General features: G+C 40.7%; 1 protein-coding gene and 1 long non-coding RNA gene across 2 annotated transcripts; both read right to left on the bottom strand.

Annotated features, from left to right (window-relative positions):
• Positions 1 to 5,152: 5,152 nt before the first annotated feature.
• Positions 5,153 to 54,589, bottom strand: spata6l (spermatogenesis associated 6-like). Its single transcript, XM_033610203.2, has 10 exons — positions 54,517 to 54,589; positions 52,005 to 52,142; positions 50,602 to 50,650; positions 49,170 to 49,211; positions 48,845 to 48,969; positions 47,753 to 47,845; positions 33,651 to 33,911; positions 14,832 to 14,932; positions 10,927 to 11,020; positions 5,153 to 5,290 (listed from the first exon to the last, which is right to left on the bottom strand). The coding sequence occupies exons 1-10, from the start codon at positions 54,562 to 54,564 to the stop codon at positions 5,225 to 5,227; spliced, it is 1,017 nt and encodes a 338-aa protein (XP_033466094.1). The 5' UTR covers positions 54,565 to 54,589; the 3' UTR covers positions 5,153 to 5,224.
• Positions 54,590 to 57,381: 2,792 nt separating this feature from the next.
• LOC144459838 (uncharacterized) lies at positions 57,382 to 61,369 on the bottom strand. Its single transcript, XR_013488628.1, has 3 exons — positions 61,339 to 61,369; positions 59,893 to 59,947; positions 57,382 to 57,863 (listed from the first exon to the last, which is right to left on the bottom strand). It is a non-coding gene; the product is annotated as an uncharacterized LOC144459838 (long non-coding RNA).
• Positions 61,370 to 72,089: the final 10,720 nt, after the last annotated feature.

A 72,089-nucleotide genomic window follows, 5' to 3' on the forward strand; every position in this document is an offset into this window, starting at 1 on the left:
AACTTGATGACGTCACCACCTCCGCTCGCCTTGGCTGTTGTACTGTGTTGTATACATGCATTTAGAATAAAACAATATAAACACATATATATATATATATATATGTTTTTAATGTTTCAACATATATAACTGACACACAAAAACATATAAATAGCCAAAATATTTTCATAAAATGTCTTTTAAAACCTTTTCCCCGCACCTGGCTTCTGATTATAATCAAAAGTCAGATGCGGGGGGGGTTTGTGGAGAGTTGGAGGTTATTGTGATCGTGAGCATTGGCGAGTTGGAAATCAAAAACCAATAATCGACATGGATCGGAGAAGGCGTCTTGGTGCAGTTTTTGCAGCAGGATTGCTGTACCTGCAGGCTGAGGAGGAGGCTGCCCAGCTGAGGAGGCAGATCCGAGAAAGACAGCGGAGAATGAGGCGGAGGATGAGGATGAGACGTGCTATGCTTGCATGTCTCTATTGTTTGATATGTTTGTCCAGTTGTGGACAAAGTATCCAGAAAAAGTAGTAATATCACAACAAAGAACAAAAACTCAGTCACAAGTAAAAGTGCTGCATACCAAATCTGACTTTAGTAAAAGTATATGGGTATTGTCAGCAAAATGTAGGCCTACGTTAAAAGTACTCATTATGCATAGTGACCCAATTTCAAGTGTTGTAATCATCATATAGGCTACATGAATATGTATTGAGTATTAATTGATCAATTTACATGTAGGCTACATGTAAGCAGCATTTAAATGTCTAATTATTCATCAACGGAGACCAGCTATGTATCATGCCAACATGGAAGGACAGCTTTTTTGTCGGTGTATGACGCTAGAACTCACTGACCAAGCGCTAGTTTTCAACAACTTTGGAGTGAGACCAGGTTGGCTTTTTAAGCATGTCAGCACAACCCATCAGTTTACTTTTAATTAATAAAGCCAGTAAGCCTTTCATGACAATATATCAATAGCAAACTTTTAATGCATGCTTTTTGCTAAGACAATGCTTACTACAACTGAAATTGAGATTTTAACTAATATTGTTTAAAAACATTTATTATGAACTCTCTCCATACAAATAAACAAATAGGACTAACTTAAAATGTGGGCTACAAATAGAATAAAGGGGGTGTGTACATACATTGCCACTCCAAGCACACTCTGGTTTTGTTGTTAATAGGTTGAGTCGAATACTTGGATTAAACGAATATACGGTACAGACTATGTACTTATACCAATACGAGTATTATACAAGTAAAATGTGTCAATATCTGTACTTGTGATGAGGGAAAATCCTCATTTGGGTAACTGTTTATCTCTTACTTGATGTTAGTTTTCCAATAAAAATATAGCAACTTATGTTCAATTTATATCAGATTCACTCTTAAAATTACAACTTACATGAGAGTCAACTCACTTCAAATTGTGACGGCCCCTGCTTGGCTATGTGGGTTGGTTCAGTGGGTTGTCATGCTGTCTGTGATTACATAATTGGTGACATGTTGTTGTGTTGTCTTTCTCCCAAGGTATGCAGCTGATCCATTCATTATCCTGATCACGAGCACCTGGGCCTGGTGCGTTGACGGATAGGCTATAAATGCATTGCTGGCTGATGTCTCTCTCTCTCTCTCAGCTCCTCACAGGCGCCCATACTTTTCTTTGGCTTTTCTTTTCCTTTCCTTTTAGGTTTTCTCCACAACACCACACATCGCATGCTCCACACATCCACATGTACACTACTGATCACACTGACTAACACACCCCATACCTGTATTGCGTTTATTTACATCGCTTTATTTAAATAAATATACTTGTATTTGAGTTTGCGCTGTGTCTCTCCATTTTTGTCATTTCCTTTGAGTCGGGTTATGACAAAATTTAAACCCAACCTACCCTGTCAAAACTCCACCCATTCTGAGTAAAGATACAGACAATTTAATTGGTTAATCACATACAGACACACATACAAATAATGATGTACTCACTCATCCCTAGTTATAACTGTTGGGTTACTCAGAGCATTCAGAGTGCACTCCGAATGCTGCCTGAGGCGGTTCATGGACACGGAGTAGAAGAGCTCCCAGAGTGGTTAATTTGTTCAACAAAAGGAATGCTCCGTACCTTTGAACTGCCACACTCTAGTTTCAGAGCAAACCAGTTAACATTAACAGTTAAGACATTTGCTGTTATGATTTTTTTGATGGACGGGGCTTAGCTGGAGGCAAAACAATTCTCCACAGACATTAGCTAGCACTAGCTAGCAAGCTCTGTCGGCTTGTTTTCGGCAATGGAGGAAGATGAAACAAGTGGTGCGTTAAGAAATACTCATTCTGAGTGCCAGAGTGCACTCTGGCACAAACTGGACACAACTCGAAAATTTGGAGCGCTGTCCGAATGTACCTTTCTGTTATCCAGAGCACTACACTCTCTGAGTGGCAGAGCACACTCTTGGCACTCTGTCTATGGAGACGGAGCAGCAGAGCACCAAGCAAGGTGAATGTGTGTGTTCATTAATTCATATAGAAATATAACGCTCCATTTGTTGTGGTCTGGGTTTTTGTATTGGACTTATTTTGTTTTTCTATTTTTTCCTCTGGCTCTCTCCTTCCCCTCCCTGTTCTATTTTTTGTCTCTCCCTGCAGTGTGTGTGTGTGTGTGTGTGTGTGTGTGTGTGTGTGGCAGGAGGCGTGGCTGGCTTTCCACTCATTTTCTTCCAGTGATTCGGCAGATGAGACACACCTGGCTGCAATCGCCACAATCAACCCTCCACATAAGCCAGGTCATGACTCCACTCCTGTGCCAGATAATTCTGTCCTTTTTGGTAGATTATACGGCCTTTGTGAATTTTCCTCCAGTGTTAATGGAAGAGTTTCTTGTTGAGTATTTTTCGTAGCTACTACCAGTGTTTCTTTTTTCATGTTTTTAAGTGTGTCTGCCAGAGCCTCTGTGTTCCTACGTTCTTTCTCCCGCGTTCAGCTGGATACAGCTCCAAATCTGGACTGTGTCCACTTCCAAGCCAGCCTGCCTCCTGCCGCCTCCACCTGTGCTTTTTCACCTGTTTGACTCATTAAAAGCTGGTATACTACGTAACCAGTGTTTGCCTCCGCCTCAGTTGGTCCAGATCACTACTCAGCCGTAACATAATTTCTTCAAACAAAAGGGCTCTCATTTTAGTGTAGAGCGTCAGACTGAATATATGAATGCACCATGTCAGGTTACTCACTCTCCCAGACAGTAAGTGTTACTTGAGTAAGTAAACACTGACCAACGGGACCAGATTGTCCGACCTGTATGCTCTCACTCAGTGCATGGATGATTTGGCAGGAATGCTGAAGGTGGGATGTCCAGCTTTGTGGTTGATTACTATGTTAATCTTACAAAGGAGTACGACTACACTTGAACTGTTACCTCTGTTTTGTTTAGCTATCGAAGCTAACATTAGCTGATGTGCCAAAAAGTTAGCGTTACAGAGAAACCAATATTCCTCTTCATACCTCCCCAATTTCTGATTAGATGGACATGATAACCCTTAATACACATATAACATTACTCATCCCTACAACAGTTACTTTTTCCCTAACCTGATATGAAGTATAAACTGCACATGCAAGCATTTTTGATGATAGCCTCTGTTCATTCCTTTCATCTTACTGCATTTAACCATAGTTTTTGTTGACAGGTAGTGGCAGCTGATATGCAATGAAATGTAAAATTTTGAGCCATGACTCCTTCTATTCTGGCTCCCAATAACACAACAAGATGACATTTTAAGACTGTGGTGGAGAGTCGTGTTTTGCCTCTAACTTATAAAATGATGTCATTTTGATGACTCTTACTAATTTCATGACTTTTCCAGGCTTGGGAAATGAGATTGTTAAATTCCATGACTTTTCCAGGTTTTCATTGATTATGGCAACCCTCCACTTTAAGGACTTCTGGTCTGAGTTGGCTTATCTATTAAGCATAACAGTTTATTCTTGACTTTGGAGACATTGGTTTGATAAAACAACCCCAACTCGAGGTTCTTTGTGAAGATCTACCACACAACAGTGTTGATGTTTGATGTTTTTCTCAGGTCTTAAAATCTTGATTATCTCAGTGCACCTGATAAAGCTGTTTTGTTTACTTTTGCATTTCAGGTGATTTGCCAAATGTGTACATTAAATAATGTATGTACTGTGTTGTGGGTCTGACCATTTCAAGCAAAATTTGCCAAAAGACACAGTCTGATAATTGAAAAAACCCAGAAATTTTTCAGGAGTGTGGAGATGTGGAAGTAATTTCGAAATATTAAACAGGTATAAACACTTTTGCCTTTGGATACTGGGGTAGAAATGACTTCATATGTATAGGTAGCTTGCTGAATAACTGCAAATCATCTGCTGAATAACTCAAAAGGGGCATTGCGAAGCATTGTTAAATGTGCACTGCCACTGAGGCCTACAGTTTGACTGCTTATCACACCAAAATACATTTCTGTTTAAACAGCCGTTCCTGCACTAGATCTCAATGTTCCTGATATAGCCGGTGTTTAATGCCTCAGTCATAGCAAGCAGCTATTTCTCTGATATATGGCAGTAGTTCACACAGAGCTACATAGACACTGTTTTAATGGCCCCCTGGTGATATACCCGAGGACTCGACAATGTCAGCTTGATAGATTCACAGAATAGGGACTTGTGACGTTAGACTCATACCACCACCTCCTGGCTGTGTTCAAACTCAGACATAACAATGGTTTCAATTCTAAAAGGTTTATTTTAACATAAAACACAATACTGTGTCATTTATTAATATAGGAGCATTTGTGGGCATTTATCAAACCACTGCAATGAAATACCTATCTGCGCACACACACACACACACACACACACACACACACACACACACACGAGAACATCAGAAGAGTCGTGACATCTGAGGACTTCATTGGCAAGGTGGTTCCTTTCTCTAGAGGAGAAGAAAAAGACAGACAAAGTCTTGTTTCTGCCCTCTAGAGTTACAACTTGTTTACATCCAGAAAGCCACAAAGAAAATTAGAAGCAGCTTTTGTTTTTACCTTTACTGGATAGTTCACAGTATAGACACACAGGTCGCTAACCAGAATTAAGCTAGGGATGTTGTGATTATGATGTCATGAGGATGCTTCAGAGGGGCAGCAAGTAAAAGATGAAACTCATGGAGGCACAGAGCAGGTTCACTTCACCATTCCAGAGCCTGGCCTGGTCATCAGGGTGGACCTGGAGAGATGGACCTCCTGGATAATACCTCGCTTACCTCTGAGTGTGTGGCCCCCTAAAACACAATAACAGACACATTCTCTTACATTGTGGTATCCTTTGTAATCTTCAGTACATTCTTAGAGCTACTTCTGCATTGCGGTTACTGTTTTACACCCCCTGAATGCAGTCACACACACACTCACATCACATTAGCCACAACTGGCTGGACTGTGGAATGGACAATTTTATAATTTATATTTATAATTTAATTTCTATTTGTGCACTTATTTTAACTTATTTCATTTTGTGTCTATTTTGGTACCACTGTGTTGTTGCTGATGAGTGGAAGTGTGGTTGTTTTTTGTCTTTTATGAGCTGCTGGACAGCTGAATTTCCCTTTGGGGATAAATAAAGTTCTTTTTATTCTATTCAAGTAGCAAACCTGTGCTAAAACTCCCTGGGCTGAGCTTGCCTCCAAAAATACACTACAAAGAGGAAACTTGCCTATTTGGCAAAATCTTCTCTGCATTACATTTTTATAATACAATCCAGTATTCAAATTATTAGTCTTCAATAAAAGCCAGCACAAGCAAATAAAGGCCACGAAAAAAATGGGTGGGGTAAAATTGCATGCACTATAATAGTTCACATGGTAGATTCAACAGCGCTAATTTCATCAGCACAGAGTCATGTCAGACTCTTTTGTCACTCAATGCATTTACATGACAATGTGAAAAATTGACTTATTGTGTTAGTCCAACTGAAATTGTACTAAATCAAATTTCTCAAAGTCAGACTAACACAGCCAGATAATGGGATTGGGAGTCACGTTACTGCTTGTATTTGCATGTATACAGTCAATCACACCCAAACTGGCTGAGGTGCTCTGTGTAAATGGGATAAGAACAGTCGTCCAATTGAATGGCCTAACTTAACTGAGCAAGTAAATGTACGGACTGTAGCCCTTTTTAGATAGGAGTTGTGCAAATTTGCAGGAAAGCCCAATCAGTCTTTTTTCAGCATTGGCAGTATAAAAACAAAATCGGGGAGTGTAGCAAAATGCCGCCTACCTACTTTTGTTTATACAGAATGTGCCTATTTCGGGGCAAGAGGGGGCGTGAGCAAGTAACAAAATGTGTAGCTCAGCGTGTAACGTAAACAGTGACGTAGGAGGGAAGCCGTGGCTGGTCAGTCCTTGCAAGTCGGCCCGTTAGCTGCTTGCTAATTCCTGCTATCAGCCGTTTCCTGTTTAACCGCCGCCAGCGGGTCGCATGTGCAGCATCATCAACAGCTCCTCCCACAAGTCATCAACAGCCCCTCCCGTTGCGGAAGGCCGGCCTCGGTCTCTTTAAACTAAAAGGGTTCCGCCTTGGATCAATTCGCCAATCCGGCTCTGTGTATCTAAATGCTCGCAGCTTGCTGGCAAAACGGCCCAACATTCGCCGAAAATCTGGCAGTGTAAAAGTGGCTTGTGTTTGAGAAAAGAGAGTGCTTTAAGCAGAGTGGTGAGAATGGCATAATGTTGCTGTATTGATGGAATTAGTGCTATGGAAATGGACATTATACCATATTTGTTTCATCAAAACAGGTAAACATGGAGAAGGTTTTGAGTTTGCAGTAAAATCAAATTGAAATTAAAGTGCATCAGGAAACATGGAGGCCTCTTACTGAAATATAATACGATATATTTTCAAAACGGGAAATAAATAAAGGAAAAAATAAAGGAATCTCTCTAATTAAGCCTGTTTCAAAAAAAGGCCTGAGGCTGGTTGCACAAAACACCTTAAGTTAGGATCTTCTTTAAAGTCCTAGTTGAGGTTTCCTCAAAATAAAATTTGTTGCACAAAACATCCAAGTCTTCTCCTTAACATGTCCACTTAAGTATTCATGGTTTTCTCCTTGTCTTGGTCTTATACTTAAGGAATCCCTAACCCGTTGTACAAAAGACCTTAGCAACAAAGTTTATGGTGATAAATTAAAAAAAGAAATGCACCCCAAGTGTTCTGCGACCAGGAGACCCCCGATAGTGTGCTTTATATATAATATGATATACTGCTATACTTTACAACAGTTAGTTCCGACCGAGTAATGTGATTGGATGACAGGCATTCCGTGAGTGCTGATATAGAGTATAACATCACTGGGACTTGTAACAGTAAAATCACTGTTACAAGGTGTTATAAATATAAATACAACCGTTAATTAACCAACTGTCACACTCGCTACATTGACGCCTATGGGCACTATAGCGTTACTAAAGCCAGGACTCTTCTGTGCAGACCTCCAGGTGTGTTTGTGTAACATAAGCCGACTTCAACAAACTGGAGAGGAGAAAAAATTAAGCGAACACGGTTAGGAATTATCAATGATCATCTGATAAGGTACTGATGAGGATGAGGGAGAGTGGAAGCTGAATCCGGCCGTGCCAACATCCAGGTTTGCCAACGTTTCATCAGCCAAACTGGATGAAGTTACACAGTTGCAGATCCATGTAAATACAAAGTAGGCTAGCTTAGTGAGTTCCTGGCATGTGTGCTGCGTTGCCTGGCAACAGACTGGGGGAACTTTTTTTTTTTTCGCGGGGCTACATAACATACTTAAATAATTTATTCCATCACCTTTTGTTGACATTTCCTTACTCAGCATTGCTGTTTAAGCTGTTGTTGAACTGTTGTATAAAAGCAATATCACACTCAAGGTTGTGACGTTGTACTGTATATCGTCACGGCTGTGATTCGGTTGCAGACACGAGGCCGCAGGCATCACTCCCTCTCGTGTGATATTGCTTAAATAGATTTGACTGAAATCTATAATATTATTATTATTTTCATTGCAATTTCTTCCTACAAGCATAATGTTTACTGGGGATCAAATTTAAGTTTGTGCTTTCTATGACTGTATTCCTCCAGAAGTGTATCTTTTCCTCCTCTGGCCAACATGGTTTTCTTGTCTTCATTTCTTCCACCATTTTGTTACTATCTAACTATAAGCCAACTTTGTGAGACGGTAACATGCATCACAAGCGTGAGTTCAACCAAACAAACAATCTCCATGGAAACTTTAACCGCTGTAAAATCTTTTTCAATGCAGTAAATTAGTTATTGTTTTTCCTTAAAGCAACTCTTACCTTTCTTGCACTTTACACAACACAATACAAACAACACAACAAAATTTGAACATCCACAACACCAAAGTCCCAAACCCCTCCTCCTGCAACTCCACCTCCCTCCAAAGGCCTACTCCCCCCTCTTCCATTACGTGCTTATTACGTCTATGATAGACATAGGCGTTTGCAAGGTAACGTTACACTTGCTCTCCGGTGGAGGTTTCTGTTAAGTGCTGTAAAGTTTAGTTGATTCAAAACACACATTAAACATGGCTTAATAGAGACAATTTCAAACACAAATACACAAATCAGCTTCACTATAACTCATTCACAGACAAACACTTGTCTTTATCTGGACACATTTTCCCCACAAATACAACATGATAACATTATTAGCACAACCCTATGGCATTTAACATTGTATAAATTAGCCTAGCGGCTAACGATCTTTCCCTATTCTCATATAAAACCAGGGACAACAGCAACATTTAACAAAGGTAACGGCACATAATTTGGCTCCATTACAACTCACAAGGTTCACCGACAAAACGACTGTCTTTTACTAAACACGTTTTCCAAGCAAATACGACATGCTAACCTTATTAGCACAAGCCTTTGGCATTTTTCATTGTATAAATTAGACTAGCAACAAGCAATCTTTCCCTCTTCTCATGTAAAGTCAGGGACAACAGCAGCATTTTATGTTACGCGAGCGGTTACGTCAGTTGGAGGCCTCCATATGGGGAAGACAGACAGGACGCTCGGCCAATCATTGCATTCGGAGTTTTCTTAGAATCATATGAGAATGGTATAATTATGAGTTTGGATCTCTGATGGAATTTACTTATATTTTAGTGTGCCATCAGCTTATTAATAGCATTTTAACCTAAACAAAGAAAAGCGTAAAATTTCCAGAAAGGTAAGTGTCACTTTAACTTAGGATACCTATTAAGGGATTCTGTGCATATCACAAAGCTAAGGAGAAATTAAGCCTTAAGTGTCATACTAAAGAAAGAACTTAAGGTGTTTTGTGTCCCCGGTTTCTGCTGCTGTTGAGATAAATTTCTTTGGGAATTAAAATTAAGATGAATTCATTTTTTTAACGAAGAGTAAGTATTAAAGATAACTGTTATTAAAATAGTGGAACTACAAATGGCAACAGCCCCCTGAAACAAGGAGTGACCAGTAAGGGCTAAAGAAGTTGACATTCCTTTTAATCAACTATCTGCAACTGCATATTGCAACAACTGAACTAATAGACATACAGTGGACTGTATTAAGTGGCAACCAGTGTTGGGTAAGGGTTACTTTAAAAGTAATCAAAGTAATCAAAGTTACTGTGCTACTTTTTTTAAAAAGTAACCAGTTACTTTACTGCGTTACTCCCTGAGTAAAGTAACTCAATTACTTTAAAAGTACTTCCAACGTTACTCCCTGAGAAAGTAACTCAAGCACTTTTAAAGTACTTTTGAGTATTTTACATTTCCTGTTGGGCAATGGACCACAGGGCACTAAGCCTACATTTTTCTGTCTCCAAAATTAAAGTTATGGACCACTTGCCCTTCACTGAGATCCAATTCTCCCATCACAGCCGTCACTTTGACCAGTAGAAACACAGAACGATCTGCTGCTGTAGACAACTGTATGACAACAACACCCCAGCGTTTTTAATATTTCCTCTAGGGATGTTACCACACAGAGTAAAAAGAGGAAATGATGGTGTGAAACAGCAGAGGCACTTTGTCAACCTGCTGAGTTAACGTTACTGTCATTAGCATCAAGCTAGCAAACAATGGTATATCCTCACGGTCGGACATAAAGTAATAACATTAACAAATAGCGGCAGGGCTTTTACTCACCATAACTGCAGAGGCTCCCAGCTTCATTTGAAACAAACTCCATTATAGACGGTCCGTTATTCATTAATCCCTCTGTGTGTTTATATATTTACTTTTTATCCGTTCCGTTGTCTTTGTATAGTTAACATATCGCACCGTCATTTCAAACTCAACACTTGTTTCAAATTAAAAGCCCCTTATAACCTCAGTTTTAGGTGACTACAACAACATGTCGGCTGGCACATGAACACACCGATGACATCACACACACCGTGAAAGACGACCGGGGATAATTGGTGAGTACCAGCGTGTAGCGTGTATGAGGCATAATGCGAGTCTGAAATATGTCTGTCAGTGAGTCCTACTCCACCTATTTAGACTCCACCGTAGACAACGGCAGCATTTCTCCGACCACGTAGCGAGCCACAAGCTCCGTGGCTTCTTTCAGACTGATAGGTTTAACGTTATCTCCGTTATTAGAACCAAACGACAGCCGTTGCTGTTTCAGAGCTGAAGGACCAGCGTTCTAAAAGTAACGGAAGTAACTGATGTCTTGTTTGAAAATGTACTTAAGTATTTGATTACTCAAACAGCAAACTAACGCGTTAGGTTACTCATTACTGCAAAAAGTAATCAAAGTACTCTAACGCATTACTTTGTAACGTGTTATACCCAACTCTGGGGGGCAACAAGTCAAACACTAGACTGAAACACATACTCATGCTATTATATCTAACACAGAGAGTAATGACATGTATTACTTACATACACAAGTCGGCGTACAGCTTTAGGTGTGGTAAGGAGTCCCCGAACACGCTCTTGGACCTCTTCCCATTCTTTATGAGAGCTGGACTGGGACCTGAACATCATACCAATAGTCAGGGAATTTTAGCTTCAGTGATGTTTTTCATTAGTCATCATTACTTGCTTGAATAATGAACATTCCTGTGTCATCTGCATAGCTGTCAACTCAAAGTCAGAGTGATGGAGTCTATGCAACTATTACAGAGATAGTATCAGTCCATTATGTGTTTAGCATAATAATAAACAGCCTATAAAAAAGGCAGACTCTGTGATTCTGGAGAAAGGTTGTTAACTGAACTCAGCACCCACACATATACATCCTTCCTGTCAGTGATTCAGAGAGCTATGATGTGGTCATAATACGATTATTGATCCATCTTGATGCATCAAAATTTTGATTTTTATATATGGTTTATTTTTTCTCACTTTGTGACTACTTGCTACCACTTGGATTGTATCCAGTTGCAATTGCTCAAGCTAACTGTCAGCTGGTCTTGTTTTTCAAGGTTACTGTTAATTGTTGCTCCGCTCCACTCCATTAACATTTAGCTTTACACTGCCTCTTCAAAATGGGAACTTAATGCCGTTATTCTGGCTCGCCTTTCTGTACAATCGCAGAATGGGTGGACAGAGTTGTCTTGCCTTAAAGCCAGCATTGGAGGCAGGAACAGCACTGAAACAACCTCTGTATAAATGGGACAGCCGGCAGGACAGGATTATGGGGGGCACGGGTTGACGTTTTGATGATGTGTTAGATGTGCAACCCACCATGGGAGATTTAAACAGTAGCTGATAAAGTAAGCAGCTAACTCAAAAAGAACAGCGACCGAAAATGTCAGCAAATTGTGAAAACACTGAGGTCCAGGAACTCCTTAACCTCCAAGCAGAGGACAAGATCAGCCACCATATAACAGAGACAGTAAATAATTATATTTCCATGTAATGCCATTGTTTTAGGACGGCAGTAGCTCACTCCATGGGGACTTATGTTGTGAACCGGAGGGTCACCGTCTCAAGACCCCATCTGGACCAAATATGTGTAGTGGTAGCTGGAGAATTGCCAGTTTGCAGCCTGGGCAGTGCCGAGGTGCCCGTGAGTAAGGTACATAGCCCCAAACTGCTGTGTATATGGCAACTGAAATTGATTAAAAAGTAAATTTTCTTGTGGTTGTTGTTATTATTATTATTATTTAGAAAGCACTGCTGAGTGTTTGTTAAATGTCATACTAGAGGCAGACGTTATTGTGTTAAACATCATGCCCATCACGGGTCTTTTGCTTCTGCGATGGTAGTATGCTGTCTAACATCACACACTGTAACAGAATGATGCTGCTGTCATTTGGCTCTGTGTAAAAATGCAAAGGAGGTGTAAAAAGGGGACTTTGTAATTGCTCTACAGTGCCATCTCTGTATAAAGAGGGGAATGGTTTCTGGATGACGGCATACAAAGTATTCACAGTATACTTCATGTTTATCTTCCAAATGGAAATATTTAGACATTAAATTAAAGCATACTTGCCACCGCTGCCTTTTGTTAAGATAAATTACTAGATTGGTACTGCACTGCCCTTGATGTTGACTTCCGCCTCTTTTGTTCCATCAACATCACGTCATTAACTAATAATAAGATAAGCAATTATTGACATCTGCAAATTCATGCTGAATAATCCATGTCCACATCGTGATGCATCTAAGAATTGTTTTTTTCTTGCACGGGTACATTTTTGAAAACCTGCACCCACCCATACCCATAAAGCTAAGTACCAGACCTGTTTCTAATCATTATGTCTGAGTTAATGGCGCACACACCGGCACCAATTAATAAACACACACAGGCTACAGTCACTCACATTAAGCTGGGTTCTCTATTCTTGAATTACAAATCCAGCAGAGGAAAAGTCTCTTTCACCAGCTGCGCTCGATGCCGGGATAGAAAAAACATCCGGGCTCCAGACTGTTATACACACAGTCACTACTGTGAGAGCTGATACATGTGCTGGTAACTTTATATGCTCAGGTTCTCTTTTTGTACGAGGTTTTGATGCCGCCACAGTGCATAAAAACTGTTCCTGCCTGCTGTCCCAACATAAGTTCACTGTGTATCTGTGCTTGTCATGCCCATCCGTGCACCATGTGACTCCTGTTCCTGCTTGGCTTGAGTTTGGGGATTTTAACAATGCGTTATTATCGCACCTCCTCTCTCACAGCATCAGGTATGTTATGTTAGTGGAGTCTTTCACACTGACCAGAGGGCTTGAGCAGGAGGGAAAGTACTTACATCCTTTACTCTAGTGAAAGTAACTAATACCACCCTGTAAAAATACTCTGTTACAAGTCCAATTCCTGCATTTAAAATTTGGTTAAGTAAGAGTATATAAGTATAATCAGGAAAATGTACTTAAAATATTATAAGTAAAAGTACTGTAAAAATATCCCCTGTGACTGTTGTAGTCTGCTACAGGGGCGATTGCTCTGAGACAACAAGGGAGACTGAACATCCCCTAAAATTTCACTGAAGAAATGGTCAAATATGCACTATTGAATTTACATTAAAATAAGAATTTACATTGCACTAAACATGCGCTAGGATGCGTTTAACATCATGACTATGATGTTCAAACGTCAGCTGTTTATCACCAGTTTTCAAACATGACCTCCCTGTCATACATTCTTGTGTCAGCATGGTGGACACAGAGTCTCCAAGCATTCCTATGAGACAGCGCTGAGCAGGTTTTTTCCATGCAGCAAAGCGAGATGGTCAAGTGACAAAATCGTCACTTCCAGGGAGGCTCAGCTTTCCTGAGACCTAATGGAGCGTTAGGTGGGAGAGGACGCTCGGTGTATGCATGATGATTGGAGGAATTGTCTAAAAGGCTGAACACACCGGCATTGTCGCATTTCAAGCTCAGTCCCATGCGGATATTTGCGAGTGAAGTCTTCTGATAGAGTGCCGTCCAGAGTTCCTTAATTCCATTAGCAATATGGCTCATTTTCACCATTTGTAAAGCCATCTGAAAATCTTTGAGGTGTGTTTTGATGTGGTTCTATGGCATGAGTGTGGTTGAAAAACGGTTTCAATTAAATGTTCCTTTTTTAAGTTACTGCCTCGCTACAATATGACAAATTTAATGATGTAAACTTAAAGTGAGCTTCCCCTGTTTGAAAGACCAGCAGCCACCACTGGTCTGCTACTATGTATGATCTCATTAGACGATTCTGACTTATGCATTAATATAAAGGCAGGATTTTACTGTTGTAGTTAGTTGAGGTGGAGCTCATTTTGAACTACTAACTAATGATTGTTTTCATTATGGGTTAATATGCTGATTATTTTCTCCAATAATTGATGGATTATTCGGTCTGTAAAAATTCTGTAAATAGAGAGAGATAGTGTTACACTTACCCAGAGCCTTATGTGACACCTTCATAATGTTGGTTTTGTCCAACCAGTTATCAAGTTATGACTTGAGACCTGCTTATGACTTGCACATGTGTGACTTACCCCCATCCCCGGTATTTGGTCCAGCCGTACATGCATATTAGTGCATGTGAGTCCCTATGAGCGTGTACCATGGATTACCTCATTGCCACAACTTTGCACTGTGCTCATATGGCAGTTACCGCTGTTATCAGGACCACAGTGTTGCGGAAGCATAGCACAGTCACTGCCAGTTTAGGAAGCATCTTTTTTTAAACTTGTGCATTTATTGGGAAAATGTTTATTAATGTTAGCATTTTGACTTTTTTTTTTATCATATTCTCTACATTTGTAGTGAGGTACAAGGTTTTTGTAGTGATTTAGATTATTATACTATGAATGTCAATATTTAAAACTAGAAAAGGACCTGCTGTGCCTGGCCTGTTACCTGTAAGACCGCCACAGCCCTGAAGAGTCATGATCTTGGTGGTAGCCAAGGGAGTCATGTGTTTCTGAAGAGCTGGAGTAGCTTTCTGATATTCCTCCAACCTGTCAATGGAAACAGAGCGGAGTCACTGTCTGTTGGTTTCTTTCACTACCAGATAACCATCCCATTAATGCATCTGCACCTCAGCAATTGATTTATTTAACTTTCTAATTCTGGTCTTAATTGCAGTTATCGAAGGCTCAATTAGTGATTTTTGAAAACATTTATGGTACGACATATGACATATGATTGAAGTTCTAACCAGCAAATTGGTTCTATGCCTCTGTGCACCAGTCAAGTTTCTCTCACAGTTTACATCCATGAAAACATGGATGCTTCACACCCGTTGTCCCCCCAACAGCACAGAAGATCTATACAATCAGCATAGTTTCAAGGTGGACACCCAAGATGAGTGTCACCAAATAAGTATCTGTTCCTGAGATATGAAATTGAATAATGGCCAGAAAAGTGTTTTATGCAGAATATTAAGATGTCACAGTGAAGTTGACCTTTGACCTTTGGGATATAAAATGTCAGCAATTCATTATTTTATCCTATTAGACATTTGTGTGAAGTTTTGTCATAATTAGCAAAGGAATTATGGCCAAAAACATATTTTGTGAGGTCACACTGACCTTGACCTTTGACGTTGGACCACAAAATTCTAATCACTTTATTTTTCAGTCCAAGTGGACATTTGTGTCACATTAAAAGAAAGTCCTTAAAGGGAACACCTTTATATATTGCGTTCACGAGAATGAGACGGATGCAAGGTTGCACTAACCTTGACCTTTGACCATCGAAAGCCAGTCAATTCATGGTTGAGTCCAAATGAACATTTGTACGTTCCCTTTAGGTATTCTTGAGATATCGCATTCACGAAACATGAGACAGACAAGGCCACAGTGACCTTAACCTTAACCACCAGTACAGCACCAACATCAAGCTAAGACTGTACCAGAGCTGCGTCCTGTCCACCCTGCTATACAGCTCAGAATGTTGGAGAACAACAGAAAATGATCTCCACAAACTGTCAGCCTTTCACACCAAAAGCTTACGGAAGATACTGAGAATATCCTGGCCCCAAACCATATCCAACCAGCATCTTCTCAGTCTGTGTAAGCAGGAAAATATGGCTACCATCCTTAATGAGAAGGCGATGGATTGGACATGTCATCCGTAGAGAGCAGGACAACACCCGAACTGCCCTTCACTGGACACTAGATGGTAAACGTAAAAGAGGCTGACCCAAGAACACCTGGCGCAGGACGGTAGAAGGAGAGCTGAAGGCCCTGCATCACACCTGGGGTTCCGTAAAGACGCTGGCCCAGAACAGACAGGAGTGGAGATCCTTTGTTGCTGCCCTACATGCCAGCCCGCATAAAGGGCAGTAAGCAGTAAGTAACCACCAAAATCTAATCAGTTCATTGTTGAGTCCAAGTGGACCTTTGTGCCAAATTTGAAGAAATTCCCTTGAGGGGTTCTTGAGATATTGTGTTCACAAGGATGGGACTGACAGCCAACCAGAAAACATAATGCCTCCAGCCAAGGCTATAAAATGGCATAAAAGATAAGTATTTAGATTTAGCTTCTCTGTAGTGTTAGATAATGTTTTTTTTTAACTGTCAATAATTTAGAAGTTACAGTTTCCAGTCCTGTATTTCAAAGTTCTAGTTGTGCTTTTAAAGATTAGTTTGCCTAGCTTAGCATAAAGACTGGAAGCAGGGGGGAAACAGCTAGCATGGCTCTGTTCAAATTTCCAAAATACACCTTTCAACATCTCTAAAGCTCACTTGCTGAACTTTGAACAGAGCCAGTCTTACTGTTTTTCCATACCCCAAGTCTTTATGCTAGGCTAACCGCATCCCCACTCTAGCTCTGTGCTTCATCTGATAAACCCCATTTCTTCCTGAATAGGTGGCCAAAGAGAAGGGAAATAAATTGTCCCTAACAAACCATTGGATAAGGATTTTCTTCTGCCAGTTGGAAAATGTCTCACTGAAACACCCCGGCATACAGACCTCTCATCAAGCAAACTATGACCACAGTGAGATATACAAAGATTTGGCCTGAGGATGCAATCCCACAACTGCAGGACTGCTTTGAGAGGATCTAGCGGACTATACATCCACTGTTTTGTTTTACATCCAAACCTGCACTGATAATGTCACTGTCGACAAACAGATCAAATGTTACCAAAACAACAAACCGTGGATGACCAGGGATGTCAAGCAGCTGCTGAGGGACCGGGACACAGCCTTCAGGTCTGGATACATGGAATTATACAGAATTGCCAGATCCAGCCTAAAAAGAGGCATCAAGGAGTCAAAAGCAGCCTACAGGAGGAAAATCGAGGGACGCTTCAGCGAAGGGGACCCCCAGCGTGTCCGGCAGGGCGTCCAACACCTCACAAACTTCAAGGGCACCAAAGATCCAGCCACCAGCACCAGCAGTAACCTGGCCGAGGAGCTCAACCATTTCTTTGCACGTTTTGAGGTGACTGAGGCAGAGACTGGGTCCACACCACCATCACCCACAAACAACATGGCACTCACTGTGAGTACGGAGGAGGTCAGGAGAGTGTTCCGTGGTGTGAACCCCAGGAAGGCTGCTGGTCCTGACAGTATTCCAGGGAGAGTATTGAGAGACTGCTCCGACCAGCTGACTGAGGTATTTACTTCCATCTTCAACCTCTCTCTGTCTACCTGCACTGTCCCCCAATGCTTCAAATCTGCCACCATTGTGCCCATCCCTAAGAAACCATCTGTCAGCTGCCTCAATGACTACAGACCTGTGGCTCTTACCTCCACTGTCATGAAGTGCTTTGAAAGGCTGGTGTTAAAGTACAATAACTCCTCACTCCCTCCTAGGTTGGACCAGCACCAGTTTGCATACAGAACCAATAGGTCGACAGGAGGTGCCATCAACACAGCCCTCCACGCTGTGTTAACACATCTGCAACAACCTGGCTCATATGCAAGAATGCTGTTTGTAGATTTCAGTTCTGCATTCAACACCATCCTTCCTGGCAGAATGGTGTCCAAGCTCCACAGTCTGGGTGTCAGCCACCACACTTGCAGATTGATCAGGGACTTTTTAACAGACTGTCCACAGTCAGTCAGGCAGGCTGGGGTCCCATCACTCCTCTGTCCTGACCCTCAGCACTTGGGCCCCCCAGGGCTGTGTGCTGAGTCCTCTGCTATATACCCTATACACCCATGACTGTACGCAAATCTACGACAGCAACATCATTATCAAGTTTGCTGATGACACTACTGTGGCAGGACTGACTCATAACAACGACGAGTCTGCTTACAGAGATGATGTCCAAAAACTCAATTCCTCTAAAACAAAGGAGTTGGTGATTTCAGGAGGAAGAGGGAGGAACCTGCCCCTGGTGTGGTTTAAAAGCTGCACCGTGGCTGACAAAAAAGCTCTGGATAGAGTTAGGAAGTCAGCACAGGACATCTTAAGGTCACAGCTTCCCTCACTGTCTGACATTTACAGCGCCAAATGCCTGCGCCATGCAGAAAACATAATCCAGGACTGTTCTCACCCAGGAAACTGTTTGCACTGCTGCATTCTGGGAGGCTTGTCTTTTTGTCTTTTTTTTGTTTTTTTTACCACAAGGGAGTCGCACTTGACTTTCATTGTACAGCTGTACACTGACAATAAAGGCATTTGATCTGATTTGATTTGATTTTGGAAAAAGAGGGAAATATTTTTGAGTCACAACAGATTTACATTTTATGGTTGAAAGAAACCTGACCCTAAGTAGCCTTCCTCACACTCACAGCTTGTTACAGTCATGTCAACAGGGCAGTATAACAATAACACAACATTTACAAGCTTTTATGGTTAAGTTCTTTGAGAATGTAATACACGTAGTACACGTCAGTAGCATCAAAGCAGCTTTATGTAAGGATGTGTACCTGATGAGGAGCTGGTCAAAGGTGAAAAAGAGTTGGTAAACACTGCAGAGCAGTGAGGCGAGTCAGACCGGCTGGCTCCAGGCCATGAAGCCAGCATCTACACACATAGGAATAATGACACTGTGATCAGGCTTACAGGATGTACACAACCAGGACTGTGGCTGACTTGGCACAGAGATTTGATCATTTTATTGTGATGAGAAAAAAGGACAGAACTCATATAGTGGCATTCCAAATAGATAATATAAAATGCTTTGGGAAATGGGTGTATGTTAGTGACCAGGGTAAGATAATAATTAGCAATGGAGAGCAGCACAAACGATTTTAGTTACTGTACAGTGTACAGTATCACCACCAATCCCAAAAATTTCTCTCAGTTCACTGGTGTCAAACTCAACCCAGCTGTCAATACATCAGGAAGGGAGGAAACAGGTGCCACTGAATGCTACAACAAAATCATAAACTGTCTCTTTAACTTCAAAGTGAGGCTCTACAATGTATGCGTGAAAAAATAAGAATATAGCCGCGAGCGGCAATCTGCGGGTTCTAACCTGTTCCGCCCCAAACCAGCCACCGTGACCCTCACCACCCACCGTGACCCTCATCTGCCGTAGTGCAAGACGTTCCCCACTCTGTCCCTGAAAGCTCCAAGCAATACATACTCTTTCCAAGTCACACATTTCTTGAAATCGGGTTTTCAGCTAGCCTACATGCTAATAACATTTGTGGTATACTTTCACATAGAGACTCCATTTGAACATCAAAACATAAATTGAAATTTTACCTATTGATGCGTATTTCAAAGTTTCAATAGGGATTTTAATGTTTACCTTAAGTATACCTCAAAGCCACTTCTCTGTTTTCCCACTATCCTCTTGCTCCACCCTTCTTCACATATTTCAACAAGTCACAGTCTGCCAGCCTCTCCCTGTTCTCTACCAATCCGTCATTAGCTGTCAAATTTCTCTCTCTGCTGTCATCCAGCTGTCATTTCAGCAAAACTCCCAGCCCACCTCCACCCCTGCACCACCTCCATCAAGATACAGACTGTCTTAATCTGGATCTTCAACCCAGAAGTTCCCTCATCCGGTGACCTCAAGATTCCCTACCTTCCCCAGTGTCTAGGCCGGGGGGTGGGGGTAACTTCTTCAGTTGCAAGTTTCTCATCCACAGATCAGTTTACTCAGCTGGTCTCCTCCCCATGGTCTAAGTGGCAAATTATCAAATCATTCTAAATATATTCACGTGACCTCAAAAGTCACATAACTATAGCAACATGTGCACATGCAGGCTTTTTTATTCAAACATGGCATAATAGCTTCATTTGCATGAAGTGGTATTATGTGGTAGTGAGGGTCCGTGTACCTTTTGATAGTTTGATATTTTGTTTTCAAAATAAAACGGATTTACGGAAATACGGCCGTTTTCCCGTTATTCCGTTTTGAGACACAAAACGAAATAACGGAAGTGCTTCCGTTTTCCCGTTTTCTCTTTCAAAACCAAATTACGGAAAAACCAAACTGAAACGAGACCCAGATGCATTAGCTAGGTACAAATAGGATAGGCCCAGTACTCTATGTCATTGTTTTCTCTCTGCTCAATTCCTACAACATTGCTTTTTGTGTTTATCTTTCTTAACCCCACCTGAACAACCACTAGTCTATAAAAATGTTATGTAATGTTTTATGTTTCCAAATCAAATGAAATCAAAATGATAGTAGGCCTATTTACCATATTGTTCAACCAGGTGAAGTTCCAAAAACATAGGCTAATCTGTGGCATTTTACTAAATCTAAAATAGGCCTACATGTGCCACCCTCTTCAAGGGTAAAAAATGTCCTGACATCATGTTTGTTTCACTTATGTTGTAGGATGGGAAGTCATCAAATATTAGCAAAACTCACAGAGTGAGAGAGACCTGCAATGTCTGTTTGTCAGTCTGTCAGACTGTCCTGGCCATAATAGTATTAAACTTAAAATCTGCACCATATCATTAATGATTAACAAGACTGAGTAACTACATTGGAGTTGGAACCCAGGATCAACTGTGTGAACATACAAGGAGTTATACATGTAAGCAGAAAGGAGAGTGGAGAGAAACATGATGTAAAGAGAAAGCTTGGGTAAATGACATGCAGTAATCATTTCGTCCATCGCTGCTTACTTGGGTGACATGCATAAGATTTGTCTACTTCTCATGAGAATTGTGTCATATAACACACGCGGCCTGCGTCTAGGACACAATGCAGCGGATAAGGCACAGCGACTTGTTGTTGACAAACTCCTTGAGGAAACTGACATTCTTTGTCTACAAGAAACTTTTCTTGCTAAACAGGACCTGGACAAGCTTAACTCTGTTCATAGTAACTTCCATGGGGTGGGGGAGTCAACCACAGATTTGAGCTTGGGGTTGGTTCAAGGCAGAATACCTGGAGGTGTGGCCATTATGTGGCATAAAAAATATGACCCTCTGATCAGTGTGATTAGATTGAGAGTAGACTGGTGTGTTGCAATAAAAGTTTCTTATAATGGTAATGTTCTTATCATTTTGAATGTTTACACACCTTATGAATGTTCCAGTAACGAGGACCAATATCTTCAAAAGCTTGCTTTTATTGGCTCTTTTATTGAGGAAAATGAATGTACCCGTATTTATGTAATGGGTGATTTGAATGCAGATATCTCTGATAGGAAGTCTGTGTTTGGCCGATACCTAGTTGAATTTTGTCATGATAATAAGCTCTTGTTAACAAGTAAGATCCATTTGCCAACAGATAGCTATACATATGTCAGTGAGGCTTGGAATACAACATCCTGGCTAGATCATTGTGTAAGCACAGCTGATGCCCATGAATGTGTGGATAAAGTTGAGATTTTGTATGGGTTTGCAACAATGGACCACATGCCTGTCTCCATTATGCTCAATGTAGAAAACCTACCTACAATGACCACGGATGATAATCAGGTTAATCATGGTGGGAAAATTGAGTGGGCTAAACTCTCAGAGAACGACCTGCTACATTATCATGACTTGACTGAGAAGACCATAGGTAACATTGAAATTCCATATGATGCTATAATGTGTGATAATTTCAACTGTGGTATGCCAAATCACAAAGAAGAGCTATGTGTACTATATGACAGAATTGTGCAGGGTCTGAATGAGGCTAGTAAACCACTCATTCAAAGAAAAGCAAAGAAGTACAGCTTCAGGCCAGGCTGGAATGAGTATGTGGATGAACTCCACCAGCAAGCCAGAGAAGCTTTTAAAAATTGGGTTATTGCTGGTAAATCAAGGCATGGACCTGAGAGTGAAACTAAAAAGAAAGCTGTTGCTAGGTTCAAATATGCAATTGGGAAATTGGCTTTAAACAAATCCTGTGGCCTTCATCTGATCTCTGCAGAGCATTTGAAATTTTCATGAATGAAATTTTCATTTTCAAGAATGAATGAATGAGTGAATGAATGAACTAGAAAATTTCACATGAAGTTTTGAGTGTGCCTGATGCTCGCTGCCAACTAGTATCCCCATACCAATACGCTAATTATTAATAGCAGTAAATGTATCACTGTGTGTCTGTGTGTGTGTGCATGCCTGAATGTGTGTATGTTCACGTGCTGTCGCCGCATTTGTGTATGTGTGAGTCTGTTTGTCTGTCTGTGTGTATGTCCACTTACAGATAGAAAAAACAGCTTAACTTAAGAGCTAAAAAAGACTGCAGTCTAAAATGTCCAAGATGGACACAGAAAGACAGAGACAGACAGACCCAGACAGGCAGACTGACACATATGTAATTACCTCTGTATGATGAGGCTTTAACTGCAAAGAAGTCAGGTTGCTGAAATATTCAAATTTGACTGCGCTGTGACACACAGACGATTGGCCGAACGGCTGGAGTTGATTCAGCCAATCACCAGTTGGCAATGGCACAGTCAAATTTAAATACACCAAGAAAAGGCAGAAACTGAGCCAAAAGTTCCTCTCAAACTCCAACTGTTTAATGAAAAACCGTAAGTGCTACAGCTACAAAAAGCACACCGTGAGCGAGAGGACAGGATGCGGATCACAAAGGTGTAAATTTCATTTCTGTGGTGTGAAAAATGAGGCCAGAGCCATGATGGACATAAGTGGAATGGTCTGCTTTCTTCCAGAAATTTGGGCTCTCACTTAACATGGAATTCAAATAAACACAAGAAGTTTGTGCTCTAATAAAAAAAAAAAAAAAAAAAAAAAAAAAAAGGAATCAGCACTCAGTGAATAATCCTCCTAAGCCCTACGATAAGCTATTATGGCAAGGCTTAACTATACAGACCCGTGAGCAGTGATAACTAACTTGTCTTTGGGGTCATCGGGTGGGAACCTCCTTTCACCGGTGTTTCGTCTAGTTAGTCCCACGACATCTCCAGGAGGCTAGACAGTGATCTCTGGCGTCCCAGAGACACTCCCCTAATGCCAGGTCTCACTGCTCCCCACACTAACCGAACAACCTCCTTTATCTTACCTATACTACCACAGAGGAGGTAGACCCAGGGAAGGAAGCCTTGTTAGGCTATCACACTCCCCCGCCGGGTTAGGCTGTACAGTCTACCTCCCCAGGACGAGCCCTCACAACAATGACACCTCCAGGAGGCTGGACAGTGATCTCAGCCCAAACAGCACTGCCAACTTCAACCAAGCCCAGGCTCCGTTTATGCGAGCTCCAGGCAGAAGCAATGCTGATACTACCTTTACTAGCACATTCACCATACTCTATTTCACACGCTACATAGCATAACTACAATGTAAACTAAAGTTAAAGGAGATAAATGAACTCACAGGATCAGCAAACACACTCACTTTGCAGCATGGTCTCAAACAAAATGGATTCAAATAGGCCACTCCCACACTTAAATAACCTTCCTCTTCCTGGATTTCCTTCTTACTTACACATGGCTTTCTCGGCCCAAACAGCACTGCCATCTTCAACCAAACCCAGGCTCCATGCGAGCTCCAGGCAGAAGCAATGCTGATACTAGCTTTCCTGTCACATTCACCATACTCTATTTCACACACTACATAGCATAACTACAATATAAGCTAAAGTTAAAGGAGCTAACTGGACTTACAGGATCAGCAAGCACACTCACCTTGCCGCATGGCCTCAAACACAATGGATTCCAATAGGCCACTCCCACACTTAAATACTTCCTCTTCCTGGATTTCTCCTGACAGGAAGTGGATCTCTCCACCTGATCTCAAGGAGTTATGTGCCCTGCTTAGTAGTTCCCCCTGCTGGCCCCCAGCTGACATTATTTCTTCTGTAATAGATAAACTGGCTGCATTTAATTGCTTCATCTGACATTTCCCTCACTGTCTTCCTCAAATTCTGTCCCCGCACTCCGAGTTCCCCCAGGAGTGAGACAGTTGATCTTGCTATGAATCCCCTACACCCCACTTCCACTGGACAAATCCTAGTCTTCCATCCTCGCTGCTCAGCTTCTGCTCCTAAGTCTGCATATCTGAGCTTTTTTCTTTCATAGGCTTCTTCCACTGAGTCTTCCCAAGGAACCGTCAGCTCAATGAAATAAACTATCTGTTGACTCACTGACCACAACACTAAGTCAGGCCTCTGCCTGGTACAGACTATTTCCTGAGGAACAACAAGCTTTCCCCCTAAATCTACTTGCATTTCCCAATCACAAGCATCTTCTAGGCGGCCACACCCTTGCCTCCTCACTAACTTATCCCTTCTGTATTTCTCTCCCTCACGGACAAACTGAATTACTAAGCCCCTATCCTTAACACCTTCTGAATTCACCTGTCTTCGTTTCCCTTCGATGCCTGCAGCTAAACATTTCAACACCTGATTATGTTGCCATGTATATCGGCCTTGTGACAAGCTAACTTTACAGCCTGACAAAATATGCTTTAAAGTTGCGGTACGTGAACACAATGGGCATGATGGGTCCTCATTTACCCACAGTTTTAGGTTCTGGGGGGTTGGTAACACATCGTATGTAGCCCCTACCAGGAATCTAATACGATTCTCCTCCATACTCCACAGGTCCCTCCAACTAAGCTTCCTCTTCTCTACACTTTCCCAATTCAACCACTGTCCCTGTTTAGCCTGGGCCACTACCTTTGCACCCCTTACTATCTCTTCCTGTCTGCGTATCTGTTCTACGACCAGCTTTCTTTTATCTTTGAGGCCTGCTGTATTCCATACCGGTTTACCTGAGCCAAGCCCCAGGCCTCCCCGGCCAAACTGAACATTACCTACAATCTCTGCATGTCTAAGAGCTGCCTCTGCCTCCTGAACTGCCGATCTTGGGTTCCACTTCCTCCCCTTGGTTGGATTTGGAACCACACTCCTAACTACCACGTCCTTACTCCCAGATAACAAGAGCTCTGTCCTGACCTTGGTACATTTAAATTCCTCTGTTAAACTAGATACTGGCAGCTGAAGTATCCCTTTTCCATACAATGCAACACTACTTACACACCTAGGAGCGCCCAACCACTTCCTAATGTAGGAGCTAACCGACCTTTCCATTCTCTCCACAACAGATATTGGAATTTCATAAACTGACAATGGCCACATTAACCTACGATATAGCCCAAATTGCAAACACCACAACTTCAACTTTCCTGGAAGTTCTGATTTATCTATTCTATCCAATCCTTCAGCCACATCTTTTCTAAATTTCACCACCTGTTCCTTATCATTCAACTCTACATTGTACCACCTACCTAAGCTCTTTACTGACTTTTCCCTAATTGTTGGGATGTCCTCATCATCTATGACAAACTTCCTATCACTTAACTTCTCTCTACATATCGAAATGCTTCTAGATTTACTAGGCTAGGCTGGCCCACTTGAGGTTCTTATTTACCTTCTCTAGTAGCCTCTTTGTACATGGCATTGTTGTGGTCACCAGTGTCATGTCATCCATGTAAGCCCTAACTGGTGGAAGATGCAACCCATTCTGCCGTCTCTCCCCACCTACCACCCACTTAGAAGCCCTGATGAGTACTTCCGTTGCCATAGTAAATGCTAATGGAGAAATTGTAAACCCTGCCATGATGCCTATTTCTAGCCTCTGCCAACCTGTTGTGAAACCTGCTGTACTTAGACACAACCTAATATCCTGAAAGTGAATGGGGCAGTTGGTTGGACTTGTTGTCCTTTTAGACCACCTGCAGCCAAAACCCTAAATCCATTTTCTTCAGCGGTCGCACCTCTGCGACCGGAACGGCTTTTCCTACAATTTGGTGTACAATTTGTGTATGTAGAGTGAACGATGTGGCCGCACCAGCGAGTTTAAGAGAAAATTTCTTGATGATTTCAGAGGTGCTGTGCACTCTAGCGATGACATCACCCACTCTAACTCTCAACATTCCACGCAATACACACCCATTATAAATTCTGAGAAGAGCTGAAAATTTCATGATTTTTAAACAGCTGGTGTAGAAAAACTAAAAGAGATATGGAAAATATGAATCAGTCACTGAAAGTCGATGGCAATGTCAACATTTCAGAGTTGGAATGGAGTTTCTACGTGAATGTATGAGTTTGTGAAGTGTGGGTGAAGATGAGTGAGTTTGAAGGATTTTCTCATTGACTTCCATTATAACCAAGTTTCAGAAAACGCTGAATATTTTGGAAAGTTTGAATGGGATTGAAAAGTTGAATCATATGTAAAAAGTCAAGGAATTGCTGAATATTTTCCAGTTTGAATGGAGTTTCTAGCTGAAAGTATGAATCCGTAGTTACCGTTTGAAATTTTGTGATTTTTGAAGATTCCGTAATTCATTTTCAATGGAGAAAACGGTGGCGCCCCCTATGTGCCAATCTCAAAATCTTTTTTTGGGTGTGTTCTTGGTCCCCTTCTGATGATATTTACCCAGTTTTGTGACGATCGGAAAAACGGTTAACATTTTACAGCCGATATTCGCTAAGCCCCGCCCTTTCCAAGGACACTTTGCTTGACGGCAGCCGTGTTTTTCGTCCGATCTTGCTCATTTATAATAGAAATGAGTGTCTCGGTCCCCCGATGCCTCATACCAAGTTTGGTGTTGATAGCACAAATATTTCAAAAGCTTATTCATTTTACTGTTTTTAACATTATTAAAATTAGCAAAAATTCTGTAAGGGTGGCATTCATGGTGCAAGAGGCTTTTTTGTAGAGGAGGATGTGTGTGTAAAATTTCAAGTCAATAGCACTTGTGGTGCGGCGGGCAGAGCCTTTCAAGCTTTACACTCTATGTTATAGCGCCCCCATAAGGCCGATTGGGACCAAATTTTTTGAGCAGTATTTGGATGTCATTTATAGTCCATGTACCACGTTTCATGTCCCTAGGTCCTTCCAGCTGGTCATAAATTAATAAAACGCAAATTATGACGGTTAATGACGAATAGGCCACGCCCACTTTCACCTATCAACATGGCACTCAAAATATGAGTTAATAGCCACCCCTAGAGCATGCATACCAAATTTGGTGAAATTCCATCCAATGGTCTTTGAGATACAGATGTGTGGCATTTATAGCGCCCCCTATAGGCTGAGCTCAAAATGCTTTGGTAGGCAGCTTCTAAGTCTCATTGTGGAACTACCCACCAAGTTTGGTGATGATAGGTCAAAGGGTGTGGGAGTTATGGCCAATCAATTCTAAGCTCCGCCCACAGCAAAGATTCATTGGTCCGTGGCGGCCATGTTTTTTGAACAATATGGCTCATTTATAATAGAAATGTGTCTTGTCATCCCCCAAAGCCGTGTACCAAATTTGGTGTTGATGGAGTCAAAATTGTAAAAGTTTATGTCACTTTACTGTTTTTCAAATTATGCAAATTAGCAAAAAATCTAGTCAGGCGGAGCTTAATGGTCCCAGAGGCTTTTTTGTAGAGCACATTGAGCTGGACCTGTGTGTCAAATTTCAAGTCAATCAGACTTATGGTGTGAGGGGCGTGGCCTCCCAAAAAAGTCATTTTTAAGCCTTAATTACAGCGCCACCATGTGGCCGACTGGGCTCATATTTTAATAAAAGTTGATGCACATCATTTCCAATCATTGGGCCAAGTTTCAGGTTTCTGGCTCATTCCAGCTCACGGGAATTTGAGCTCAAGTGGCAGACAACAAAAAATAATAATAATAATAATAATAATAATAATAATAATAATAATAATAAACCACTACAATCTTAGAAGGGTTCTACCCCTTCGGGGTTAGAACCCTAATAATCTTTGTCTTACAAATAAGAAGTTGAATTTATAGCTAATGAATACTCACCTTTGTTGAATTTAATATATTAAGGGGGTTTGCATTGTCTAGGTTTTCCTATGAAAAGTAATGCATCCAAATTTGTACATATCCATGTATTTTGAAAGGCTGTAATCACGTGACCAATGCGCTGATGGGAGTAAGCAAGGAAGCAGTCCTGAGCAGTCTGTAAAGAGGCAGGTTGGGGTGGTGGATGGGTTACAAAAACACAGACTTTCCCCAGGACTTTCCCCCTGGAGACGCATTTGGTGACCCTCGAATGAAATTTGAGTCATTTTAAGGTATGTCTTCACCATGTTACCTGCACCTAAACCTTACCACAGTAACTTTACTTACCTAAACCTGACCACCGTAACTTTAACTTTGATTATGTAACTGTACGTTAAGGATGTAACGTCATTTGTGGGGTGCTTATTCAAAGGGTTACCTCCATAACTTTATGTTCATGATGTAACTATATGTTAAGGATGTGACGTCATTTGTTGGGTGCTAATTCATAGGATATCATACAAACTGTTGTGTCTGCATTTTTGTAGGATATCATACAAACCATTCTGTGAGGATATGTTGCTTATAGTGCCACATTTCAGTGGGCATTACTGAGTCAAATGTCTGACTAAACTACACACTACATTTCATCATTTTAATTGTTTTAACACAAAAAGAAGAAGTAAATGTATTTATCCTTTTTTTCCCCAAAACCGCTTATCTTGTTGGGGGTCACAGGGGGCCTGGAGCCTATCCCAGCACATTGGTGAGATGCAGGGTACAACCTGGTCACCGGACTATTACAGGGCTGACACACAGAGACAGACAACCATTCACACCTACAGACAATTTAGAGTCACCAGTGAACCTAACCTAACCCACACTGACACGGGGAGAACATGTAAATTCCACACAGAATGACTCCCCCATCCTGGGGTTAGTACCCCCCACCTCAGGTTCGAACCAGGGACCTTCTTGCTGTGAGGTGACAATGGTTACCACTGCACAACTATGTTGCTCTGAAACTGAAACTTGGTGAAACTATGGTGGCTAAAATAAAAATGTGAATGCCCCTATCTAGAGCCAGTGCTTGATTTGTCTGTTCTGGGCTATTGCAGAAATAACATGGCAGACTCTGTGGAAGAGGACGCGCTCCATGTGTACATATGAACTGCTCATTCTAGGATGATGACAACATGATTCTTAAGCCCAGTTCAGACCAAAGATTTGTGACGACACAAAACTGTTTTAGAACATTGAAGAGAAAAGTTGCAACGGTGTGAAATAGCTCCAGATGGTGTGTTCGCTTGCTGCAGCAGGTGCTCTGTTCCCGCTGTGCTGCACGGTGGGTTGCTGCTGCTGCTCGCTGTATGTGCTTATGCTGGAAATCAGAATGGAAGTACTTATCTTGTTGAACTGGTGTGAATAGCTTTCAGAACGTTGCAGACGGCACATTGCACGTTGTTTCCCGTTTCAACTCGTCTCATTGCAAAACCTTTGGTCTGAACTGGGCTTTAGTGTCAGGTGACTATACAGTACAGGCCAAAAGTTTAAACACACCTTCTCATTCAATGCGTTTTCTTTATTTTCATGACTATTTACATTGTAGATTCTCACTGAAGGCATCAAAACTATGAATGAACACATGTGGAGTTATGTACTTAACAAAAAAAGGTGAAATAACTGAAAACATGTTTTATATTCTAGTTTCTTCAAATAGCCACCCTTTGCTCTGATTACTGCTTTGCACACTCTTGGCATTCTCTTGATGAGCTTCAAGAGATAGTCACCTGAAATGGTTTTCCAACAGTCTTGAAGGCGTTCCCAGAGGTGTTTAGCACTTGTTGGCCCCTTTGCCTTCACTCTGCGGTCCAGCTCACCCCAAACCATCTCGATTGGGTTCAGGTCCGGTAACTGTGGAGGCCAGGTCATCTGCCGCAGCACTCCATCACTCTCCTTCTTGGTCAAATAGCCCTTACACAGCCTGGAGGTGTGTTTGGGGTCATTGTCCTGTTGAAAAATAAATGATCGTCCAACTAAACGCAAACCGGATGGGATGGCATGTCGCTGCAGGATGCTGTGGTAGCCATGCTGGTTCAGTGTGCCTTCAATTTTGAATAAATCCCCAACAGTGTCACTAGCAAAACAGCCCCACACCATCACACCTCCTCCTCCATGCTTCACAGTGGGAACCAGGCATGTGGAATCCATCCGTTCACCTTTTCTGCGTCTCACAAAGACATGGCGGTTGGAACCAAAGATCTCAAATTTGGACTCATCAGCCCAAAGCACAGATTTCCACTGGTCTAATGTCCATTCCTTGTGTTTCTTGGCCCAAACAAATCTCTTCTGCTTGTTGCCTCTCCTTAGCAGTGGTTTCCTAGCAGCTATTTGACCATGAAGGCCTGATTCGCACAGTCTCCTCAGTTGTTCTAGAGATGGGTCTGCTGCTAGAACTCTGTGTGGCATTCATCTGGTCTCTGATCTGAGCTGCTGTTAACTTGCGATTTCTGAGGCTGGTGACTCAGATGAACTTATCCTCAGAAGCAGAGGTGACTCTTGGTCTTCCTTTCCTGGGTCGGTCCTCATGTGTGCCAGTTTGGTTGTAGCGCTTGATGGTTTTTGCGACTCCACTTGGGGACACATTTAAAGTTTTTGCAATTTTCCGGACTGACTGACCTTCATTTCTTAAAGTAATGATGGCCACTCGTTTTTCTTTAGTTAGCTGATTGGTTCTTGCCATAATATGAATTTTAACAGTTGTCCAATAGGGCTGTCGGCTGTGTATTAACCTGACTTCTGCACAACACAACTGATGGTCCCAACCCCATTGATAAAGCAAGAAATTCCACCAATCAACCCTGATAAGGCACACCTGTGAAGTGGAAACCATTTCAGGTGACTACCTCTTGAAGCTCATCGAGAGAATGCCAAGAGTGTGCAAAGCAGTAATCAGAGCAAAGGGTGGCTATTTTGAAGAAACTAGAATATAAGACATGTTTTCAGTTATTTCACCTTTTTTTGTTAAGTACATAACTCCACATGTGTTCATTCATAGTTTTGATGCCTTCAGTGAGAATCTACAATGTAAATAGTCATGAAAATAAAGAAAACGCATTGAATGAGAAGGTGTGTCCAAACTTTTGGCCTGTGCTGTACACTAAACATAGTTTTAAAACATAGTTATAATATTATATTCCATTTCTACCAAAAATCCCCCTAAATCCTACACACTGGACCTTTAAGTACAAGCTGCCCAAAAAGTGTACTCCGTGTTCAATATACAATACGGTCCATCCAGATCAAGTTGTTAAAAATTTGGACATGTTAGTTGTGGCAAGTCAAGTGACCTTACAAACGCGAGGAGTTACTCTGTTTGGAGTACTCATGGCTGAATTTTTACCCAATTTTGACCAGCTGGATCTGGATGAGCCATTTGAATTTGATGATCGCCCGTATTTATTTGAACATGGAGTACACGGATGTAGCTCATTGAAATTGAAGAGCGGACGAGGAGAGAGAGGGAGCAGTGTTACTTCGGTAGTACGTATACTAAAATTGCAACAGGCAGAGGAACATGTCCGAATCCAGCTAAAGGTAAACACAGACGTTCATTTCTTCTTTCCATTATGTTGTCGGATATTTATACTAACAATCTGAGCCTATCTGTGTGAAAAAAATGCACTATTAGTGGACGTGTTTTGACGTTTGACGTTGTTTGACGCTGTCTGAGTGCCCTATTACTTAATATAGCGCGCACTCACAGGCTGCAGGCAGGTCAGCCCTAGCTTCATACTGGAGTAATGTCAAATACTGAACATCCTATCACTCATTTAGACAAAAGTAGATTGGAAAATAGGGCCCAGGTTGAAAAAAAAACATCGTAGTTCCCCTTTAAGGCAGACAGTATGAGAAAATAATGTTGTTGTTTTTTTAACATATGGGCCTATGGGCCCTAAGCGTTTTTGGGGTATTTTTACTGCCTTTACTTTTAAGCTCATATCACAGTCATTATAAAAGCTACATACACATGCTATATGTGTTTTTTTCAGGACAATGTGGGCTATCCAGATTTGCCATCATTTCATGTCCTCCTGTGTGCCTGTATTTTATATTATTTTTTATATCAATGACAAAAACAAATCTGTGTTACTAAATTCTTACATTTTTACATGTATCTCACCATAGCAAGTTGGAAAATGGCATATTCTGCCATATATGAAGAGGGGAGACTCTCTGGAATCTGGTAATATAAGAACCATGATGGTGGGACATTCTGTCACTTCACAGCTGTCCAAAACATGTGGTTTGTGCCAGGCAGACATGATTGCCAGTATTTTTTCATTATTGCAAGAAATTCCATTGACTCATTCACAAGTCAAAAATGTGTTTTATCAGAAAGAAACATGCAATATTTACATCTGAGATAATAGAAAAATAGTCAGCCAAGTGCAATGATGTCCTCCGAGATAATATTTGCCACTTTGTTTGCAGTAAACAAAGTTTATTGTTGTTTTTCAGTTTCAGTTATATATTGGGGAGGGGGCATTTTGGGCATTGGGGGAGACACATGTCCCCCTCAGTGTATATGGTGACTACAGCCCTGTAATGCATGCATAATTAGGCTACAGTTATCTGGGTGCGCAAAGGTGAAGTGGCTGGTCTTGTCATACAAAGTTTGATGAAGTGTCAGCTGGACAATATGGAGATATTTGCATCTTGAAAGCTGGGCTACAAATATGGATAGACAGGGAGAAACATAGGCAAGCCTAAGACGTGGTAAGATACGATATTCCTCACTATATGAAGTGACTGATGACTGATAACAAGATTTGTATAATGGATTGTAAAGTAATTCGTCAGGTTTTTATTTTGTAGACAATCAATCTGTATATATAGTGTGATGGGATGACAGCACAATGCGCTTTCATGTGATATGCGTGGCATTTCTGTGCGAGCCTGCATTCGCGAGTAATCCATCCAAGAGTAATGTGTGTGCAAAGCTGTATAAAAGCTCTGTTATACATCATTTTATTGTAACTTTATCAATTTTTTGTCGCTGTGAAAACATTGGACTATCGACAAGTGCTTGGTCTTGTCGGAAAGCTACAATTCTGCTGTTTCACGTGATATGCGTGGCTTCTCGCTATGACGCACGGTCGCAGAGAAAATCAACAGGTGTGAATTTGGACGCACTATGCGTCGTTTGGGCCCATAAGGTTAAAGCATGTGAACATGTAGTAGAAACCCAAAAGCATGATCCTGAAAATGAGCACAATATGGGGCCTTAAATCAACATGTGTTTGGAAACTTTTACAGTCACAAGATGGACATTACGTCAAAATAAAGTATTTTTTTGCCAAATACTCATTTTGTGTCACTGCGACTGACTCTCAAACCTTCTCCCTAGTGAAACATGAGATAAAATGGGAGAAAGAGAGGTTAGAGTGATATTAGTATTAAACACAAGTTGTAGAGTACTCTCAGTGAGAGCCCAGTACTGTAGAATTAACTGCTGTGGGGAGACATGTCTAACTTTGCTCTTCTCTGGCATCTAGTGGCAGAAAATGATGATCAACGAAGCTGTGTCGTTTGTGCTTACCTTCTGGGAGATGCTGGTCTGGTCCCAGTCAGCCAGGTCTAAAGCTGTAGAGTCCAGGCTGAGCTGCTCCAGCCTCTTTGTGTTTCCAGGTCTCAGAGGGGACAGGGACTGTGGTCCTGGAGTGTGAGACAGTGACCTGGTGCGGTTTTCTCTGTACGCCCTGCCACCTTGTTTCTTTCCCAGGGTTTGAGGTTGTCTTCTCTGAGGAGATGAGCTCCTGGGTCTGCTGGAGTGTTTCCTGTTCCTCTTTATCACTGGCTTCTGGAAACAAAAGAGTACACGTCTTAAACTATACAGCCTGAACATAATGGCCAGGCTTTCTAGCTGCCTATGTTAAACTTCCTGCTAGAACCAGAGGTGTTGATTTGATTCTTATACTTATCTTGAGATGCAGGGATGGGGAATTGTCCAATAATTCTTTCTGCAGTTAAAAATCTCCAAAACAAATTTTTGTCCATCAAAGATTTGGTAAGGTTTTCCAAGTCTTTGTCCTTTCCTGACTTGACTGTCATCTATCTCTGTTAAGAATTTCGCTGTCAGGTTTTAAATGGGTATAAAAAGAGACCATGTCACAGCTGTCCTAGTGCCTGTGCATTGGCTTTATATCCATTTTGTAATTAAACATTTTTATTTTTATTAGTATTGTTGTGAAACTCAACCCAACATTAGTCTATGCACATCAGATAATTAGTAATATTCATTGTAAAATAAGACACCAAAGTATTTCAATATGTGAATCCTCAACTCTCCATAATGACATTGTTTTCAAGTGTCCTGTATACTACGAAAGCATAATAAAATTCCTGAAATTCATTTATAGCTTTTGGTTTTGGTGCCACCCCAGGATTGTCAGTGAAAGAGCTGAAGGGGATCCTTAGCGGGAGAGACATCAGGCAAAGATACTGTGCAAGGTGAAGCCACAAGTGTATGCTGTAAACCAACTGCTATAACTTGCGTCAAACATGTCACTCCTTTCTGGACTAACAAGAGAAATATGAACACACAGGCATGGCACACATATTAGATTCAATGTGACCTACACTTTTCAAGGATATCTTTGTATCTAATTTCCCATTGTATCTAATTAGTTTTAAAAAGGGACATCAAAGAGATCACTGACTCGGCCAACTTGATATCCTCTGGGGCAGACTATTCCGGAGCCTCAGGGCCCCGACAGCAAACGCTCTGCAGTGGTGTGCACAGACTTTTTGAAGGGCAGGGGCGAAAAGAAAAAAAAGGGCACATACAGCGTGTTCTCGCCACTGAAGAGGGCACTAAGTTCCACGTGTTTTCAAGGGCACTTTCGACATGTTTATATGTTATACAAATAGCACATTATATAGCCTTAAAACAGACTAACTAGACAGACTACTCAAGTTAGTTTGTAGTTACGATCAGCACCCACGAGAACTGTGTAGATTCAACACTGGACTGTGAAGAAGAAGAAGACATGGATGTAAAAAAGAAATAAATCCCTGGGGGCGTCCCCCCCCCCCCAAAATTTTCAATTAAGTAGATGCCATTTCCTGTATTCTAGTGCATTTTAACACCATATTAGCACCAGATAATCCAAACTGGTTCTGTGAGATATAGTTCTGGCTCAATATAGATCAAAAAAGGGCCCAACATAAAAGTCATTGCAACAGTAACGTTTTTCCCACCCAACAGGGCAGTTTATCATGTTTTAACCAGCCAAGAGGGCAGTTTAGTGTGTTTTTTGGCTCCAAAGAGGGCACTTTAGCGCGCGTTTTGGCTCCCAGGAGGGCATTTTGGCTGCCAAGAGGGCACTTTAGTGCGCCTTTTGGCTCCCAGGAGGACACTTTAGCGCGCGTTTTGGCTCCAAAGAGGGCACTTTAGCATGCTTTTTGGCTCCCAGGAGGGCATTTTAACTGCCAAGAGGGCACTTTAGCGTGTGTTTTGGCTCCCAAGAGGGCACTTTAGCGCGCGTTCTGGCTCCCAAGAGGGCACTTGAGCGTGTGTTTTGGCTCCCAGGAGGGCACTTTAGCGTGCGTTTTGGCTCCCCAGAGGGCACTTTAGCACGCCTTTTTCAACAAGGGGGGGGCGACCGCCACCAGACAAAATAGCTCTGCCTGAGGACCTCAAAGTACATCCTGGCGTGTGCAGCACTAAGAGGTCGGAGATGTAGCTGGGAGAGAGTATTTTTTGAAATATTTCTCAGATAAAAGTATAAAACATGATTGCACAAGCTTTAGGCCCGTTTCCACTGCAGGAACTTTGGGGTAATTTTACGGGGCCAGGGCCGTTGGTGTGTGTCTCCACCGCAGGAACCACCCCCGAGGGACAGATTTCCGGAACTTTTACAGGGGCTAAACAAGTCCCTGCCTCGGAGTAGGTACTCAGAACGGCCCCGAGAGACTCCTGGCTGGGACTTGGAGATTACTTGGTGCTGACTGGATATAGTCAAGGCAGGATGTGACGTTTTGTAATTACTATGGTTATCTTAGATTAGCTGGGTTAACCGTTAGCTGTTAGCCGTTAGTGGTGTCTGTATTAACTCATTAACTCAATATACGGTCTGTGAAAAAAATATTTTTCCAGCGGATACCTTAGTTACAACATGACTGAGCTAGCAAAGCAGTTTTGTGTTGCTATGTGTGGTACTTATTCAGTTTTGGGAAATCACAATGTCTAGAAAGCATCAGCTGACAGGGACAGCTAACAGCAGCAGCAAAGCTAACAAAAGGACGTCATCTGTTAAAAGCCTCCCGTTGTCGGATACGACATGAAACTACTCCAGTTAGCTCAATCATGCTGTAACTAAGACATCCGCTGGAATTTTTTTTTTTTCACGGACCGTTTATTGAGCTATTGAGTTAATACAGACACTGCTAACGGCTAACAGCTAACTACATCCCTACGTCACCCCGGTCAAAATGGTCGCACAATGATTACGTCACATCCAGAGCCCGGTAATTTACAGGAACCTTCCTCCTACTCCGCTCTCTCAGTGGAGTCACGGTGGTTGAGAGGGCCGAGCGAGAGGACGTTCCTGTAGTAGTTCCTGCCCCCCAAATAGTACCAGGAACTTCTTCAGTGGAAACGGGCCTTTTGTGACATGCTCCTCAAAACTTGAATAACTGTCAAACCAGACTCCAAGATTTCTTGCAATGGGTTTGATATTATTCAATAGGGGATCAGATGACAACAGTCTCTGAGTTCAGGTGAAGAATTTTTTTTTTGACATCCAGCTTTTTCAATTCAATTCAATTTTATCTATAAAGCCCAATATCACAAATCACAATTTGCCTCCGAGGGCTTTCCAACATATGACATCCTTCTGTCCTTTGGACCCTCACAGTGGATAAGGAACCCCCCCCCCCCCAAAAAAAACTTCAATGGGGAAAAAAATGGTAGACATCTCAGGAAGCGCAACTGAGGAAGGATCCCTCTTGCAGGATGGACAGACGTGCAAGGGATGTCATGTGTACAGAACATATCAACATCAGTAAGGCAGTCATTGAGAGAGCACATCATTCCAGGATCTGTGGATCTAAGGTAGGTACATGTGTGTGTCATCGGCATAAAAATTAAAAGAGACACCATGTCTCTGAATAATGTGCCCAAGGGGAAGCATGTACATGGAGAATAAAATTGGTCCCAGGACCAACTTTGGAGGCACACCATACATAGGAGATGAAAATGAAGAGAAGTGATTGCTGACAGAGACCCACCCCACCCAGTGCCTCGGTCTATCTAACAGGATGTTATGATCAGTGGTGTCAAAAGCTGCACTAAGGTCCAGGAGTATAAGAACTGAAAACATGCCCTCATCAGCAGCCATTAAAAGGTCATACTTACGGAAGCCAGACTGAAACTCTGATGATATTTTCTAGTAAAGAGAGAAGTTGCTTAGACACTATTTTTTCTAAGATTTTGGATATAAATGGTAACTTGACAATAGGTCTAAAATTTTGAGGGATCCTGACTAGGTTTTTTAGCAGAGGATTCACACAGGCAGGTACACAACCAGTTGACAACGAACTGTTCAAAAGAGAGCGCAAACAAGGCCCAACAGAGTCCATTACTTTTAGTAAAAACTTTGCAGGTAATATATCAAGAGGGCTGGAAGACACTCTCATACACAATATTGTTTCTAAATGATCAAGAAAGGTGGGATAAAACTGGTTAAAACTATCTTGCTTAATCAAGGCTCTAATTGACTCCACTTTATCAGTAAAGTAAGATAAAAAACACAAAGGGGGACTGGATTTACCAGCTGATCATCAGTATCAAATAAAAACCTAGAGTTGTGCTGATGTGCAGAAATAAGTTCTGAGAAATACTGTTTTCTTGTGTCCTTCACCATATTGTATAACAATAGCTACCTCATGATAATGAGATGAACCTGGAGGCCAGACCTTTTCCATCTAAACTCTGCTTTTCTACATTCTCTTTTACAGTTGCGGATGTTTTCATTTATTCAAGGCTGCTTACTTTCTGAAGGCTTGGAGCTAACCGTAAGAGGTACAATAATATTAACAGAAGACAAGCTTATTGAGTTGAAATGGTCGGACAAATCTTTGGTGTGGGAATACTGACAGAGTTGTGGGCTTAGACTTTCAAATAATGTGTAATAACTTTGAGACACTTTGCTCATTATGGAAGCAAGTGCACAAGTAGTTGGGAAAGACGGTGTTGACAACTGGTGTTTTGCAGTTAAAAACTATACATTTATGGTCAGATACAGTCATGTCCAATATATCCCAGAGGATATTTTTACACCAAGGGTGAATACAAGGTCCAATGTATGACCAGGGTTATGTGTTTTTCCGCACACATACTGTTTAAATTTTTAAAAAAAAGGAGCAATGTTTAAAAGTTCATGAACATTAGTTGAGTCATCAACATGGACATCACCAACTCTGTCATGATTTAAGATGAGAGTGGATAAAAATTCAGGGAGTTCTGCTAAAAAGCTGGTTTAGGGGGGCTATAAATGATTGCAAATAAAATTGTCTGGGGACCGGCAAGTTTAAAACCAACAAGCATCCTTATAGACGGCACACAAAATTGAAAACAGTACAAAAGAGCAGAGTTCCTGCGTTGACTGGCACAGGCTAAAGCAACCTTACATCACCTCCTCCAAAGGCTAGTCAGACCTAGCCATCAAACTGCAGACATGAGAAGGGGGCTTGACATGGAATTTGCAGCAGTGAAGAAGTACTGCAGAGTAAGAGTTGTCAACCACTATCCTTGTAGTTTCCTTATCCACCCCAACGCACCATGGATGGGGTCATCACCTGATGGGATTGTGTACGATCCAAACAGGCAGCCAGTGTTTGACCTTGTTGAAATTAAATGCCCAAATGTAGCAAGCTATGGGGACTGCCAATATATTAAGATCAGTGACGGCATACATGCACTAAGGAAATCACATCTTCACTTTTGGCAGATCCAGGACTAGATGCTGATTTCTGAACTAGACTGGTGTGACTTTGTCTACACACAGGACGACATGTTTATATAGAGGATTCCCGGAGGCGAGGAAATCACAAAAACCATTACATTTATTTTTACCTCTCCACTTTCCTTGATAATTAGATTGAGATGGGACTGCCCTGTAAACAAAAAGAAGCCACTAACGTTGACTCATATTCAGCTCTATCCATGATATTCAAATAAAATAAAAATTCTGCCACTTGGTGACATCATTAGAGAACACAATATCTGTTTCCACGACAGTACTGCACTAAACTCTATTACTACCTGTCTTTTGGCAATAACTAAATGGATGAGAAATAATTTTCGTTCTGGAGAAAGTCTTGGCGTGATTCTTGATTCAGATCTAAGTTTTAAGTTCCACATAACAAGGTGACAAAAACATTATTTTTCCATCTCAGAAACTTAGCTAAGATGCGACTATTTCTAAATGAAAAAGATGCTGAGAAATTGATTCATGACTTTATTTCAAGCCGACTTGACAACTGTAAGGGGGCAATCACACTGAGATGACACGCTAGAAGTGCGACGCCAGTAAAAACAATTGTTTTCCTATGATACGGTGCATCTGACCGGCGTTCAAGCATCTTTTTAGACGGGCGTTTTTCTGGCATCTTTTTAGACATGTGTTTTTGTTGACGCTTCTTTTTAGACGTGCGTCTAAAAACGTGCGTTTTTAGATGTGCATAGACGCTGAAAAGTTAAAATATTTTCAACTTTTTGAGCGTCAGATGCCAGTAGCACCATTCGTCATTGTCGTCATTGGCCCAGGCAGCCAATCAAATCCTCCTTCCTGTTTTGTTGGGGCAGTTATGGCAGTTTGGTCAGTTACGGCAGTTTTCGGCAGTTACAAGCGACTGACAACACAATGCAATCCGAAGACGAGAAATTTATCCTGACAATATTTGATTTTTAAGAATTATACAACACACACCTCAGTACTCGAACAAACACAGGAGGGGACACGCATGGAGCTGTGCGAGCAGCGCAACGAATTTGTCTGGTTAGTACAATGTAATTGACGCCGACAATATTGTCGTAGCAGCTAGTTAACTTTCAGACAGTAGGATATGTGAGAGGGCTGGTGACCTTATTTCGTAGTTCACAGTTTTTGTGCTGCATTTTTATGTATGAAAAGTGCTATATAAACAAAGTTGGATTTGATTTGATAGCTCGTGATAGTTTCATGTAAGCTAGTACTGTCTCTACTGTCTTTGAGGGTCAGCGTCTCTAGCGTCTCATTTCTGTGTGATCGCCCCCTAATGCACTTTTTTCTGGCCTCCCAAAAAACCCCACAGAGAGCTCAGCTCATTCAAAACTCTGCAGCTCGGCTAGAACCAAGAGGAGAGAGCACATCAGGCCAGTCTTAGCTGCTCTGCACTGTTACATTTAGAATTGATTTTAAGGTCCTCATTCTTGTGTACATGGGCTGGGACCATGCTACATTGCTGACTCCCTTGTTAACTATTTGCCTCAGAGAACACTGCAATCATCTGCTGCTGGTTTATTGGAGGTTCCCAGCAACAGCCAAAAGAAGATCGGGGATGCAGCCTTTGTCAGTTATCCCAAAGCCAGCTCACTGAATGCTTTTAAAAGAAAGCTAAAAATGCATCTGTTCACTTTAGCCTTTAACTAGTACTGACTTTCCTGATGTCTGAAAGTCTGAAACTCTCTTTTTATTCTTTTACTGCCTATTTACGCTTCATGCTGCTGCAACTCTTTTGAAACCTACTTGATTTTATGATGTATAGTTTTATAACTATGATTTTATGAATCAGTTAATCCATGTTTTCAACTTTAAACTGCCCTTATTGTAGAGCACTTTGTGGGGCATTTCTTGTTTGAAAGATGCTATATAAATAAAGTTTATTATTATTATTATTATTATTATTATTGTTGTTATTATCCATGTGTCTATATAAACTATCATCGTATAACCTTAACTTTCCTACGGTGCTGTCAAAAAAAACTTGCCACTGTATTGATAGTCACTTTTGGTTTAAATCTGTAGAAAAAATGTGCTGCTTTCTGTATGCTTGGGAAATGTTTAACTTTTAAGCTGTAATTGTATCAAATGTCACTGGCAAAATGTTGTTCAAAGAACAATTATTAATTCGATTAATAGACACTGACAGTGTGAGTTTCTGTGCTACATAGTTGCCAGGGCCCTAGACTCACAAGTCAGTTTTTAGATGCTTTGCTTAACTAAAGACTGATGACTTTCTCTGTGATTTTGTGTTTAGATGGGCGGATACAATTTCAGAGTTTAAAAAAACTCCCTATGTTGCAGAACCAATAGTAAATCTACAGGGCGGTCCTTCGGTGGCTCGCTGAACTCTTGTGCTGGTAAACATAGTCCAACTAGAAACATGTGCAGCGGTACAAAATGGCTCAAGTTGCTGTAAGTCCTTCATTTCCACAATCTTGTGGACTGAGCACACGTTTGATAAAATGGAGTTAAAGCTCTCGGCATCCATTTTCAAGCTCTCTGTGTGTTTGTATCCTTACATTTCCGGGAGGGCGTGTCCTTTTCAAAAATGCAAGAGGAGTTGCTTTGTTGCCAGCCGTTTTCGCCAGTGTGTTAAACACACTTTAGAAAGGAGTGTCCCCAGACTATCAGAAGGTGGAGACCTCTGATTGTCTGGTGGCGAGAAAATTTAATCTGGATCAGAATTACTGAGATTTGGAAATCCCATGTTTAGCCACCCATTAGCCAATCCATCTTACTTTTGTACTGTTTTTTTCAAAGCAACACTGGATTGGATCACCCTGGTCCAGACACAAACAAGATAACCAAATTTCTAAAGCCAGTGCTTTACATGGAACTGCATATCATAATGTAAGCTACTGGCTATGTAAGAACAGGTGAAATAGCCAGTGTGGGGTCACTGTAAAAGTTTTTATTTGAAGAGACAGAATACAGCATGGGGGATGTACTTCTTAGAAACTACTTTAATATGAAGTGATAGACAAAAGTTAGAATTAAAGTAATTATCTTGAGGATTTTCATTTAAATGAATGTCTGTTAAGTCACTATCTACTAGTCCATGCCCATTGATTGCACAGTTGCCCAAGTACAGTTTCACATGGTGTGTATTTGGGATAGGAAATTGCAGATTAAATAGTCAACTGAACCCATTAAGAAGAGCAATGTATTCAGACAGAGTTTTTGTGAATTTGATAGTACGATTGCTGTATTGAAAGTACAGTAGTACCATTGTTAATTGTGGGATAGTTAGTGGGCTAAAACTGTACATTAATAGTTGAGGTAGCACGTTGAAAGGCAGATAGTTAAAGTGTTTATATGCTGTATTGACTTAAAAGTGGGGCGCACTGGTAGTTCACATGAGAAACATAGACTGACCATGTCAGTGAGTAGAAAAACATGGGACAGACATAATGACTGACTGACAGAATGACACACTGACAGTTTCCATAATTATGCACAGCATACCATACCATGACTTAGTAATACCAAGAATTAGAAAGAAGAAGAAGAACAAAACATTTGGCCACAGGGGGAGTCACAGCGATCGGTCGCATTTTAGCCATTTTTAAGCATTTTTCTGTTGTTATAGCGCCACCCAGTTGCCAATTAGAGTTAAATTTCTCCAGTCACCTTGAGGTATCCTGTTCTACATATCTACCAAGTTTAGTAAAAATCGATATGGCGGGTAGGCCTAGATAAGAAATTAGCTCTCTAGCGCCCCCATTTTGTTTGATCGGGTCAATAATGGAGGGGTCCCCTCAGATTATGTGTGGTCATATGCCTACAAAGTTGCGTGGTGATCGGTGAAACCCTTGAGATGTTATACACCTTTATGTGATGAGCCACAACTAACTCCAACAGCACCGATATACCGACCCACTCGGTATATTTCGGGTTCTAACTTGACCACGTTATTAAAAAAATACACCATTCATCTCAAATGAAAGCTGAGACTCCACTCTTTCCACATGTATACTCCAAATCACTCTCCCTTTAACCATCACAGAGCTACAGCCCAAAGAACAACAGAAATCTCTTTGCCAAAATATATTTGTAATATGGCTCTTATCCTATTAATTTCGCCGTAAAATGCGCATTCTGCTGTTCATTCACGCACCGTTCGCGTACTACCGATTCAAATGAATCCGGGTGGAAAAAAAAGGTTCCGGGGGAACAAAAACAATGACTGCTCACAGCAGCCGACATCGCCCCACAACGCGTTCTGCTGGCTCTGGGTATAGCGTCATTCTATTGGCTCTAACGAATCAAACAAGGTGTCAATCACTCAAATCGGCCAAGCCGTCACGGAGATATGTGCCTCCAAAGCTCAGAATAGAAACAGGTCCAAATGTAGTAGGTCAGTTTGGAGTGGGATATAGAGGAAAAAAAATGAAACAGACAGTTCTATGTGTATACCCTAAACATCAGTAGTGATTTACAGAAAAAAAAAAAGAAAGATATTAGAATGTACATGACAAAAATCACATGCAAACATGATGCAGTTTTGGAGAGCTCGTCTGAATTTTCTGTACTAAAACCTCTCTTATATTGTTCTGCTTCACTTTATCAGAATCAACCTTTGCAGAGTTAATGTTCACATATTGTACTATGATGTGATAGAGGTTTAGAGCTGCTGCTGCATCATTCCAAAGGGATACTCATCCTAAAAATGCTCTTTTTTTTTAGGCGAACCTCAAAATATTTCATTTGTGCTGTGTGCCATCTTCATTTACTCTTCACATATAACACATATACTGATATTTACACATCTTAACAAATCTCACAAGTGTTCCCTTTACCATGACACCAAAAGTATTCAAATAGACCTTGTGGTTGCAGAGATATATTCATTTCATTATGGATATGCAATTTTCGAGCAGAGGCCTATAAAATAGGGTCAGGTACCAATAAAGTGTTTTTCAAAAAATTCTAAATGGCAGAAAATCTATATAACCGGAAGTTATGGGTTCTTGAGGCAAATTTGTTCCTCATGAGGAGAGGCATCTCTGTGCAAAGTTTCATGTCTCTATGACATACAGTACAGGCCAAAAGTTGGGACACACCTTCTCATTCAATGCGTTTTCTTTATTTTCATGACTATTTACATTGTAGATTCTCACTGAAGGCATCAAAACTATGAATGAACACATGTGGAGTTATGTACTTAACAAAAAAAGGTGAAATAACTGAAAACATGTTTTATATTCTAGTTTCTTCAAAATAGCCACCCTTTGCTCTGATTACTGCTTTGCACACTCTTGGCATTCTCTCCATGAGCTTCAAGAGGTAGTCACCTGAAACGGTTTTCCAACAGTCTTGAAGGAGTTCCCAGAGGTATTTAGCACTTGTTGGCCCCTTTGCCTTCACTCTGCGGTCCAGCTCACCCCAAACCATCTGGATTGGGTTCAGGTCCGGTGACTGTGGAGGCCAGGTCATCTGCCGCAGCACTCCATCACTCTCCTTCTTGGTCAAATAGCCCTTACACAGCCTGGAGGTGTGTTTGGGGTCATTGTCCTGTTGAAAAATAAATGATCGTCCAACTAAACGCAAACCGGATGGGATGGCATGTCGTTGCAGGATGCTGTGGTAGCCATGCTGGTTCAGTGTGCCTTCAATTTTGAATAAATCCCCAACAGTGTCACTAGCAAAACACCCCCACACCATCACACCTCCTCCTCCATGCTTCACAGTGGGAACCAGGCATGTGGAATCCATCCGTTCACCTTTTCTGTGTCTCACAAAGACACGGCGGTTGGAACCAAAGATCTCAAATTTGGACTCATCAGACCAAAGCACAGATTTCCACTGGTCTAATGTCCATTCCTTGTGTTTCTTGGCCCAAACAAATCTCTTCTGCTTGTTGCCTCTCCTTAGCAGTGGTTTCCTAGCAGCTATTTGACCATGAAGGCCTGATTCGCGCAGTCTCCTCTTAACAGTTGTTCTAGAGATGGGTCTGCTGCTAGAACTCTGCGTGGCATTCATCTGGTCTCTGATCTGAGCTGCTGTTAACTTGCCATTTCTGAGGCTGGTGACTCGGATGAACTTATCCTCAGAAGCACAGGTGACTCTTGGTCTTCCTTTCCTGGGTCGGTCCTCATGTGTGCCAGTTTCGTTGTAGCGCTTGATGGTTTTTGCGACTCCACTTGGGGACACATTTAAAGTTTTTGCAATTTTCCGGACTGACTGACCTTCATTTCTTAAAGTAATGATGGCCACTCGTTTTTCTTTAGTTAGCTGATTGGTTCTTGCCATAATATGAATTTTAACAGTTGTCCAATAGGGCTGTCGGCTGTGTATTAACCTGACTTCTGCACAACACAACTGATGGTCCCAACCCCATTGATAAAGCAAGAAATTCCACTAATTAACCCTGATAAGGCACACCTGTGAAGTGGAAACCATTTCAGGTGACTACCTCTTGAAGCTCATGGAGAGAATGCCAAGAGTGTGCAAAGCAGTAATCAGAGCAAAGGGTGGCTATTTTGAAGAAACTAGAATATAAAACATGTTTTCAGTTATTTCACCTTTTTTTGTTAAGTACATAACTCCACATGTGTTCATTCATAGTTTTGATGCCTTCAGTGAGAATCTACAATGTAAATAGTCATGAAAATAAAGAAAACGCATTGAATGAGAAGGTGTGTCCAAACTTTTGGCCTGTACTGTATGGGGCATGAGATATGCCCATTCAAAGTTTGCAATTTCAATTGGTTGCTATAGCGCCCCCCGTTGGCCAATTGGTGTAATATTGCTTCATTCGCATCCTCCCATTATCCTCTACCACTGTGCCAAATTTCACATGGATTGACCAAGTCAGTGAGGAGAAAAACGTGGAACAGACACACCCACAGACACACCCACAGACAGAGTTTTCGTCATTATATAATAAGATAAGATAACTGAATGAAGTAACACAATGTTAACTGCACCTGTGGCCCACTGATGAAAGCTCTTGCATTTGCACTGTGAGAAACAGGATGTCTCATATAAATAAATTCACCAGCCTATAATTCTATTATTTCATGGGGACAAAATACTTTTTTTAAATTTACCTTGGCAAAAAGCCTAATAGGTAGTCTAATGTCTACTTTAAGTACTTTATCGCCTAACAGTTAAACAAATCATGTGCAAAATACAAATAAATGTATATATATATTTGACTCATTTGAAAGTTTTGTTACATTTTGTAATTAAATCCAGCCTGAATCCACCTTTCTGCTGGGATCAGAATAATCCCAGTTTTCTGGATCAAAGGTATCCCAATCCTACCAAAAAGTTTTGAACAACACAAACTGAAGGTTTGATTCAGATAAAAATGGACTGGTTCTCCCTGACCTCACTGGCAGACATCTGGGATCTGCCAGAAAGAAATACCGGCCTATAGATCCTACACGGCACAGAGTCATCAACAAAAAACCTTGGTCGACCATGATGGCCCTCCCAGGTCTCAAAAGGGAGAGAATTCCAGACTCTCGCATGATCTGTTTGTCACTGATAGGTCCAGCATACAGTGGAGAGATGAATGTGACCGCCCTGTGAAAAGCAACTCCAAGCAGCCCTTTGGGAGTGCAGCAGGATTTGTATGCAGAAAACACTTCATTTTGGAGAAGAGATGCAGATGGGCACTGGCACCTCAGCTCAGTGCAGTTTGGGATGACTATTGTGTCTGCATAGTCATCTTAGTCATCGACATCTTACCTCATGAGAAAACGGATGTATCTTTCTGAGCCAGCAAAATGGTGAATGCCAAAACGCTGCTTTATAGTGAGCGTCTCGATTTGTTTCTTCAGCTTTAGGATCTTCTCTCTGGGGGGCAGGTTTTCATCAAAAGCTAAGTCGACCACTGCAGGATACAGAGCGGAAGCGTAGTCGTGGTCTTTGGGATTGTAGCCTCCTCTTCCGGTGTGTCATCCTGTGTCGTACCCGTCGGTCGCTGTCTCTGCTCCCAAACCCCCAGTCTTTTTTTAAAATGTCGCCTACAAACTCGGGTATGCAAATTAACAGTAAATTTCTCCCTCTGGATAGCGACAATCCATTTTCGCCTGGTTTCCACATTGGAGGGAAAAGCATGAAAACTAAGTACTTCTTACTGGAAGCTTGACTAAGAGGCACACAGCCATGTTCAGCTGTAGTGCTTTCTGTTTGTTGAAATTGAACCTTATTTTTGAGACACTATCACCGCTTGAAAAAAATAACAGCTACCAGCGCAGCGGAATTATAGCCTGGGAGTGATGTGGCTATCTTAGCTTTTATCACAAGTACGTCATCACCACAGTGTGCATATAGCCTATCGCTCCAGGAAAGAGGATTAGCGTACCATTAGCTTATTGTTACAATTGAAAAACTCTGGTTCCTTACGGCCATAATTTACGCAAGGTATCAAGGTATCAAATTGTTATTCCCTGATTTTGTCTTCTATTTTATAAATATATTTGTTGATATTGTGTTTTATTTAAAAATGCTACATAGATTATAGGTGCAATATTATTATTGCTGAAAGGCCGCACTTCAAATTCAAGTGACCCATAAAAGACAGTAGATTTGGACAGGTGTATGGGCCTGCTTTTGACAAATATCTACTCATCTCAGATATGCATGTTGGACTTTGATACATCATCTACATACATTTTTAACCACATTATATAATCTTTACCATGGGTACATTGGGGTAAATGTTGATCTCGGCGTCAGCTGAGCACTCAATGATGGTTGTTTTGGTGGAAAACTCCAACCTTGGAGCAATGCCCTGGGAAAAATAGATCACTTTAATAGTCAGTTATCACATTTTTATATTTCCCTGCCACTGTGGCCAAAGCCATATGATAATATGTGAAAAACAATGTGCTAGTGATGTATCAATATACACAGGCTACACATAGTACCTTTAAAGGGACAGCTCACTCCAAAATCAAAAATTCATTTTTTTCCTGTTACCTGTAGTGCTATTTATCAGTCTGGATAGTTTTGGTGTGAGTTTTAGTGTTGTATATATCAGCTGTAGAGATGTCTGCCGTCTGCCATCTAAAATGGAACTAGATGGCACTCGGCTTGTGGTGCTCAAAGTGACAAAAAAATACATTTGAAAAACTCAGCAGCAAAGTCTCTTTCCAGAAATCATTACTCTAGATCATCCACAGACCTTGTTGTGAACAGTTTCGCAAAGGAACTACTGTCTTTCTTCAGAACTTTACCCACCAATCGTATCACCACTCAGAAGGAAGTGTGCATCTACTCATGGACAAATGGCTCTTGCTGGTGACAGCACAAGATGTAAACATTAATGGCATCCTCGGCTGAGCTGTAATGTTAGCTAGCTTAGTGGTGCTTAGTCAGCTAGCAGTAGATGCATGCTTCCTTGTGTGCGATGATACAATTGGCGGGTGTCGTTTGGTGAAAAAAAAAAAAGTTCCTTCATGAAACTGCTCACAACAAGGTCTGTGGATTATCTTGAGTAACCACGTCCTGATTTCCGGAAAGAGACAATGCTGCTGAGTTGTTGTTTTTTGGTGCTTTGAGTACAAAAACCTCAGTACCATCTAGTTCCATTATATTGGAGAGAAGACACTAGACATCTCTAGTGCTGATATCTCCAACACTCAGCGACTCACACCAAAACTGATAAACAGCACTTCAAGAGAAAGAAGAATGTTTTTTTTTTGATTTTGGGGTGAGCTGTCCATTTAAGCCACATTGAAAATAAACAACATTATTGTGCTCAAGCAATGTGTCATATGGTTGGACCTACTTGAAAGTGAGGGGCTCGGGTCATCAGAATCTCTCGATCCACTCCAGAGAAGGAGGGAACCAGTTTAGGTTCTGGAAATAAGAATCGTCGAGTGTCTTCTTCAAAGTAAGCCAGAGTGTCTGCCACTGCAGACACAAACACACTTCTGTTATACTCTGACAAAGGTTATTCTGGCTGGAATCATGTTTATGGGCAGTTTAATGAAGGCATCCACATTCTTGTGTGCAGACAGGCAAGAGGAGTGGGGTTAAAGTGACTGTGGCAATATACATGGGTGGAATTGTAACCAGTGGAACAAAAGTATGAATATGAAAAATAACCTCACCTGGAGGAATAAGCTGCACCAATTCTATTGTGACTGTCTCATCTAAAGAGAAAAGGTATCAAGTTGAGACAGATCCACAGTATCATGTATGTCAAGAAGAACAATAGTTTCTCAGCTGTAAACTGGCGTCTACTCTTCTCTGGTAGCATTATGACAGGACACAGACCAACAGTCCCTATGGCCTTATATTAAACTGACATCATATGAATAAGACTATGAATATGAAGCTGAGGCTGGCCTCTTAGGACCAAAGTAAATATAACACATTACTATATATTCAATTAAAAGTAAGATAAATGTAGCATGTAAAGCAGCATGGCAGAAATACGACACAGATGACAGAGAAGTATCATACAACAGGAATGTTTAAAAGTTACAGTGACATTAGAATTTATATAAAATCATGTAACTTGTGTTAAAATCACCAAAACCTGTTACATTATCAGATCCCTATAGAGATATTAAAGAAATATTGTAGGCCTTAAAACTGGGGTAGGCAGATTCATTTTGGCATCATTGAACAAAAATCCTGTAATAAACTTTGAGCATATTGTAATTCAAGTGGTCCTCTTGACTCTGTTTCTAGGTGTTAGAAAATCTAGCCTGTGACTTTGGCCAATCACAGGTTATTTCAAAAAGAGGGCATTCATATTGGCTCATCTACAAATGCAGATGTGTGCGCACCTCCCCTCAGATGGTGAACGCCTGATTCAATGGTAGAGAATCCTGCTGAGAAAGTTGCTATTCCAGCAATGGCAAAGACAGCCTACACTGCAAAAAAGGAAGATGGACTTATCAAAAAGAGAGTCTAAAAGAGAGTCTGACAATAAATGAAATAAAACACATGACAATATCTGCAGAGTGTTTCAGAGATGGAGAAAATGTTGCTAATAGTTTAGCCTTCTGCTAACTGGATCCAATGGCTAACTGCTGCGACTTCAAGTAAATAATGTTAGCTAGAGCCTCGAATCAGAGCGTGTCCTCCGCCTCACACGCCAGAGATGGACCCCCAGTCAGCGCCCCAGCTTTAGGAGACCAGACAGCCTTGACTCCCCGCTGGATCAGCAAACCTTCTGTTGCTGCCATTACACAGGTTAGACCCAGTGCTGGTACCAGCCACCAGCCGGTGATGACACACGGGGAGAGAGGTGTGCTCTCTCTGCCTTAAGGCTTTCCACAAAGGCATGTGGAAGGGAAGAGAAGTGTGCTCTCTCCACCTGAGGCATTCCACAAAGGCATGCCGTAGGGCGGAGAGGTGTGCTAAGGCTTTCTGCTTAGGCCCAAGTAAAGGCAGAGAGGCCCCAGAACAGAGCCATACTGCTAAATACTGTAAATAGAAAAATAAGGTTTTCTTTGACAAAAGTGGTCCTCACTGAACTAATGCAACATCTGCCAAAGACAGTGTGTGGAACTGTATATTGAAATAACTTACACTCAAGCATCACAGCAATGTCTCCAGGATCAACTGCATGCCTGAAAATCTAGACAGAACACAATATTCATGTTTTTTATTTGGCTTTCTTATTTTCAGCCAGTCACCAGGAGAAAATGTTGGCACTGTACATTTCTGAAAACCATGGACACATTGCATTTGTATGTTTCATACATATCAAATCAACATTTCTAAAGTGATGCAGTGTTTAAGCTGGCTTTGTCTTCTGGAGAAGGAGAGGATGTGTGACACCTACTGTAGATAAGACACTGGCCAAGGTGTAGACCACTGTTCAAGACCAGTGACCCGTTTCTGAATTTCCAGCAGCTCTTTTTGCCACCAAAAGCAGTACCGAGACATTTCCACTGGGGATCGTGGCACCAAAACTGGGTGTTTTAAGCCAAAACATCTTTTCCTAACCATAACCAAGTGGTTTTAGTGCCTAAATCTAATCACACGTTAACCACAGTGTTGTTGAAATGTTAAGAAACACAAAAGTTTAAATACTACATAATAACATACAAATGTAACATTTGTGGTTTGCAGAAATGTGCAATGCCAACTTTTATTCTGATGATTTGGTTACAAATTAATTTTCTGCCCTCATCAAGGGTTGTCTGTCATCTTCCCATGTCTGCAAGGATCTGAGAAAACATCTGTACTGCAAGCAAAACACACAATTGAGTGTTATTGAGTGGCCTGCTGCTGTTTTCCAGCGGATTTTTTAGCCACCAAACGTTTAACAACCCACCCCTGTTTTTGCTACATTTTCTACCAGTATAGTACAACAAAAAGCAATTGTTTTCTACAAAGACATCACTGCATTTCCAGCGAGGATAGTGCCACTAGCGATCAGTTGTGTTTTACCTGGACATCTCTGCATTTCATTCAGAGATGGAGCCATGAAGAGCAGCCATTTTTTACCAAGATATCACTGCTTTAGATGCTGGGGTAGTTCAGTGAAAAGTGGTTGTTTTTTACTGAGGCATCACCACTTTTCCAGCAGGGAATGTGCCCCCAAAACTGGGTATTTTAAGCCAAAACATGATCTTTCCCTGACCATGCCTAAACCTAACCACACATTAATCACAGCATTGTTGAAATGTAACGTTTCTGATACATGATATTGTACAAATGTAATGTATCAATGGATTGCAGACATACAATGTCAACATTTTTCTGGCAATGGGTTGTTATTCTACAAAGAATATTTATGTACTTTATCTACAAGAGTTCATATTGGTGAGTACAGTCATGTCAAGTTTATTTATGGCATTAGGCATAATAACTGGATCTAACTAATTACACACATTCCATGTCAGCTATTTTTATCATTCACATTATTCAAACCTCATTTAATCACAGCTGTCTTTCTCCTGCAGAGATAATAAGTAAAGACCTGCCTTTTCAAAGGTCATCATCTCATGAAACAGCAGAGGAAAGACGGCGGGGAGACATTCAGACTGACAGTACTGGCCCATGAAGCATATGCTGAGGTAGATGTCATCCTTGGCTGGCAGATGAACTCCAGGACAAGAAACCTGAGAGCAGTGGAGGAGCATACTGTATATTAGTACAATCAAATAGAGTCATAAGTATAATCCATACTTTGCTTGAGCCATTTTCACTGGCTCTTATTGGAGGGTAACAAAAGTCTCATATTACTTTATGCTGTTTAAAGGAACACTGAAGGCCCCTTTCCCTCTGAAATCACTTTGAATTTGGAAAACAAATAATTATTCCACACTGTACGTCAGAATCATTTATAGGTTTTACAATGCAATATAAGAAAATGCCACTCCTTTATTTCTATTTCTATGACTTCTTATGTCTTTCACATGGCTCATCAACTGGTGAGGATTAAGACTTTTTGCTTTGGATATAAATGGTTTTGCTCTTTTCTTTCAGCAAGGTCATTCTGTGTGGAAACTGGAAATTATCAATCAGCTTCCATACCACTACAATATGGAGCTTCAAAGGGATCTGATCATGGGCCCTGTCTGTTTTCCATTCACGTTACCACTTGTATGCTCCTGCAAACCTATAAATTTGCAGTAACAGTTTACATCCATGTCTGTGAAAACAAGAACGCTTCACACACATCTTCCCCCCAGCAGGACAGAGGATCTATACAACCAGCACAGTTTCAAAGTGAACACCCAAGATTAGTGTCACCAATTCAGTGTCTGACCAAATGTCACGTCTTCTGTTCTTGAGATATGATGTTGAATAATGGCCAGAAAAGTGTTTTTGCAGAACATTATGATTTCACAGTGAAGCTGACCTTTGACCTTTTGGATATAAAATGTCATTACTTCATCATGTGATCCCGGTCACAGTGTACACGTCTTACCTGCCATACATGCCACTCACTAAGTTAACCATGCAACAATAAAATGTGCCGCAAGCATTTTTTTACTAGTGACATTCAATTTTTTTTTTATTTATTCAATTTTTTTTTTAAAAAGGCAGTGTGGTGCACCTCACATTCTGCAACCTGCGTAACACTGTCTGTGTGACTGGAGCCTAAATATGCTGCAGCCAGACTCATAATCAGGTCCAACAGGAGAGAACACATCACACCGGTTTTAAAATAACTTCACTGGCTTCCAGTCTACCTTAGAGTGGATTTTAAATTTTTAATGATGACTTTTAAAGCTCGTTAGCTCCAGGAGATATAGCTGACCTCCTACGAGCCTTCTCAATTTTCCCCATTTCAACTAACAGATTCCCCCTTCATTTAAACAGTGTGCCCACGTAAAATGTCATGTTCAACTACTGCGGTCACCCATAGTGTAAAAATCTAATGGCTACAAGTTACAGTTTGGGGGCTTTTTTTTGACAGTTTCCATGTTCCCCCATATTTTCATAAGAATCTTCAGCTCACACAGGTGTAAAGCGATCAAAATTTTCAAGGATGCATGTGTGTATCCTTGCATGAAGCAATTCATTGCACACACTTTGCTGGTATTGAAGGTGAGGCCTCTTCACTGACACACCTGGGCAGCTGCTAGCCTGTTCCAATGTGCGTTCACTGAATACAAAGAAGGAGTCTTGCCTAACCTCTGTAAGACCTGACTTGGAAGGACCCGTCTTACCAAGGAAGCACTGATCATGTTTGGTTGAATGTAACTGGATATCACAACAAGCAAGGCAAAGCTTTGATGTCGTCAAATACAGGTGCACTCATAAAAGCATACTACGAAAAGCAACTCCTTCTATTTTTTTTTTATCTCAGTTATTCTTTATCTTTTCTCAGATTTATTTAGTAGTTGTACACATATATAATTCTGTTTGCAGGTGTAATGAGACTACAAGAGCCTACAACTATCAGCCAAGTGACTACCATGGTAACAGTTTTGAATTTGGCCTTTGATAATGAGGTCGATTTCTGCTAGTTCATGAAGATATGAGGCCCAACCTTTTTTTAAAAAAAAAAAAAATTACGTTTATGTAATACATAGGCCTACATATTTCTGAAACTGTAATTAAAAGGCCGTATACACACTAATCTCACATTGCCTGTTCATCCCTGCAGACAATGGTGGAAGAAGTTTATTCTTAACTTAAATAAATAATAACACAACACAGACTATGCAGGTACTGCGTATACCCGCTTATGGTGGGTAGTAAGTCAGGGAACAAGTGAGCCGAGTCTTAAAGTTGTAACTGAATCAATTAAACACGTATTTTGTGCATTAGCTACACGCCGAATTGTAGCCTATTCCTTAACGCTTCGTACAGCATCATTAAGTCGGTGGTAACAAATATGTGCCTTTGCCGGTAGGTAAGAAAATATTAAACTGACAAAGATCAGAATGCGGTCTGGTTTGTGATGTACCATTCTCTGCTTACAGACACAGGGTACATGCAGAGGATAGGTTAAGAATAATTGAGGAAAATGACAGATCTTACCGCTCTGAACTTTATTTCAACCACCACTTTGAGCGCTTTGCGGGACATCGTACTCCTCTGTCAGAGCAATAAGACGGGCTAACCACAGCTTCTACTGAAAACAGTTTACTTTTCTCCGGTTGAGCGTCACCTTACCTTGTTGTCATGGATACTACAACTTCCGGGTTTAGTTGCCACGATAACCAGGGGTTTCTCTGTAAAGTGTGGTTTATCTCGTGACCTTGGGTCCGTTTCACAAAGCAAGTTCAACAAACTCTGAGTCTAATCCTGAACTCTGAGTTGATCTACTCTGAGATAGGAAACTCTGAGTTTCCGGTTCCAGAACAGCTGGTTTGAATCAGTTTAATCAACTCGGAGTGGTTTCAAAGAGCATGGATACCAAGAGGCGAAGCTCCGTTGAATTTTTGCCAACAGCCACTAGGGGCGCTACCGCCATTTTGGACTGTTGAGCTTGGACTGTTACGCCCAGACAACATGCAAGATGTCAAGGAGAGAGGAGAAAAAAAGTAAAAGAAAACAGTGTAGTGCAGTTAACTGCAACAACTATTAGTGGAACACCCCGCACCTGGCCTTCCACCGTTTCCCGAAGGACCATGACAGGTAAGAACTCCTGAGGTGTAAGTTTTAAAGTGTTTTAATATCCATTTAATATGCCAGTTTTGGAGGGAAGCCAATCTACCAAAAAAAAAAAAAAAAAAAAAAAAAAATATATATATATATATATATAGAGAGAGAGAGAGAGAGAGAGAGAGAGAGAGAGAGATGCCTTCTAGGCCGTTTTTCCTCGTTTTGTTTTTTTTAAAGTCTATATTTTGCTTTACAAAAACGTGAAAAAGCAGCTGTGACCAAGCTATCACGAGGTGAGTAGCATTGTAAGCATAATTAATAGCGATATACTTCAGTTTGTCTGTGTGTTCATGTATGCAAGCGGGTCTGCTGCGGTCTGCTGACAGTCCAATATGGCGGCGGTAAGACGAAACCATGGTCGAGTCTGTTGCTATGGGGCGTTCTATTGAGCTTCGCCTCTTGGTATCCATGCTCTTTGGTAGTTTCACCTGGAGTCAAGCGCGTGCACCACAACTATAAAAAGCCAGCATCAATGGAGCCCCGATTCGACGAGTCACCATGGCAACGGGGAAGAGGAGGGCTGCGTTTTTCACCCCACTAGAATTGGAAATCTTAATGCGCTCATACGGCGAGTTTGAACACGTTTTCAAAAAGAAGTGCAACACCGCTGCAGCTGCAAAAGAGAGGGAGACGGCGTGGGAGAACATTGCTGCTCGGGTCAATGCGTAAGTTTAGGTAAGTAGTCCCTTGCAATCACAATAATATTACAGGGGAAAACTGCTTGAATGGTAGCCTATTAATTTAGCCTATTTCATTTAGGTGCAATCCCGCGGGGGAGAAGCGTACTTGGCAGCAGTTTAGGATGAAATATAAAAACATTGTTCAAACAGGTAAGACCTCGGCATAATCTCATGGGGGTACCTCATTTTGATCACGCTATACATTGTAAAGTAGCTAAATATTAAGTGGCTGTTTTACTGTGCAGTTGTTTTATCCCCAACATAATGCTGTTTTCACACACATAAATGTCTTCTCATCTATATCAGTTCTGTTAAATAGGCTAATTAAGCCTATTTAAACTAACACAGACTTCTACTCAGCCAACAGAAAGAAGATGCCTGTAAAACGAGCACACTTTTCTGACCGCTCTGCATACAGTTGCCTTAGCCTACTCAAGTGCTCAGCATCTCCGACATTGTACAAAAAACTTCCATTTGCAAAGAAACGCAGCGCAACACACAATATCTGCAAGGTAAAAAAAAAAAAAAAAAAGTTAAAAAAAACGGTAAATGACTGGCAGCTATGGCTGCCAAACAAAAACTGTCAAATAAAAGTAAAATATTGTAATTCAAATAAAGTGCAAAAACATTAAATTTACATAAATTGTCATTAAAGGTACTGCAGAAAAATACCGTTATTTTATATATTTTAATTTTCCTCAATTATTACAATCAAACACCTTCAATAAAGTGATAATTCTGAAGTTTTTGCTGAAAAATACCATTATTTTACAGATTTTTCTTCAATTATTACAATCAAACACTTTCAGTAAAGTGATAATTCTAAAATTTCTGCAGAAAAATACTGTTATTTTACAGATTTTTACAAAATTATTACAATCAAACACTTTCAATAAAGTGACGATTCTAACATTTTTGCAGAAAAATACTGTAATTTTACAGATTTTACTAAATTATTATGATCAAACACCTTCAATAAACCCCCAAACACCTTTAAAATACAGTCAAATGACTGGCAGCAATGGCTGCCAAACAAAAACTGTAAAATGAAAGTAAAATATCCTAAAAAACCTTACATTTACAGACATTTTCATTAAAGGTTCTGCAGAAAATTCCATAATTTGACAGATTTTTCCTAAATTATTACAATCAAACGCCTTCAATAAAGTGTCAACACATGCTCAAGATTGTAAAATAACAAAGTAAGAAGTCTGAATACATTGTGTAAAACAGATTAAAATCATCTGTAACTTGCAGTGTTTGTTTAGATGTAAAATAATGTTAAAAAAAACTGTAGAAGTACAAACTCCAATATTTAATGATTCAGTTTTTTGTAGAATTACAGTTTTAAAGTAATATATTTAATATTTTAACTACTGTACTGATTAATAGCAGATGTTTTTTCCAATCCTCATAAAATATAATCTTTAAGATTATTGTGAAATATCCTCAACTGAAAATATACTTAAGAAATACAAAGTAGATACATCTAAAGATTTTCAGTTTCAATTAAAGTGGGGAGGGGAAACATAATTACAAATAAAGTACAAACCACAACTGATTCTAAAACCGTTTATTTAATGTATTCAGATGTAAATTTACAATATCAACCAATTATTCACAAACAGTTCTTCAGAGCCCCCCAGGAGGTACTGAAAAACTAAAAATTATATTTCTCCATGTCTCTATTTTGTCTGTTAGCATTACTATCATGATGAATTCATAATTTCACCTTTGAAACAGGTGGAGAGTCATTGACAGGGTGGTGGTCTGCTGTTTTTAGCTTGTTTTTTCCAGTTCAATTTTCTATTATTTTCTACAATATTCTCCTGACCCCTGGGGGTTCTGTAAACTGTAGTTCTGGTAATATTTGTGGACAAGCATCTTTTAATTTAGAATCCTACCTACACAGTGCATTAAGTGAAAACAAAACATACCACAAAAGGTCAATGAATCTGTACCAGAAGTGACAGTGCAACATGGCAGATAACGAAGAATCCTCCTCCAAATTGGCAGCAATCAGTTGGATCTTTTGTGCATCTGTGAGGAAAAAGGGGAAAAAATGACACAATAAGATTCGCTGAGAAGTTTTTTTACCATTTCTTTTAACATGCTTAAAGAAATATTTCACTTTACATGAAAATACAGTCAGTATCTACTCACTTTCATGCTCTTTCATGCTGTTAAAAGGTTCTAGTCCAAAAAACACTCCTGGAGTTTCACAGTTGTAGCATTTTCCCAAACAATTGCATTAAACAGTGACTACATTTCAAACGTGAAAAACATTTTTAAAATGCTTCCAGGTCTGGTCTGGTGTAATCCAAATCTCCCAAAGCCCCAACATGCAGAGTTGACTTATTTACACCATGTTTTCAGGCCGGAATTCTCAGGTTCTTAGCTCTGAGTCATGTTCAAGCACACCTACGGTTCACACCCACAGGTCAGACATGTGAACATAGCTCCCATCTAAGGATTTCGACTAAAAACATGATGTAAATTATGACTTTTCAAGTCAACTCTGGGGCTTTAGGAGACTTGGGTTACACCAGATGAGCAGTATGGAGGCATTTTACGTGTTTTTTAGTTGTTTTGTAATGTTTGCAACAAAGACGCTGTTGATGTCAGTTGTTAGGGAGGAGACTGCAGGCTGTTTTTATGTGAAACTCCAGGAGTGTTTTTGAATTGAAAAAATTCACTCGTCCTTGTATTGGCATGAGGGTGAGTAGATAATGACTAAATTATCATTCAAAGTGAATTATTCTTTTTTTAAAAAATCATTTACATTTTCTATATGAGACATTCTGGCAATGTAAACAGAGTACTGTCTGCTTTTAGATTGCTAATTATTAAATGTTTACCAATTTAAACATGCAATTTAGAGGCATTCTGATGGTAGTAGGCACTGCAGGAAAAACACAGATAATCCAGTGCGGACTACAAGAGGTGCCGAAAAAACTAGCAGCGGCACACAGTAAAAAAGTTGATCCAGAGTCAACTTTTGCCAGAGCGCAGCCTGACGCTGCAGTAAAGTGACGCAATGCCTGCTACCATCTGAATTCGCCTTTATTCATGTCTGTCTTAGCGCTCCCATCAGACAAATGTGAAACAACAAAAAAAGGAAGACGTGGCTTCACAACACATTTCGCAGGTGTATCATAATAAGGTAAAAACAGATATACCTAAAAGGTCCGAATTGTTACACCAAAATAAAACCACCATCTAATAATTTTCTTTCCCTCAATGTTCTCCTGAGAATTGAAGGAAGGACTGATGACGATGACTATATGTCTTTGAAAATGGTCTATTCCCTTTTCAGTGTGCCAACTTTGAGGAAGGAAGACAAAAATAAAGTTAGTTCTTTTATCGCTATTGGTGGAAATGTCTTGCAAATGTACTTTTATGAGATCATCAACCCCCTAAACCAATTTTTTTCAGCTGAAAACTATCTGGGTATTTAGCAATGTTTCCAAATTACCCAGAGGTAAGCTATGAGAGGCCCTTTGAGACATAATTCATACTTGGTTTCACATGTAACATCATACTCTCATACATACACCACTATACTCTTACACAAACACTACTATACCCTCTTACATGCACAATCATACTCTCATACATACACCACTATACTCTTACACAAACACTACTATACCCTCTTACATGCACAATCATACTCTCATACATACACCACTATACTCTTACACAAACACTACTATACCCTCTTACATGCACAATCATACTCTTATACATACACCATTATACTCTCACACAAACACTACTATACCCTCTTATATTTATATTATATGTATTTATTTATATTTACGTTGATTGATTCAGGTCTAAATCTTGACATTTTAGTGCAAATAGTTTAAAATCTGTATGTGGAGTGCCCTCTACAGGTTGAAACCCAGCTATTACATTTGAATTTTATCTGGAGGCAGATGACGTATTTGGAGGCACCTCACAGTGCACCCCACACTCAATACAAATCATAATTAATAATCGTATGTAATCACAATTTAAGCTTTGGAATAGTGGTCATATCTTACATACTGCAGTTGATACTTACCAATGATGGACTAGGGTGCCTGTTCTCCCCCGTAAACCCTGCTCCAATGCTTGTCCTAAAAAATATAAGCAAGTTTCTCATCATTAGCAGTCATCAGTGTTGGAGGTGAGAATGTAAAATGTACTCATAATGAACCAGGCAGTTGCACATACATAACAAGGCTGTGTCAAATACTGTATTACATCTTTGTAACTTTCTCCAAGACAAGCACAAGCAGTATCATATAGAGCTGCAACAATATGAGTCAACACAGAGCTGGAGAGTTCAGCACGCAGGCTGTGCGGAGGAATACATGAGGTGAGTTGGTTAGTTCCAGATAAACTTTTTTTCGACCAATTAATGCACTGGAAAAAATAGTATTTATGGTGTACACTTAAACTGTGGTATTATTTTGGTATGGGAGTTCTTGTAGGCAGTGAAAATACGCTGTTTGCCTGGCTGCACTCTGAGCTGCTGTGGGTAACTAAGGGAGAGCAGAGAGCAATCTACTATATCTAATATACTTAGAGGCTATTTGTACATCATACAACCCCACTTTAAAAAACTGAACTATCACTTTAAGCCCAGGAAAACGATATTATGATCTACAAAATCTGACAATATAACAATAGCTAGTCTCATATCACAATAAGATCTAATATCGGTACATTGTCCAGCCCTATTGGAACAGAACTTGAATGAAGAAAATGTATGATTGAAAAAAATATTTTCGCTTATTTTAAAGGCTTAAAGGGATGCGTAACAATGCCATTTTCACTGTATTTCCATTTCTTATGAAACTGTATGGTAAGTGTTGTTAGTTTGGTAACACGTTATAGCTTATAATCATAAATAATAATGAGCAAATAAAAAATCTGAGCGACATCCCTCAAGGCAGTTTTGCCGGTATTATTGGAGGTATTAAGAAGTAATAAAAGAGCTGATACCACAATACATTTTTTCATTTCATCAATGCATATTGTCACATTCTGATATCATGATGTATTGTATTACAATGCATTGTTACACCCCTCAGTGAAAATATTCTGTATATAGCCTACACTTCAACTGATATTGATTTTTTTAAAGTGACTAAAATAAATTTGTTGCTGACCCCATCCACAGCAGTACATGGCTTAGCTTCTGTGGTATTCCTGCCCATTTTTGCAAATTGGGAGCATCTTAACCCAAATCTACTGCAGAAAAGGGAACTGTCCCTTTAAACTCAAGAACAGTAGATGAGTAAAATATTGTCTTCAGGGTTTGGAGCCAGACTGGTGCCTTGGTGTGGATTATGCATATTCTGCCTGCCTCTGTGTTCAGGTTTCATCTCACAAAAAGATAATTGTCAATTCTTGGGAAAACAATTAAAAATTAAACATGTGCTGACAAACTGGCAGTAATATGGCCACTAGTGTGCACAATATCCATTCACTGTCTTTATGTCAGGATAACATGAATACTCACTGGCTCTGAAGATCTTGTGGCAGGAGATTTTCATTCCCAAAATTTCTGGATCATGAGGGAAAACATTATCAACCATTGGCTTACTGTTGGAGACGTGGGCATGCAAAGTACTACAGCTTCACAGAAAACATTCTCATTGTGACTGATCTGAACTTGCTTTCATGAAACAAATCCAATACTGTATGTCTTGCCTCTGTTTGTCCATCTGTCCCTGGGTTTAATTATGCACCCCACCATCCAGTGATATCTTGTCACTCCTGGTTCTTCAGCCTTCTCGTGATCTCACAGGTGATGCACTGCAAGGGGTCCTTTACTGTGTGAAATACAGTTTGGACACAGTGAAGAATATGGTAAATAGACTGTTCTTATATAACGCCTTTCGAGTCTTATTAACCACTCAAAGTGCTCTAAATTCATGTCTATATCATTTACCCATTCACACACATTCATACACTCATAGCAGGTGCTAGGGGTGCCAACCAGCTCATCAGGAGGATCTAATCATTTACACACATACTTTCACATGCTCTGTCTCTATCTGTCAATTATGTCTCTCTCTGTATACTGTACATGTACATACATAGACACATACATATATATACTGTGTGTATATATATTATGTATATTCAGTACATGTATGTATTCTCGCTCTCTCTGTCTCTCTGTCTCTCTCTCTCTCTCTCTCTCACACTCACACTCTCACTCTCTCTCACACACACACACACACACACACACCGCTCCAAAAGGCAATTTTATGAAAAAGGGGCATGTTTTGGTGAAATTCTTAAGTTGTGTCTATATCAACCCCCTAACGTTTCCAAGACCATTACGGTTTGCGTTATACAGTAATGTTACTTTAAGCTTACGTCTCAAATTCGTTCACCAACAGAGCTGAACGTTACATTATAGCTGAGTCCTAACATTAAATTAGGTTAACTCAGCAACAACCAACTGTAACGTAACGTAATGTTAATGTCATTACAAAGAATTGCTGCCTACAAACAGAACAAGCAAAGCCTCCTGACTACTCTCTATTCAATATTAACTTTATGTTTTGCTGGCATTAATCATGCCAACAAGCTAACTTTATAACGTTAGCTAACTTCAATGTCAAGTTACCTGTAACATTAGCTAATTTAGCTAACGTTAGTATCCTGACGGTTACAGACAGTAATTGACATGAAACTACAAACAATAACGTTACGTTAGGTTATCAACTTACAGAAAATATAACAGGGAATGGTTTCTTATCTGATGTCGCCAGAATAATAGTAATAACGTGAAGTTCATGTAGTTAGAAGACGAAACAGATCCCGCCAGACCCTTCCGTTGTCTCCATATTCCAGTTTTTTTTTTTGTTCTCCGTTAACAATGACAAGCCACGGCTCACTAAATAAGCAAGCAGGTGTAAAATAAGCCAGTTATTAATCTAGGTAACGTTATTCGATGGGCAGTCGTGCCGATGTCCCACAGCAGCAGCACAGCCATTCAAACTGACGTATTTTCAAATTAAGGCGTGTAGAGTTGTCATTGGACAGTTCTTCTTCTTCTTCTTTGTCTTCTTTTTCTTTGGTGTTTAAGGGCGGTTGGCATCTAAATTTTTGCATAAGGGTTTATATCTGCCTTGGTGAAACTATACAATAATAAACATGGAGGCTCCAGTAACTTAAGGACGACTTCTCCCTTTTTCCCAGTCAAAAGCAAACATTGCATATACCACTTCCGCTCTTTCACTCTTCACAATAAGAGCCCATAACAGGAAACTCAAAATCATCAATCTGCTGTGTTCGAAACCGCATACTACATACTACATACTGCCATACTACCATACTACATACTACATACTCAATCAACAGACAGTATGCAGACCGTTTACACTGTAGCATACTACATGATAACCCACAATGCATTTCGCTCCTGCCCGAGCCGAAATCAGCCGGCCTTAAGCTGATTTCGCTTAAGCTCTAAACTCTGTAAATATATAACTTTAGCAACATTTGAAACATTTTTAGGTGAGAAAGTAGCCGTTTAGATCCACAACGTGTTGAAAATCTGACCAAATACCAGCTGTTTACAATTTTGTTCGGACGATTTCGGAGATTTCGGCGCTACTCAAGCTAGCCGTAGTGAGCAACGCACTTCCGGTTATTTTCCCAAAATAAAACACCTGTTGCCCTTTCTTATACAGCAAACCATAATGATAAAATTTGTGCTTTTACTTTGAAAACAGGAGGCGAACCTACCCTTGATGTAGCTAGCTTGAAACCGCCGTTTTGACCGATCTCGTCCTGTTAACAGAATTTGACCGTTCAAAATGCCTCACCGGAAAGTCTTGTCAGCTCTGAGACGAAGATCGGCCCGCCGTCTTCAGTACATCATGCTCGCAATCGACTTGGGATTGTTCTCAGATGTAAGTTTCTTTTTTAATCAACTATAAATCTAATCATAATATACAACGCAATATAACATACCTCACAGCCTGAAAATTGGTGGGAAAAATGTACATCATTGAACAACAAAGTCGTTGTGAATTGAATGATTTCATAAAGTTTCATAAGTTATAATATACAGTAGTAATAAATATAAATAAATAAATAACTTCTTCTTTCTTTTGTCCTGTTCGCGGCAAGGAAGTGACGATCGATAACGTCACGTTACGTTGCATCTTGGGTAATTTGAGTGAGTAGTAAGCTCATGATGTATACTCAACATTTCTGGCGAATCTAGTATGCATCCGGGAACTTCTCGCATACTCAAAATCACATGCTGCGCAGTGTAAACACACTACATACTCAAAGAATTAGTATGAGTAGTAGGTAAGTATGCGGTTTCGAACAGACCCTTAGTTCCCCTACATCCCTCATCGCATAGGCTGTTATATTTGATTGATTGTCCAAATGTTTTTTTCATTGCAGAGTATGAATACAATTTTTTTTATTAGTTCTGTCCAGTGATCTAAGACAGATTAAAATATACTATCCTCTATTAAATGGAGAAACCTCTGTCCTTCTCTGTTGAATGAATGCATAAAATGTTACGTTTGTCAGTTATTACGGAGATCTTTCCAGGCTTTCTATCGTTTGTATGGATTGCTGTGGATGCTGTATCACCACCTGGAAATATTTTCCTCACTCTGTTAATGTTTTCTTTTAATGATATCCTTAACATTTCTCAACAAAAATACATGAACGTGTCCTTGACAAATCAACAAAACGATAGGTTGTATATGTCACCTTCGATTCTTCTCCCTTTCTTGTACACATAGTCCACATGGTTTTGGATTTTTTTTATTTTTTTTTTAAAGAAATGTTTTTGGGCATTTTAGCCTTTAATTGATAGGACAGACAGATGTGAAAGGGGGAGAGAGAGAGGGGGTGACATGCAGCAAAGGGCCACAGGCTGGAGTCGAACCCAGGCTGCTGTGGCAACAGCCTTGTACATGGGGCGCCTGCTCTACCACTAAGCCACCGACGCCCCATGGTTTTGGAAATTTAACTGGTTGTCTATTATTGTCCCGAGGTATTTGAATTGGGTGACCTGCTGCACTTCCTGACCCTTCATGCTGATTGGCTTGAAGGTGGGCAAAGGGTCTTTATTGCCTCCTCTCTTGCTGCTTCCCAGCCACATCTCCTTGGTCTTGGTGATATTGAGATCCAGGAAGCTGCTGTCAAACCATGTAGCCAGGGTGTTGATATACTGCAGGTAGGGAGAGCTGTTTAAGTCTCGAAGGCAGGCGACCAGGGCCATGTCATCTGCATACTTAATGAGGGAGAGGTCACTGCTGTTGCACTGTATTTCATTTGTGTATGGAAAAAAGCAAAGGGGATAGTACACATCCTTGGGGAACACCCGTGTTCAGGACAAGAGAGTCAGAGAGGCAGTTCTTAATGCAGACTCGTTGGGGTCAGTCTCTCAAATATTCCCTGATGAGGAGAAACAGGCCACTGCTGACTTTCAGGTCACAAAGGCACCCTAAGAGGAGGTGTGGCTAACCCGGAAGAATGACACAAGAACTACAATTTGACTGGAGTTGAAATACACAGTGGTGTGCTGCACCCTATATTTGTAGTTTTGGTGTGTTTTCACTATTATGTGAAATTGTGACAAGGAACATTGCAAGCCTGTTGTAGGTTTCTTGGGGTGGGAAGTACACCTGTTTGGTCAGATTTTATTTTTTTTTATGATAAGAGGGTGAAATCATGTTTTCTCCTGTTTTTGATCCTACTCGGTGGCACCCCTTATTGGTTTGCCCTCGGTTATGATAGTAGAGATGGTAGTAGATCAAGAGCTTTCCAAAACCCCATGTCTGTAGCATGTTTTGTTGCTGCCCTGTAAGCCTTCAAACCTACCTCAGGTTCAAGGTTCAAAGGTCATCCTTGAAGAGCAGGCACCACCCACAATTTTCATACTGACATATGTTACTCCCCAGGTCAAGATCTTTCCAACGATGTATTCACTGTTGTCCTATGACAAAGTTTAATTTTCATCTTCCTCCAAGTCAGCGCCCTTTCATGTGTTATTTTCTCACACGCTTATAGGGCTAAGCTGGAAAAAACCAGTCAAAAGTTTTAAGGGGTACTTACTGGCCAAAAATGTTTAGATATTCATGTTTGCCTTATGCACAGTCATACTTTTCAATTTGGACCAGTTTAGACCTAATATTCCCCATAAACTACATGATGTTATGAATATTTCCCCATTCACTTAATGGCCGGTATTATAGCCTTCTCCTCAGGCTGACAGGATGGTCCTAGATGATCCAAGTTAATATTATAGAATATTGTATAGTGCCAATACACTTCTCTGTACAGTTGAAGTTGTGCACACATATATTTAAAAATGACCATGTAATAACATCTTGTGAATGGAGGATGAAGATGACTTAGGACTATAACATTAGGAAATAGACCCTAAATTGGCATTTTTCGTTTTGCATACAGCAGTTTGATGAAATATGACGATGCGTTTGAATACATCTATACATGTATTTTCATGTATAGATGTATGAAACAAGAGGCCTCTCTACCATCTGTTTTCCACAGTCTTTGCATATTGCGCTCCCAGAACACATCAGACAAGAAAACAGTAAAATTAAATTCAAAAGGTTAGTTAGGAAACATCTTGACCAGAGATGCTTGGTAAATAGGCCAGCTGAAAATACACCTGCTGAGGTAACAACAAAATATGAATGTTCAGTTGATTGGGTGATGAAACAAGAAAAACAGGTGTCATGTTTATGATGAATAAGGATAATTGTTTTGACATTGCATGTGAGATGAGTGAAATCGATTTACCGGACTGAATACTGGTACTAGTGTGGAGTATGAGTTAGACGTTTTGGAGAAATGGTGTAGACATAATTATGTGTGTGTGTGTGTGTGTGTGTATGTATATATATATATATATATATATATATATATATATACATATTATTTTTTTTTTTTTTTTTTTTTTTAATCAATTATTGAGTTTTGTTTTATACACATGATACAGACATTGGATGAAATATATCTATATCTAAATGTTACGTATACCCTTTGCTGACCTGTAGGAGCTGTCGTATATGTGTATTGTCTTATGTTTTGTTTTCTGTATTGTTATGTGTGATTATTATGTGTTGTAAATGGAATAATTGTATTGACACAATGTAAAGATTGTTGAAAGGACCCCAGGAAGAATAGCTGTTGCTGTACAACAGCTAATGGCGATCCTAAATAAAACAAATAAAACAACAAAACAGACTACTTGGACTTAAACTTCCCTGTTTTCCCCCTCACTGACTACGCTACAGTCAGTGCAGCACGCACAGAACAGCACACCGTGTGCAGAGAGGTTTTGAAAACGGCGGAGGAAAATCCTGAATTTCGAAGAGCACGTCGGTCACAGTCTTTGTTACATACGGAAGTGGCGAAGAAGGTAAGAAACAAGTCTAACTACAATGCATATAAAAATGTATATTGAAGGTGGCTTCATAAAGCTAGCTCGCTAGCTAACATTAAGTGACTGTTAAACAAGCGAGTAAGTTAGCCTAGCTTAAGCACATGTCGGTGCATCGTGTTAGCAGCTGTGTAAAGCTAGTTTAAGGTGTATCAACGATTTCCCCCATGTAAAAAATACGCTTGCTGCATCTTACTAACTTAAAGTGGCATATGTTTTATTTTTCCCACTGGCCACAGGTGCCATAATTGCACCGGTTCATTCTGCAGAAGTTGAATCCATCTTGCCCCCTCCCCCACTGACTAATGTTACGCCGTTTTCACAGTTTTTGGCAAAAGCCAAATAAAAATGTGTATTGAAGGTGGCTTCATAAAGTTGGCTCGCTAGCTAACATTAAGTAACTGTTAAACAAGCGAGCAGCCTAGCTGAAGCGCATGTCGGTGCATCATGTAAGCAGCTGTGTAAAGCTAGTTTATGGTGTGTATCAACGATTTCCCACCGGCATTAAGTTAGTTTAATATTCAACATTCATTTGACATTCAAAATACAAACCTATTATTCGCTTCAACCATTTGAGTGAATAATGTCAAACCAACTCTATAACATAGAGACTAATATCCCTCACATGCCACAAGGCTTGTTTTTTTAAAATAATTTTTTTTTTTTCATTTTTTTCAAAATACAAACCTATTAAATGCTTCAACCATTCGAGTGAATCATTATGAGTTGGTTTGACATCATTCACTCAAATGGTTGAAGCGAATAATAGGTTTGTATTTAGAAAAATATATTATTTTGAAAAACAAGCCTTGTGGCATGTGAGGGATATTAGTCTGTATGTTATAGAGTTGGTTTGACATCATTCACTCAAATGGTTAAAGGGAATAATAGGTTTGTATTTTGAATGTCAAATGAATGTTGAATATTAAACTAACTTAATGCCGGTTGATTTCCCCCATGTAATAAACGCATTTTTGTTGTGCCAAGTTGCTTGCTGCATCTTACTAACTTAAATTCGCATATGCTTTATTTTTCCCGCTGGCTACAGGTGCCGTTATTGCACCGGTTCATTCTGCAGAACCCATCTTGCCTTAAAGGAACAAGAGATTTGGTTGAACACAAGCCTTTGGTATGTCACATCTCCCACATGCAACCTTAGTTTGGGGCTGTGATTGAGTGGGTGCACAGGGATTTTCCAATGGTGGGCTACAGTTGCATATGTTATGCCAAATTTTACTTGCCGCTCATGTGGTATCTCCCTGAAAAGTATTAAAAGCTATGTTGATCATCAGACTCTGCATCGACATGAGGCAAATGGCTACTTTTCATGTTGCTTTTCAGACTGCAAACAAAAATTCATAAAGTACAATGCCTTAAAAGCTCACATCTATCGTTCCCACAACAGATCTGTTTCACAGTTGGATGACACATAGAGGTCATTTGTATGTGATGTTGTGAATTGCAAAGAGAAATGCATAGATCTGAGAGACCTTATTGCACACCTCAAGGTACATTTGAGTAAGTGTGAGTTAGTACATTGCTCATTCAGCCATTGTAACAAGGCATTTAAAGTGAAGTCATCATTTACATCCCATGTGTCAAGAACACATAAACATGAAACTGATGTAAATACTGGAGTCACACACTCTGAGCAATCTGTATTCTCTCAGATTGAGCCCAATGAAACTGAAAGTGGAATGGACCAAAGTGAAAATCGGTCTCAGGTTACAGAGGACATTGACCTTAGGTCTTAGTATATGAGGAATCTGTGCTTATTTTACATGCAGCTCCAAGCAAAGTATCTTGTACCATCGTCAACTATTCAAATGATTGTTGGAGAGATCAACGGCCTGAATGACATTTGTCGTCAATACACTAAAGACAAGATTAAAGAGACACTTAAAGGTCATACGAACATGTCGGATGCTGAGATTGAGTTAGTTTTTCAGAGTCTTCAGGAAACTGATTTGCATGCTACATGTAGCTCTCATCTCTCCACTGAATGTCAGGAGGCAGTATTTTGAGAAGAACTTTGCTTATGTGCACCCAGAAAATGTTTACCTGGGCACCAATGAACATAGTAAAGACTGTTATGCACAGTACGTACCCTTACAGGACACCTTAAGAGGTATTCTAAAAGATCCTGTCGTGTGGGAAGAATGTGTTGAGTCCCAAAATCGTTCTATTTCTGATGTCATCTTAAGTGATATTTGTGATGGCTCAGTCTTCAAATCCGACGAGCTATTTCTACAAGCAGGTGACATCACCTTGAAACTGATTTTGTATCAGGACGCATTTGAAGTTGTCAACCCACTTGGGTCATCCAGGAAAAAACACAAGCTTGTGGGAGTATACTTCACACTTGCTGACTTTGACCCATTCCATCGCTCCAGTATTGACCATATGCAGTTAGGACTGTTGTGCAAAGAGACAGACTTCAAAGCCTTCGGTCAGGAAAGAGTGTTCGAGAATATTGTCAGACCTGAAACAGCTTGAAGACCATGGATTTGTTACCACCTCTGGTCATGTGGTTCGAGCAACAGTAATGTCTATTGTGGGTGACAATTTGGGGTCACACTGCATCGGTGGCTATGTCACAGGTTTCTTTTTGTCTCTGGCAACAAACACAACAGACACGAGTGAGTCCAAGTTCAGTTTCTAAAAAAATAGTTTAATTACTACAGCAACAGATGTTCTTTAAAACAGTTCAGATGGAAATGGGGGTGGGGGGGGCACAATAAAGTTCCTTTTCTTTTTGTTGTTGGCCAACTCAATAAAGAAACCTGCTTAGCAGTCTTGGGTCCAGGGGTGAAGTCCAGGAGGGTAAGAAGGCTGGGGTGGCGGTTGGCTGGGGTGGCTAAGGAGTATGGATGGCGTGGTTACGGCCCTGGCCTTGTGCGCCGTCCGGCTCCTCCACTGCGGCCGGTGGTACACAGCATGCCAATTCAGTCTGCTCAGCTGGCAAGTCAGCTTGGTGTCCACCTCAGGGAGAGGAAAAGGTGAAGTACCACAAGTTCCACAGCACAAAGCATTCAATAGTTTATGTGATATTTTACTCGCCTCTCCCGCTTATGCTGGATCCTCCACCCAGCCAACAGCCTTGCCTCCGCCGAACACACCGTGTAGCATCCACTTCCTCCTGCTGTTCCTCTGCTCTGCTGGACTCTCGCGCAATCTTGGTGCAGGTGATTTTGAACAGCCTCTCCTGATTAGTGATTATCTGCAGGTGCACTAAATTGTAGGGGGAGGTCCTCTAGGCCCAGGAGGCATGATTTGCTCTGGTCGATTTCAATTGAGTCAAAAAAAAGAGAAAACACACACTGCAAACTGAAAATACAATGAAATCCCACACACAACAGTTCTCTCCTGGTTACTCTGTGACAGCTACTCACAGAATTTCAGCACCTCCAAGTACTTCTGCAGGTACTGTGAGGTGCAAAGAGACCAACTTGAAAGTGTGAGTCAGTACTTTCCTGTACGAACAGTTGATGGCTACAAAGAGGCAGTGCAGTTATTGCAGGAGAGTGATGTGGATCATGTCAAAGGCATATATGGTGATTCCATCTTTAACACCCTGAAATACTTCCATGTATGTCAGCCAGGCCTTCCTCCATGCATAGGGCATGACCTGTTTGAGGGAGTTGTAGCTTATGATTTAGCCATTTACCTGTGCTACTTCATAAAGGTCAAGCATTGGCTCACATACTGTCAGTTGAACAGGCAAATCTCACAATTTGCCTACAAGGACTCGGATTCCATCTCATCTCCCTGTCAGGTTAGTGAAAAGGCCAAGACAGTAGGTGGCCAAGCAGCGGAGAACCGGTGTCTCCTTAGACTCCTGCTTGTCATCATTGGTGACAAAGTTGATCCTCATGACCCAGTGTGGCAACTACTGATCACTTTGAAAGAACTTGTAGAACTTGTGTGTGCACCCAAGATCGCCACTGCCCAGGTAGCTTACCTCAACATTGTTGTGGTAGAATATCTGGAAACAAGGAAAGCGGTGTTTCCTTCTGACCATCTAAAACCCAAGCACCACTGTCTTCTCCATTATGCCTCATTGATCCTCAAACTGGGCCCTCTAATATGGCTATGGACAATGAGATTTGAGAGTAAATACTCCTACTTCAAGAGGTGTGTGAGGAGGATACAAAACTTTAAGAATGTTTGCCAGACTCTCGCCAACCAGCACCAACTCCTCCAAACAACCCTCAGCTCAAACTCCTTTTTTGCACCAGTGCTGAAGTCAAAAAACTCAACTCCATATCATGCTCACCTTTACAGTGATGCAGTGTGCAACGCAGTTGAAGCACACATGTTTACAGAACCAGATTCTGTGTCCACTGAGGTAGACTTTAAGGGCACCCTTTACAAAAAAGGATCTTTTCTCTGCCTAAAACGTGAGGCTGATGAGTCGATCAAGTTTGGTCAGATTGAGCTTGTTTTGATTAAAGGTGACAAAGAGGTGTGCTTTCTGGTGACACCACACACTTCATTGTATTTGTCAGAGTATGGACTCTATGAAGTAAAACAAGCAGCTGAGGACATGCAGAACACTGCCTGGATTTCTATCCGTTGTCTCTGTACAATCTGAATGGACATAAAGTCATATCGCTTAAACATAGTGTTGTTGATCATTAGGGGTGTGACGGTACCCTCAGATCACAATACATGATATTGGGTTCACGATAGATACAATATCATAACAATTAGGGGTGTAACAGTTCACTTAACCCACGGTTCGATTCAAACTTTGGTTTTTGACTCACGGTTCGGTTCATACCTCGGTTTTCAAAAACTACTAAACAAACATT

The sequence above is a fragment of the Epinephelus lanceolatus genome, chromosome 22 (assembly GCF_041903045.1).
Source record: "Epinephelus lanceolatus isolate andai-2023 chromosome 22, ASM4190304v1, whole genome shotgun sequence".
NCBI lineage: Eukaryota > Metazoa > Chordata > Actinopteri > Perciformes > Serranidae > Epinephelus > Epinephelus lanceolatus.

Coding starts and splice junctions, on each gene's coding strand:
- spata6l (XM_033610203.2), bottom strand. CDS start 54,564: ATGTCCCGCAAAGCGCTCAAAGTGGTGGTTGAAATAAAGTTCAGAGCG. Junction 48,970..49,169: donor GGTGCAGCTTATTCCTCCAG/GTGAGGTTATTT, acceptor TTGTGTCTGCAG/TGGCAGACACTCTGGCTTAC. Junction 14,933..33,650: donor AGACCAGCATCTCCCAGAAG/GTAAGCACAAAC, acceptor TTCCATTGACAG/GTTGGAGGAATATCAGAAAG.